This window comes from Coregonus clupeaformis, chromosome 11 (assembly GCF_020615455.1).
Source record: "Coregonus clupeaformis isolate EN_2021a chromosome 11, ASM2061545v1, whole genome shotgun sequence".
NCBI lineage: Eukaryota > Metazoa > Chordata > Actinopteri > Salmoniformes > Salmonidae > Coregonus > Coregonus clupeaformis.
The window spans coordinates 53,636,994-53,688,304 of record NC_059202.1 but is presented as its reverse complement, the minus strand read 5'-3'; the positions used below and the strand labels follow the sequence as shown (position 1 = coordinate 53,688,304).

Below are 51,311 nucleotides of genomic sequence, written 5' to 3'. Positions count from 1 at the left end.
CCCTCACTGTAGATGGTTGAGATCTATTATGTTTTATTCAGGCTTTAACAATAAAATGTGGAATAAGTCAAGGGGTATGATGAATACTTTCTCAAGGCACTGTATATACTGTATAATTCATATATAAATCATTGACTCTAACCCGTGGTTATTGGCGCCCAATTGTGGTCAAAATAATAAACACTCAAGGAATCTCGCTGTAAACATGACGTCATACTCCTAACACCCCGTTTTATGTTTGTTTGTTTGTTTTTTATACCGCTTTCAAAACAAGAACTAGGAATTGAGTACTCGATTTCGACTTCCGACCTCAGTGCGTTCAGGACAACTGGGAACTCGTAATAACGAGATCCGCCTGGAAAAATTTTTTTTTAAAGGTCATCCAACTTGGAATTCCAAGTCAGAAACTCGGGCATCCTTCTAGAGCTCCCACTTTCTGACCTGACGTCTTGATTTGATCTCGTTTTTTTCTGAATTCGTGTTGTCTTGAAAGCACCATTGTGCCTCATTCAAAAAAACTGGGAACTCAGAACAATACGTGGTCAAATCATGACGTCAGTGATCTTCAGGTCGGAAAGTCAGCTCTCGAAAGAGGCCCGAGTTCCCAAGTTGGAATTCCGAGTTGGATGACTGTTGAAATCGATTTTTCCCAGTTGGAACTCGTTTTTTTTCTTATTCGAGTTCCCAGTTGTTTTGAACGCACTGAAGTCGGATGTCGGAGATTTCGATTTCTGAGTACCCAGTCCCCAGTTGTTTTGAACGCGGCAACAGCTCCGACCTGAAAATCACTGACTCCATTATTTGCCCTCGTATTTTTCCGACTTCTCAGTTGTCTTGAACGCACCATAAGGCTAGAAAAAATGTGTGACGTAGAAGCCAAGATGGCGGCCCCCCTCTCCACGATGAAATTTTGGAAACCGGGTAAGCACAATATTGTTAAATTAGGCAATAATTGTATGCGTTTAGTCGTTTCACTTAAAATGTATATTAATGTGTGCATGTGAATTAGTGCGTAAGACATTTATTGCAGATAACCAACGTGTTTTCCCGCCTGAGTTGTGTTATGATCGCCAACGTTACTGCTGTGGTCCATTGTCATTGATACTAACTAGTTATAACGTTAACTAGCTAACGGTAGTAGCTAGTTACTGCTATCTTGAGGATTGTGAACGTATTTAAATTGCCCAGCATGACAGAAAATATACGTTGTCAAGCCACATTGTCTATGATGCAAAGGGAAGTAGCTAACTAGCTAGCTAGTTACTATCATTCAGTTCCCGCTCGGTTATGCATAAGCCGGTAAGGCCAGGGGATTTTGCACGTCCCTTTGCAGTAAAAATGTATCTATAGCTAGATTGGCCTGTCATCATATCAGGCGTTAGTTAGGTAAACGTTAGCTGAATCCAAGCTGTCCGCAGCATTTCACTCTGCAGAGAAACAATCTGGTATTAGGTAATCTTATCAATGTTGTATTTGTTTCGTTGCGGCGTTGATTATCGTTGGTCATGAATCTACGACGATCTTTGATTCCCCTACTCTATTACATCATCGTCTGTCTTTAAGGTTCGGAGGCCCCCGGGATATCGGAGGAGCGGGAGGTCACGACAGAAACGACTGGTTCCCCCATAATTTTCAACCCTCACACCGCACTGTCCATCGAGAAGCAGCGACAGAATCTACCTGTTTTCAAGGTTGCTCAACCTCATCTTTAGGCACCTCATGTAACTAGTAGATGAGTAATATGGTTATAGCTTCACCTTGCCCCCCTATCCAATCCAATCAGATCTGGCAGCCTATGTGGGGTTGAAACATGCAAGGGCCACTAGGCCGAAGTTGATGTCTTCACTGACAGATAGATCATCTAGATGCAATCAAATGATTTACTTTTATCATCCACTCTCATTAGTATAGTGTTTTTTATTGTTTCTACTAAATCATAGGAGTCCCGTTGACATGTTGTCTGCCATGTTGTTTTCAGCACAGAAACAACATCCTCTACTTGGTGGAGAGTTACCAGACAGTGATCATCGTAGGAGAGACAGGATGTGGGAAGACTACACAGATCCCCCAGGTTTGGATAAGCTTCCCCTTTGGCGTTCATTGTAGAGGTAATATACAGTAGCCAGGCTTGACAACGACAGAGTTGGCTCAAGCAGCAGTTCATATCTGTCTAGTTCTAACTAAATATGAAGGATTTTGACTATTCTCATGAAATAGGACTGATTTAAAATAGAAGTTGGTGTAGGGGAACACTTGACCCATTACTGTGGAGAATACTAAGGACACACCAGTCTTCCACTGTAGCCAAGTTGAGTTGTTGTGCAGCCAGTAGAACAGCCTCCAGGCAGGACACTGCAGCAGTGGACTGATACCCTTCACACAGCTTCCTTCCCATGGAGAGGGAGAGTGACCTTGTCCGCTGCTTACTAGCCTCTTCTCTTCTATGCAGCCAGAGTTCGGAGCAAATCAAGTGGGACTTAATTTCTGCTGAGTATGCTGTCCTAGACTTTATATTGATGCCCCTCGCTCTCTTTCTCTCTCACGCTCCCCCTTGTCCTCTGTCTTTCTCTTGCTCTTCTGCACCCCTCTCTCTTACCCCTTCCTTTCTTTCTCCACCTCAGTATTTGCTGGAGGCTGGCTGGGCAGCTGAGGGGAAGGTGATTGGTGTGACACAGCCTCGTAGAGTGGCTGCTATATCAGTAAGTACTCCTATCTCGCTCACACTCTCCTTAAGCTCTGCTGGTCCCTGTGGACTTCTTAGCTGCCCTGAATATCAAATAGTCCCCTTCTATAATTTTAAAGAGTTGCAAAAAATGATGTAACTTACTTTTATTAAAATAACTTTATTTGGGTACTTTTTAAGAGACAGTTCTGCCTGACTGAGGTTGTTTCCCCTCTCTTCCTGTCAGGTAGCCAACCGTTTGGCAGAAGAGCGTGGAGCCCTGTTGGGGCATGAGGTGGGCTATACCATCCGCTTTGATGACTGCTCTGATCCCCATGCCACCCGCATTAAGGTACTACAGCCAGCCTGTCGTCATGTCCCCTGACACATAGTGGTACCATCAATTCCTTTTATTGGATGTTTTCCTTACAGGAATTTTCTTTATTTCTTTCTCTCTCAGTTCCTGACAGATGGGATGCTGGTGAGAGAGATGATGGCTGATCCTCTACTGAAGAAGTACAGGTAAATAACTACACTAACAAACTGAGCTAGTATTGGCTACGCAATACTAGCCTCAGACTGAATATCAATGGTGGATTCAATGTCTGGGTTCATCCTGTTGTAACCCCAGGGATCTGTCTGTCTATCTTTCCTCCTCAGTGTCCTAATGCTCGACGAGGCCCATGAGAGAACCCTCTACACGGACATAGCCATCGGCCTGCTAAAGAAGGTAGCTTCTGTGCATGTCTCTTTAATGCTGGAATCCTTAATTGAAACGATAGCAAAGCGGTTACCCTGCCTATGTTTTGGTAAAAAGCTGAGGGATGTGCCTGGAGAAATGTAACCACTCTCAAATTCAAAGCCAGAGCTATGTATCCAAGGACCATGATATCAAAATTAGAGTTTTAACCATGTTTTGAGGCTATACAGTGTTACATTGACTTTGTTTACAAACATTAGAGTATAACAAGCTTATATTTTGGGTTTCTGATGGGGTACGACAGTTGAACTAAGCTCATCAGGCATTTATAAGTTATCTTCAAGAATCAATGGGTGTATATATAAATAATTTATAAGTTAAAAATTGTATGTAGCAGCTAGGGATTCACAGCTTTAACAGCTCTATATCTTCACTCGGATTGGACCGGGTCCGCTGTAATGCATTTAAACTGACAATGCATTCGGTTAGGCTTACAATGCATCTGAAATATATTACATCCATTAAATAAACCTTTCTCTTCGTTTCATCCTCCTTTAGATTCAGAAGAAGCGCAGAGACCTCAGGCTGATAGTGGCCTCAGCCACCCTGGATGCCAAGGTGATTCTCTGCTTCATTAAGATGGACAGATATGCTTCAGTACAGAGAAACAAAGGAACAGAAAGAGAGGGAGAGATGAGCTGATGTCCTGAGAGACCACAGTGCATTGACATCTGAAATGTACCACAAAGACAGTGCAGACAGACAGACGCAGTTGGCTCATGACTGCGTCACAGTCAGTCAACAAACCAGATGGGACATCGGGCTGTATTTATTTTTTTATCTTGTGCTGAAATGGTTTTTATGTTTGCCAACTCAGCAATTTTTGCTTCATAGGCATTCCTCAGAAATGTTGTAGTAATACTCTTCCCTGTGTAGCGCAGCCAAATCTCAGCTAAATCTTGCTTTAGTGACAGAAAAAGTTACATTTCACATTTGCAAATACAGTTGGATAAAATATGTATTTTGTCTTATTTAGAAAAGAACAACTCCTTTGTTGTGGTCATGCCAGTGACAAGCCTGGTTACCTGGCTACGTCTAACCCACTCATATGTTGTTATCACATTGGCTGCAGAAATTCCAAGAGTTCTTTAACCTGAATGAGACTGGAGATCCTAACAAGGATACGTGTGGAATTCTGACGGTGGAGGGACGCACCTTCCCTGTTGACGTCTTCTACACTGTCAGGTATTCCATGGAATTCTGAGAGTCTCTTCTGTCTCCAACCCTGTCACAGACTATCACATTCTACAGCCCCACATCGTTAATGTTTCATTGGTGTCAGTATTAATGAAGCTCAGGACAGACCGAGTTGAGCATCTCCTCACATTGTCTCCTTTCTCTGTCCCCAGCCCAGTCCTAATAGTGTCTCCCCTCTCTCTCTGTCCCCAGCCCAGTCCTTATACACTGTGTCCCCTCTCTCTCTGTCCCCAGCCCTTATACACTGTCTCCCCTCTGTCCCCAGCCCAGTCCTTATACACTGTCTCCCCTCTCTGTCCCCAGCCCAGTCCTTATACACTGTCTCCCCTCTCCCTTTCGCTCTCTCTCTCTTTGTGTGTGTGTCTAGTCCTTAAACACTGACTCCCCTCTCTCTTCCCAGCCCAGTCCCAGACTATGTGAAGGCCACAGTGGAGACGGTGATGAAGATCCATGAGACTGAGGATGATGGAGATGTTCTGGCCTTCCTCACTGGACAGGTGTGTTTCTCTTAGGGTTTGATTTTGAGCTGGGTACTTTTTGTCATGTGACCTGTGTGTGTTACCTGTCCTGTAGGAGGAGGTGGAGAAGGTGGTGTCTCTGCTCCAGGAGCAGGCCAGAGCTCTGGGCCGTCTCGGCATGAAGAAATACCTCAAGGTGCTGCCCATGTACGCAGGTCTGCCCTACGCTGACCAGATGAAGGTGTTTGAGAGGACGCCCCCTACTGTCCGCAAGGTGAATCTCAATCTGCGTCTGTGCGCCGTCCCAATGTCCCTACCCAGTGGTCATCAACCCTGGTCAATGGAATGTTAAATTAGTTGTTTGTTACTGGGCTGGCACAAATGCCTGCACACCTTATAGTTCTCCAGGACCAGGGTTGGTGAGAGCTGGTCTAGGGGGACTGCATATGATGCATGTATCACAATCAGCGTCATAAAGAGATGCAGGGTCCAACATAAACGCTTGTCCTCTTGTCCAGGACAAGAAGAAGAAAAAAAAAAGTTGGACAAGAATATAGATTTAGGTTGTCCAAATATCAAACAATTACTCCGATCAGAGAGGCTTACATTGAAATACATTTTTCATGTACATAAATAAAAATGCCTACAGTGCCTTCAAAAAGTATTCACTCTAGTGGTCTTCACAGATCCAAAAAGTTGGACCGGTTCTGAAATGGACCTGGGGCTTTCCCACCCGGACCAGATATGCATCATTTTTTTAAATATAGAGACCCATTCCGAACGGACCCTAGGACCTCTAGACCCATTCCGTATAGTCCTAGGCGGACCCGGTCCAATCCGAGTGAAGGAAGCAGCAGAAAAGTAGTCTTTTTTTAAGTCCGATTTTTTAACTGGAGCTGATAAAGCGCGAGAGCAGGGAGAGAGGTACCGCTCTAGCAGGCGGGGAAGGGGCCGTACTGTGAGCGAGTGACATGGGGAGGAGAGAGGGAGAGACGGCAACCAACCAACCAAGCAGTCTCGCGTTATAGTAGACTAAGAGCTGCCGTAGCTAGGTTATTTATCATCAAATATGATTACATAGTACCTGTCTTGGACTGCATCAAACCTGGAGAAGCTAGCTAACATTAGCTAGCTAGGCTAACTGAGGCTGCAGTGCATGCGCTTTCTCATCTTAGTTACAAATAACTACTCCATTCAGAATATTAAGTAGCAGCCTACCTGTTGGCTCTTGGTCATTGTAGCCTATCCTTCTCCTTTAACTTTTTATTCTTTCATTTTAATTCCATCTTCCATTGATTAGATATCTCCTAACTTTAGCCACACATGGAGGCTCTATGACTGTAGCCTATTACCGCTTTGATGACTTATGATTGGCCAAGAGAAAGCGCCACACTCCACTCTCATGAAAAGCAAGAGCAGCAGTATAAATGATAAAATGTCTCTCTCTACTGCAGCAGTCGCGTTCGGATCTGTACGGGCCATTCCGGACAAGTCAGTTAAAATTACACATACCTGAGAACCGTGACAAGCATATCAGATCCGACCCAGACCCGTGACATTATTTCGAATTCTGCATCTGGACCCGGTCCCGGATCGGGTCTCGGGTATTCGGGTGCAGGAGGATCCGTGATGACCTCTAATTCTCACCCCTTGACTTTTTCCACATTTTGTTGTGTTACAGCCTGAATTTAAAATTGATTAAATTGAGATTTTGTGTCAGAGGGGGGAAAAGCATTCATTGAATATCCCTTTGAGCATGGTAAAGTTATTAATTACACTTTGGATGGTGTATCAATACACCCAGTCACTACAAAGATACAGGCGTCCTTCCTAACTCAGTTGCCGGAGAGGAAGGAAACCGCTCAGGGATTTCACCATGAGGCCAATGGTGACTTTAAAACAGTTAGAGTTTAATGGCTGTGATAGGAGAACTGAGGATGGATCGGATCAACAACATTGTAGTTATTCCACAATACTAACTTAAATGACAGAGTGAAAAGAAGGAAGCCTGTACAGAATAAAAATATAATGACGCACTAAAGTAAAACTGCTAAAAATGTGGCAAAGAAATGAAATGTATGTCCTGAATACAAAGCGTTGTGTTTGGGGCAAATCCAATCCAACACATCACTTAGTACCACTCTCCATATTTTCATGCATGGTAGTGGCTGCATCATGTTATGGGTGTGCTTGTCATCGGCAAGGACTAGGAATTTTTTTATGATAAAAATAAATGGAATAGAGCTATGCACAGGCAAAATTCTAGAGGAAAACCTAGTTCATTCTGCTTTCCAACAGACACTGGGAGATAAATTCACCTTTCAGCAGGACAATAACCTAAAACACAAGGGCAAATATACAGTCGTGGTCAAAAGTTTTGAGAATGACATAAGTATTGGTCTTCACAAAGTTCGCTGCTTCAGTGTTATGAGATATTTTTGTCAGATGTTACTATGGTATACTGAAGTATAATTACAAGCATTCCATAAGTGTAAAAGGCTTTTATTGACAATTACATTAAGTTTATGACAATATTTGCAGTGTTGACCCTTCTTTTTCAAGACCTCTGCAATCCGCCCTGGCATGCTGTCAATTAACTTCTGGGCCACATCCTGACTGATGGCAGCCCATTCTTGCATAATCAATGCTTGGAGTTTGTCAGAATTTGTGGGTTTTTGTTTGTCCACCCGCCTCTTGAGGATTGACCACAAGTTCTCAATGGGATTAAGGTTTGGGGAGTTTCCTGGCCATGGACCCAACATTTCAATGTTTTGTTCCCCGAACCACTTAGTTATCACTTTTGCCTTATGGCAAGGTGCTCCATCATGCTGGAAAAGGCATTGGTCGTCACCAAACTGTTCTTGGATGGTTGGGAGAAATTGCTCTCGGAGGATGTGTTGGTACCATTCTTTATTCATGGCTGTGTTCTTAGGCAAAATTGTGAGTGAGCCCACTCCCTTGGCTGAGAAGCAACCCCACACATGAATGGTCTCAGGATGCTTTACTGTTGGTATGACACAGGACTGATGGTAGCGCTCACCTTGTCTTCTCCGGACAAGGTGTTTTCCGCATGCCCCAAACAATCGGAAAGGGGATTCATCAGAGAAAATGACTTTACCCCAGTCCTCAGCAGTCCAATCCCTGTACCTTTTGCAGAATATCAGTCTGTCCCTAATGTTTTTCCTGGAGAGAAGTGGCTTCTTTGCTGCCCTTCTTGACACCAGGCCATCCTCCAAAAGTCTTCGCCTCACTGTGCATGCAGATGCACTCTCACCTGCCTGCTGCCATTCCTGAGCAAGCTCTGCACTGGTGGTGCCCCGATCCCGCAGCTGATTCATCTTTAGGAGACGGTCCTGGTGCTTGCTGGACTTTCATGGGCACCCTGACGCCTTCTTCACAACAATTTAACCCCTCTCATTGAAGTTCTTGATGATCCGATAAATGGTTGATTTAGGTGCAATCTTACTAGCAGCAATATCCTTGCCTGTGAAGCCCTTTTTGTGCAAAGCAATGATGACGGCACGTGTTTCCTTGCAGGTAACCATGGTTAACAGAGGAAGAACAATGATTTCAAGCATCACCCTCCTTTTTAAAGCTTCCAGTCTGTTATTCTAACTCAATCAGCATGACAGTGATCTCCAGCCTTGTCCTCGTCAACTCTCACCTGTGTTAACGAGAGAATCACTGCCATGATGACAGCTGGTCCTTTTGTGGCAGGGCTGAAATGCAGTGGAAATGTTTTTTTGGGGATTAAGTTCATTTTCATGGCAAAGAGGGACTTTGCAATTCATCTGATCACTCTTCATGACATTCTGGAGTATATGCAAATTGCCATCATCAAAACTGAGGCAGCAGACTTTGTGAAAATTAGTATTTGTGTCATTCTCAAAACTTTTGACTACGACTGTACACTGGAGTTGCTTACCAAGACTACATTGAATGTCCCAGAGTGGCCTAGTTAAAGTTTTGACGTTAAATTGGCTGGAAAACCTATGGCTGTCTAACAATGATCAACAACGAACTTGACAGAGCTTGAACAATTAAAAATATAATGTGCAAATATTGTTCAAATTCCAGGTGTGCAAAGCGCTTACAGATTTACCCCAAAATACTCACAGCTGTAATCATTGCCGAGGGTGATTCTAACATGTATTGACGCAGGGGTGTGAATACCTATGTAAATTAGATATTTCTGTATTTCATTTTCAATAAATTAGCAAAACATTTCTGATAACATGTTTTCACTTTGCTGTTATGGGATATCGTGTGTAGAGTTTCTTGGCAATTTCTCGCATGGAATAGCCTTAATTTCTCAGAACAAGAATAGACTGACGAGTTTCAGAAGAAAGTTATTTGTTTCTGGCCATTTTGATTCTGTAATCGAACACAAAATTGCTGATGCTCCAGATACTCAACTAGTCTCAAAAAGGCCAGTTTTATTGCTTCTTTAATCAACACAACAGTTTTCAGCTGTGCTAACATAATTGCAGAAGGGTTTTCTAATGATCAATTAGCCTTTTAAAATGACAAACTTGGATTAGCAAACACAATGTGCCATTGGAACAGAGGACTGATGGTTGCAGATAATGGGCCTCTGTACGCCTATGTAGATATTCCATAAAAAATCATCTGTTTCCAGCTACAATAGCCATTTACAACATTAACAATGTCTACGCTGTATTTCTGATCAATGTGATGTTATTTTAATGGACAAAAAAATGCTTTTCTTTCGAAAACAAAGACATTTCTAAGTGACCCCAAACTTTTGAACGGTAGTGTAGGCAAAAACGGCAGTCATGTTTGAAAAATATAATGAAGGATAATGAACATTAACGTCTAAAGTCTTGATTCTGTCAACATACTGGAGGCATGGTAGTGTTCAGATCAAATGGTCACATTAGCGGAGGCAGTCAGCATTTTGAAACTGTTTAACCATAAACGTAATTGTTTAAAACCTGGATGTTTTATGTCATTTTTTGATGCATGTCTTATTTTATTTCAAAGTAGCCTAGCCAAAACACAACCATAGAAATGTTGAGGGAATTACATTACATGGCCAAATGTATGTGGACCCCTTTCAAATTAGTGGATTCTGCTATTTCAGCCACACCTATTGCTGACAGGTGTTTAAAATCGTGCACACAGCCAGGCAATCTCCGTAGACAAACATTGGCAGTAGAATGGCCCGTACTGAAGAGCTCCGTGACTTTCAACATGGCACTGTCATAGGATGCAACCTTTCCAACAAGTCAGTTCGTCAAATGTCTGCCCTGCTAGAGCTGCCCCGATCAACTGTAAGTGCTATTATTGTGAAGTGGAAACATCTAGGAGCAACAACTGCTCAGCCACGAAGTGGTAGGTCACACAAGCTCACAGAACTGGACCGCCAAGTGCTGAAGCGCGTAAAAATCGTCTGTCCTCGGTTGCAACACTCACTACCGAGTTCCAAACTGCCTCTGGAAGCAACGTCAGCACAATAACTGTTCGTTGGGAGCTTCATGAAATGGGTTGACATGGCCGAGCAGCCACACACAAGCGTAAGATAACTATGCGCAATGCCAAGCGTCGGCTGGAGTGTTGTAAAGCTCGCCACCATTGGACTCTGGAGCAGTGTAAACGCTTTCTCTGGAGTGATGAATCACGCTTCGCCATCTGGCAGTCCGACGGACAAATCTGGGTTTGGCGGATGCCAGGAGAACACTACCTGTTCGACTGCATAGTGCCAACTGTAAAGTTTGGTGGAGGAGGAATAATGGTCCTGGGGCTGTTTTTCATGGTTCGGGCAAGGCCCCATAGTTCCAGTGAAGGGAAATCTTAACGCTACAGCATACAATGACATTCCAGACGATTATGTACTTCCAGCTTTGTGGCAGCAGTTTGGGGAAGGCCTTTTCCTGTTTCAGCATGAAAATGCCCCCGTGCACAAAGTGAGGTCCATTCAGAAATGGTTTGTCGAGATCGGTGTGGAAGAACTTGACTGGCCTGCACAGAACCCTGACCTCAACTCCATCGAACACCTTTGGGATGAATTGGAACGCCGACTGCGAGCCAGGCCTAATCACCCAACATCAGTGCCTGACCTCGCTAATGCGCTTGTGGTTGAATGGAAGCCCCGTGTAGCTCAGTTGGTAGAGCATGGCGCTTGCAACGCCAGGGTTGTGGGTTCGTTTCCCACGGGGGGCCAGTATGAAAAAATGTATGCACTCACTAACTAAGTCGCTCTGGATAAGGGCGTCTGCTAAATGACAAAAATGTAATGTAAATGTAAGTCCCCGCAGCAACGTGACGGGCGACTAACTTTTGGACAAGTAAAAAATCTGTCCTACTTATCTGAAGGACAGGTTGTAAAAAAAGTGAATGTCAAGCCCTGAGATGGCCAGATTGGAGTTTGCGGCAATGAATGCTTTTATACCTCCGCTAGTACACAGGACAACCGTGTGTATACGGTAAGCTTCCTTAAGAGTACCGAGCGATGAAAACACTTTTTGCCACAAGATGAAATGATCTATCAGTCATATGGCGGATGATGCATGTGCTTAATAGTCAATTCCCGATGTACAATTCCCCATTGCAAAGCCTTGTATTGTATTGGAGTGGGAGGTCTGTTAAAGCGCACTCTCTGGTTCTCTAAGGTGGTGGTGGCCACTAACATAGCAGAGACGTCCATCACCATCAACGGCATCGTGTTTGTGATCGACTGTGCATTTGTCAAGCTGCGGGCGTACAACCCTTGCACTGCAATCGAGTCACTGGTGGTCACACCCATCTCCAAGGCCTCGGCCAGTCAGAGGGCAGGACGAGGGGGACGCAACCGAGCCGGGAAGTGCTTCAGACTATACACAGGTAGGTGTGGGGGGGGGGGGCTGTCTCTGTGTGTGTTATCGGAAAGGCCATCGGTGAGGGGGAAAAAAATGTCAAGATCATCAATGGAGAGTGAATGAGAGCAGGGGAAGGGTGTGGCATGCAGCCCTATACTGCAGTGTGTGTTCTGACCTGTCTGTGTGTGCTCCAGAGGAGGATTTTGAGAAGCTGCCTGCGTCCACGGTTCCAGAGATGCAGCGTACCAACCTTGCCCCTGTCATCCTGCAGCTCAAAGCTCTGGGCATAGACAACGTGCTGCGATTCAGCTTCCTCTCTGTGAGTCCATCCAATACAATGTGTAGCCTTTGTGTGGAGCACTTTAATCTCGGTTTACCAGGAACTAAAATCTTCCGTAATTTGGTCAGATGCTCGAGTAGACTGTACATGAGATTTAAGAGCACTGAGAAAGGCACATCATTCTGAAAGCTGGTGAATTGACTCAAAGAGCACCAAGATGGGTTGTCAACAATTATTAACTTTGATAGGCTGCGTATTAAACTAACGTTATAATTGTTCCCCCTCTGTAGCCTCCTCCAGCCCAGTCCATGGTCCAAGCCCTGGAGTTGCTCTATGCCCTGGGGGGTCTGGACCAGTATGGTCGTCTGACCGACCCTATGGGAGTACGTATGGCAGAGTTCCCCCTCAGCCCCATGTTCGCCAAGATGCTGCTGGAGTCAGGAAACTTTGGCTGTTCCAAGGAGATCGTTACCATAGCAGCCATGATGCAGATCCAAAACATCTTCATGGTGCCAGCCAATCAGAAGAAACCAGCAGTGAGTGCTGCAGATGTCATCATGTTGAATTCCCAGTCTAAAAACGTGCTGTTGTGAAGATCTGTATCGCTGTCTCTGTGCTTCGAGACTCCAAAGCTTTTACCACGGCTTCTACCATCCTAATCACCCCTCGTCTCCCTCTCTGTCTGCATGTCTGGTCTTTACCTCCCCTCTTTCTCTCTCTGCTCCCATTCTCCTCCCTCCTTCATAGGCGCGGGAGCATCGGAAGTTTGCTGTGGCGGAGGGAGATCATCTCACCATGCTCAATGTGTACGAAGCCTTCATCAAGGTGGGCACTGCCACTGTGAACATGGTCCATGAATAATGAACAGCAAAGCACTCTGATAAATGATATAATATTTTAGATAAGATTTATATATTTTCATATCAGCTTTACTAAGCGTTTGCATTTCTGAAAACTATACTGAACAAAAATATAAACGCAACCATTTCAAAGATTTTACGACATATCTCCTTCGCATAGAGATGATCAGGCTGTTGATTGTGGCCTGTGGAATATTGTCTCACTTCTCAATGGCAGTGCAAAGTTGCTGGATATTAGTGGGAACTGGAACACGCTGTCTTAAACATCAATCCAGAGCATCCCACACCTGCTCAATGGGTAAAATGTCTGGTGAGTATGCAGGCCATGGAAGAACTGGAATTTTATTTTTTATTTAATTTAACCTTTATTTAACCAGGTAAGCCAGTTGAGAACAAGTTCTCATTTACAACTGCGACCTGGCCAAGATAAAGCAAAGCAGTGCGATAAAAACAACAACACATAGTTACATATGGGGTAAAACAAAACATAAAGTCAAAAATACAACAGAAAATATATATACAGTGTGTGCAAATGTAGCAAGTTATGGAGGTAAGGCAATAAATAGGCTATAGTGCAAAATAATTACAATTAGTATTAACACTGGAATGATAGATGTGCAAGAGATGATGTGCAACTAGTGATACTGGGGTGCAAATGAGCAAAATAAATAACAATATGGGGATGGGGTAGTTGGGTGGGCTAATTACAGATGGGCTGTGTACAGGTGCAGTGATCGGTAAGCTGCTCTGACAACTGATGCTTAAAGTTAGTGAGGGAGATAAGTGTCTCCAGCTTCAGAGATTTCTGCAGTTCATTCCAGTCATTTGCAGCAGAGAACTGGAAGGAATGGCAGCCAAAGGAGGTGTTGGCTTTGGGGATGACCAGTGAGATATACCTGCTGGAACGCATACTACGGGTGGGTGTTGCTATGGTGACCAATGATCTAAGATAAGTCGGGGATTTGCCTAGAAGTGATTTATAGATGACCTGGAGCCAGTGGGTTTGGCGACGAATATATTTTCAGCTTCCAGGAATTGTGTACAGGTCCTTGTGACATGGGGCCGTGCATTATCATGCTGAAACATGAGGTGATGGCGGCGGATGAATGGCACGACAATGGGCCTCAGGATCTCTTCACGGTATCTCTGTGCATTAAAATTGTAATCGATAAAATGCAATTGTGTTTGTTGTTCGTAGCTTATGCCTGCCCATACCATAACCCCACCGCCACCATGGGGCACTCTGTTCACAACGTTGATATCAGGAAACCGCTCACCCACACGACGCCATACACGCTGTCTGCCATCTGCCTGGTACAGTTGAAACCGGGATTCATCCATGAAGAACACACTTCTCCAGCGTGCCGGTGAGCATTTGCTCACTGAAGACGGTTAGGATGCCAAACTTCAGTCAAGTCAAGACCCTGGTGAGGACGACGAGCACGCAGATGATCTTCCTTGAGACGGTTTCTGACTGCTGAAATTCTTCGGTTGTGTAAATGCACATTTTCATCAGCTGTCAGGGTGGCTGTTCTCAGACGTTCCCGCAAGTGAAAAAGCCGGATGTGGAGGTCCTGGGCTGGCGTGGTTACATGAGGCCAGTTGGACCTACTGCCAAATTCTCTAAAACGACGTTGGAGGTGGCTTAAGGTTGAGAAATTAACATTCAAATCTCTGGCAACAGCTCTGGTGGACATTCCTGTAGTCAGCATGTGGCATTGTGTTCAATCTGTGGCATTGTGTTGTGATAAAACTGCACATTTTATAGTGGCCTTTTTATGTCCCCAGCACAAGGTGAGGCCTCCTGTAGCTCAGTTGGTAGAGCATGGTGCTTGCAATGCCAGGGTTGTGAGTTTGAAGAATGTATGCACTCACTAACTGTAAGTCGCTCTGGATAAGAACGTCTGCTAAATGACTAAAATTTAAAATGTGCACCTGTTTTAATGATCATTTTCTTGGCAAAGGAGAAATGCTCACTAACAGGGATGTAAACAAATTTGTGAACAAAATTTGAGAGAAATGCTTTTATGTGTATGGAACATTTCTGGGATTTCAGCTCATGTAACATGGGACCAACACTTTACATGTTGTGTTTATATTTTTGTTCATTGTAAGTATAAGGGAATAAAAGCTAAATGGTAGACCAAAAGGTCAAATCCATTTATCTCTAACCCCTCCCATCCCTCCAGCACCAGAAGAGCTCTCAGTGGTGTCAGGAACACTTCCTCAACTACAAGGGTCTGCTGCGAGCCATGACTGTACGAGAACAGCTCAGACGACTCATGAACAAGTTCAAGGTGCCACGCACCTCCAGCGAAGGTGTGTGTGTGTACCCCACATTTCTGTCCAGTTTGTATCCTATATGTAAACCTCTTTACAGTGTTCAAATTGAACAGGAAATGATGTTTTTGTCTTGTCCAGGTGACCCGGATGTGATCCTGAGATGCATCGTGTCTGGTTTTTTCGCCAATGCTGCCCGCATGCACCACTCAGGATCCTACAGGTGTCTACCAACTCCCTGAAACACTGTTGTCTGTTGTTTTTGCCTTGACTAAGCTGAATGTCTCTACTGTTAATTCATCCCCTCCTCACGCCTTCTGTCTCCCAGGACTCTACGGGATGACAGAGAGCTTCACATCCATCCCAACTCTGTGCTGTTTGGAGAGAAGCCTACGAAGTGGTGAGGATTTGGCCTTTACATTGGGCCAGGGGTTCTCAAACCTCTCCTCGGGGACCCCAGAGGTTTCACAATTTTGTTGTAGGCCTAAACTAGCTCAGCTGATTAATCTACTCAAGGGCATGATGAATAGTTGACTGAATCAGGTGTTCGAGCTCTGGAATAGATAAAATATGGCTGGGTGTCCCAGAGGAGAGGAATGAATCTCCTAGATGTATGCATCTAATACTGCCTTGACCTTTCTGCCTTGTCATCCCCCAGGGTTGTCTTCAATGAAGTCGTGCAGACCTCTAAGTACTACATGCGTGATGTCACAGCTGTAGAGTCCTCCTGGTTGGTCGAGCTTGCACCCCACTTTTACAAGGAGGCAAGGTATGAGAAAAACACTGTCTTTCTAGTACTCTACTCTCTTTTTCTCTCTTGTTTGTTCTGAGAGAGAAAAAAGCCCACCCATAGCACATATTAAGGGTAATTATGTACACTACATGACCAAAAGTATGTGGACACCTGCTCGTCGAACATCTCATTCCAAAATCACGGGCATTAATATGGAGTGGGTCCCCCCTTTGCTGCTGTAACAGCCTCCACTCTTCTGGGAAGGCTTTCCACTAGATGTTGGAACATTGCTGCGGGGACTTGCTTCCATTCAGCCACAAGCATTAGTGAGGTCGGGCACTGATGTTGGGTGAGGCCTGGCTCGCAGTCGGCATTCCAATTAATCCAAAAGATGTTCAATGGGGTTGAGGTCAGGGCTCTGTGCAGGCCAGTCAAGTTCTTCCACACCCATCTCAACAAACCATTTCTGAATGGACCTCGCACAGGAGCATTGTCATGCTGAAACAAGAAAGGGCCTTCCCCAAACTGTTGCCACAAAGTTGGAAGTACAGAATCGTCTAGAATGTCATTGTATGCTGTAGCATTAAGATTTCCCTTCACTGGAACTAAGGGGCCTAGCCCAAACCATGAAAAACAGCCCCAGACCATTATTTCTCCTCCACCAAACTTCACAGTTGGCACTATGCATTCGGGCAGGTAGTGTTTTTTTCCTAGCATCCGCCAAACCCATATTAGTCCGTCGGACTGCCAGATGGCGAAGCGTGATTCATCACTCCAGAGAACGCGTTTCCACTGCTCCAGAGTCCAATGGCGGTGAGCTTTACACCACTCCAGCCAACGCTTGGCATTGTGCATAGTTATCTTAGGCTTGTGTGCGGCTGCTCGGCCATGGAAATCCATTTTCATGACGCTTCCGACGAACAGTTCTTGTGCTGATGTTGCTTCCAGAGGCAGTTTGGAACTCTGTAGTGAGTATTGCAACCGAGGACAGAAGATTTTTACGCGCTTCAGCACTCGGCGGTCATGTTCTGTGAGCTTGTGTGGCCTACCACTTCGCGTCTGAGCCGTTGTTTCGCCTAGACGTTTCCACTTCACATAACAGCACTTAGTTGACCAGGGCAGAAATTTGACGAACTGGCATCCTATGACGGTGCCACGTTGAAAGTCACGGAGCTCTTCAGTAAAGCAATTCTACAGTCATGGTCAAAAGTTTTGAGAATGACACAAGTATTGGTCTTCACAAAGTTTGCTGCTTCAGTGTTTTTAGATATTTTTGTGAGATGTTACTATGGTATACTGAAGTATAATTACAAGCATTCCATAAGTGTCAAAGGCTTTTATTGACAATTGCATTACGTTTATGCAAAGAGTCTATTTGCAGTGTTGACCCTTCTTTTTCAAGACCTCTGCAATCCGCCCTGGCATGCTGTCAATTAACTTCTGGGCCACATCCTGACTGATGGCAGCCCATTCTTGCATAATCAATGCTTGGAGTTTGTCAGAATTTGTGGGTTTTTGTTTGTCCACCCACCTCTTGAGGATTGACCACAAGTTCTCAATGGGATTAAGGTTTGGGGAGTTTCCTGGCCATGGACCCAAAATGTCGATGTTTTGTTCCCAGAGCCACTTAGTTATCACTTTTGCCTTATGGCAAGGTGCTCCATCATGCTGGAAAAGGCATTGTTCGTCACCAAACTGTTCTTGGATGGTTGGGAGAAGTTGCTCTCGGAGGATGTGTTGGTACCATTCTTTATTCATGGGTGTGTTCTTAGGCAAAATTGTGAGTGAGCCCACTCCCTTGGCAATCCAATCCCTGTACCTTTTGCAGAATATCAGTCTGTCCCTAATGTTTTTCCTGGAGAGAAGTGGCTTCCTCTCTGCCCTTCTTGACACCAGGCCATCCTCCAAAAGCCTGCTGCCATTCCTGAGCAAGCTCTGCACTGGTGATGCCCCGATCCCGCAGATGAATCAACTTTAGGAGACGGTCCTGACGCTTGCTGGACTTTCTTGGGCGCCCTGAAGTCGTCTTTACAACAATTGAACCTCTCTCCTTGAAGTTCTTGATGATCCGATAAATGGTTGATTTAGGTGCAATCTTACTAGCAGCAATATCCTTGCCTGTGAAGCCCTTTTTTGTGCAAAGCAATGATGACGGCACGTGTTTCCTTGCAGGTAACCATGGTTAACAGAGGAAGAACAATGATTTCAAGCACCACCCTCCTTTTTAAAGCTTCCAGTCTGTTATTCTAACTCAATCAGCATGACAGAGTGATCTCCAGCCTTGTCCTCGTCAACACTCACCTGTGTTAAGGAGAGAATCACTGACATGATGTCAGCTGGTCCTTTTGTGGCAGGGCTGAAATGCAGTGGAAATGTTTTTTTGGGGATTAAGTTCATTTTCATGGCAAAGAGGGACTTTGCAATTCATCTGATCACTCTTCATAACATTCTGGAGTATATGCAAAATGTATGTAGTTCAGTCCTTGAGCTGTTCTTGTCTATCGATGTTCTGTATTATTTCATGTTTTGTGTGGACCTCAGGAAGAGTATCTGCTGCTTCAGCAACAACTAATGGGGATCCTAATAAAACACTAAATACCATATGATATGTTTATCTTTTTAACTGATTCACTTTATATCCCTCTTGTTCTCTGTCTGTATCCCCCTCTCCTTCTCCCCATCTGTTAGCACGGGTCATTGACCAGCAAGAGATCCAGGGTCCTCTGAGCCAGCTTCTGTCCCCGAGCTGTCATAACTCTGACCACTATGTCCTGGTTCCAACCCCCCACCCAGAGAGGACCAGCGCTAGGGGAACAGAGTCATGGGAAGCAGGGTACTGGGCAAAACCCGAGGAGGAGAAAGGAGAACACCCCTCCTAAACCTACACTGTGCCCCCCCATTCCCATCCCAATACCCTCTTCCTTTCTATCACCCTGTACAAAGAGATGTATTATATTTATTTCCCATTCCACACGGTATTCACTAGATGGCCATGCTGTAACGGACAGAACAGATGAGCAAGTACATTAGCTATTCGTTCTGAATTTACAGAAGGGTTAGGGGACAACCCCCCCCCCCGTCTGCATTTTGGCTAAGATCAAATGTAGGATCTGTTCTTTTCAGTTTAATATTTGATAGTTAAAGTGTGGTTGTGGTTGGAGTGCTCCATAGTTATGTCCTTTCCAGCATGGCCAGATCCCCTCCACACCTGTACATATAGAGACAGAGCAGGCTTGGGTCCAGGGAATGGGGGTACCATACCTGGGCCTTGGTTCCATGGTTATTTTTTTATAGCTTTGGGCTCAATTCAATCGAACCCTGTAGTATTTACGCAGTAGCTCTTTTTCCCATGGTCAAATAAAATCCCTAACAACACCAGGTAGACTTCACAGGTAGATGCTTCCAGTTTTCAAGATAATTAGTGTGTGTGTATACCGGGCAGTAGTTTGTAAAACCAAGACGCTGTGTAAACATTGCTATGGGGGGGGTTTGATTTGAATTTCAGCCTCTGTTTTTAAGTCGTGGCATGGCGCGGTAAATAAACGAAGACTGAGTATGAGGATGTGAAACTTTTTATTGTTTGGGGACGCAAAAAAGTAGTTTCCTTTTTTCTTATTATTTTTATAATTTGCTCCTCCCCTATACTGGGTGCTAGTCTTTTCCAACTGTAGCTATCAGTACCAAGGCTAGCTATCTCCTTTTTCCAATACTTGTCTCTTTAGAACAGGAATCCCAAACTACGGGGACTGCAGGGTTTTGTTCCAACCCAGCCCCAACATAATCAATCAACTACTCATGGTCTTCAATCTGGATTACGTTTAGCTAAATCAGATGTGTTAGGGCTGGGCTAGGACAAAAGCCTGCACACCTAATGGCTCTCCAGGACCAGAGTTGGAGAACACTGCAATCTTCAATCATATGTGTTTTGACTCTGTGGCACAGATCTATAAGCTTGTGCCACAGATGGAAATTCAATTTTGGATTTCATGAGTCAACACAGAATGTAGCATTCTGGGTTGTTGCTGTGAAAAAGACCTCTTTGCTTTTAGACAGTTACTCTAGAACTCTTTACTACTGTCTATCTCAAACATAGTGAGTGGCCTTTTGAACCGTTATGTGCCAAAAAATTATCTAACCATATTTCATTTTGGTATGAAATGTGCAAATAACCCATCAAGCATTTTAAGTGCAAAAGAAGCAATCAAAACAGAAAAATGTAAGTGCCATTTTTCTGTATGATTAAGTGCATTCAGAGATGCATATGAAGCCTAAATAATGTATCTTTTTGAGCCATTTCTCTTTGGCCCATCACTGTTTGTTTCCCTATATCACCATTGGTTGTGGTTTGCATAAATCAGTTGTTCTATACATCATTGTCTGTGTCAAGACCAGTAATGTTCAACAGAAAGGAAGGCACACATTTTTAAGGGTCAGTGCTATCTTGGATCCTTGGGACATCCCTACCCATAACCTTAACCCATAACCCTTACCTTAACATTTTACATTTCAACTTCAATGGGGTAGGGACGTCCCAAGGATACCGGATAGCACTGGGCCATTTTAAAGTACGTTTCACCCCCATATATTACAACAACCCCTGCTTCTGTCTTGATTTGTGCTTCCTGATTTTTGTCTTTGTTTTTCTCCAAGGAGTGCTATTATTTTATATATTTTTTACCCCCGAAAGCTTGAGAGTAAGAAAACAAACAACCATAGGACCTGCTTTCATTTCAGTAAGGTTACTGTCCTTTATTGACTTATGTCTGCATGGTTTTAACTTTCGATTCCTTGTCCTTTCTAGGTACAATATAACTGCCTCTGAACTCTGGAAAACTAACATACCATAGATGATCCAATGCAATCCGACTAGTAGAATGACTATACAAGTGAAATACTATTGCATGTTAAATGGTAATCTATTAAGAACACTGCTAAGATCACAATGTAGATTTGCACAAATGTAGTTGACTGTGAGATGACTGATGTTCCTCTGTGCTGAGAATCTTAATGTGTCTGTCACAAAGCCAGTGTAATCTGTAGTCTGTAGTTGCCCAGCTCTGAGAAGCAGCTGTATCCCTCCACATCTTGAAATAAAGCCGTATGGTCATGGACTCCACTATGTCTGTCTGTCGCTGTTAAATGGTTTAAACTGTGACCATTAGATCAGTGTTTAGAGGAATTCTCATCCTACTCCTGAGTCCTGGGTAAACTTACTTGTGACCTCAGATACTGGTGCAGTAGTGTACTTGACCAGCAGGTGTCAGTGTTGTACTGTAAACTGTTCAGACAGATGGTCTAGAATGATTTCCAGTCCTGCCAGTATTTCGTGTGATAGATGTTATTCCATTGAGATATAAATAATATAATCAGTCTTATTGTGGGAGACAATGCCAGAATGTTAATATTGTAATATTATGTCCAGTGTTTTACCTTTCTTGCTTTCTGTTTTCCCTGCTCATCCGACAATGTATTGACAATTCTAGAGCCTTGTATTGGCATTAAAGACAATCTTCACGGGAATGCTCATAATTACATTGAATGGTTCAAGTGAGATGTATTGTTTCAACTTCAGATATTTTGAGTGTTTAAAATGACAAATTATGTAACCAATGGCACACAGGATTTATTCTCCGATTAGGCAATTGGAGATTGTGGTAGGCATATGGCTGATGTTAGGCCTGGTGTGTTCTTTCTGGCTGATTAGGTTACAAATGATTTCATATTGGGCACGCATTTAGGCAAGTACCTGGTGCGTTGATTGATCTCTGACCACGGTAAAAACGAATGTGGGTAGAGTAACCTTACAGCGGGTAGCAGAAATGTAAATAAACTCTCAGATGACAGTATGAGAGAGTGTGGCTGACTTCCTCGCTTAGCGCTCCAATCAGTCTGCAGAGGTGCGGGAAGGAAGTGCTCAAGACTCCTGGGAATTGAGGGAAGCTGGCAACCTGGTCTCAGAGCATTTGGTATTATTCTGTATATAAAAACGAAACTTCTCTTTAGTATAATGTTTCGTATGGTATGTTAAGAATTACAATGACAATTCCGATATATTATGAATTTTCAAAACGTATGACATTTTACAAATTCCAATTTGTTGTGGCTAACGTTAGTTAGGCTAGGGGTTAGGGTTAAGTTTAGGAGTTAGGTTAAAACGATAGCTGTAAGCTCTGGATAAGAGCGTCTGCTAAATGACTAAAATGTAAATGTAAATTGTTAGCTAGAAGAGTTAGGGGAAGGGTTAGCTAACATGCTAAGTAGTTGCAAAGTAGCTAAAAAGTAATACACACTTGCTAAAATCCTAAAGTTGTCTGTGATGAGATTCATTCACGTTATACTCCCACCCTGACCAACCACCCTCCTTTCATTTTTGCCTTAAGTAACCTTCTGTCTTATGTAACCATACCAAACGTAACATATCATAATACCGACATCGATGTTCCGGATTTACGTTTACTATGTCATGTCTAGTCTATGAGACCAGGCTGAGGGAAAAGAGCCAGAGAGACTATGGAGAGTGGGAGTGTGTAGGAGTCCAGAGACTGCCTCCGTTCAATTACCAGTCTGCGACACCGTTGACGCGCGTTCAGACAAGGCAGAAAAGGAGGTGAAGAGTCGGTCGATGTCATCCAAGCACTCTCCACTTATTTGAGTCGTCCCCCATTGACATAATTGGCCAAACCTTATATGAATATCCCCAGACCCACAAAGATGATGAATGGTGAAAATGATAGCGGTTGAGAGGGTTAATAGCGTGTGCAGTGTATGATAGGCTTTTATAGTCATTGGATTCATTAATGGTAGCATATAGGCCTACCTCCATCGTTACAATCAATAGCCGAGTGGTGGCTCTTCTACTAAAATGTAAGAAAAGAGAAAGAGACGAAATTAACTTTAAATACATTGTGACTCTTAAATGGATGGCACTGGCAACCACGTGGTGGAGTCTTGTATGGTTTTTATTTTCTTAACCCTAACACACTTTTGCCAGATAGCTTCTTATGGCTAGATTGGATACAGTTTATGTCATAGTGACGTCAAAAGTTGCACGTAAGGGATAATTTTGCATTTTAGCTAACCATAACATTAACCTTGGCCTAACCTTAACCTAATTCTCCTAACCTGCTACGTTAATTATCCTAGCCTGCTGCGTAAATTATCCTAACCTGCTACGTAGAGTCACTTCTGATATAAACTGTATACCATCTAGTTAAAACCTTTATATAGCCCTGCCATACCTGGAAGATACCAAAGGCATGTAAGTAGGTTAAGTCTGATTAGCCTTTAAACATGAATGTTTCCACAGCATATGCATTTTAAATACCCAATTTGGATTATTTATTCAATATAGAAAAATGCTGACCATAATAGTTTTATCACCAGCAAAATAATTTGTAAACCAAAAAGATACCACACCCCTCTCCAAGGACAAAGTAGCACCTGCGCAATGGAAAGGCCACTGTCCTGGAGAGAAACCCAGACAAACAAAGACTAGATGCAAGTTAATGGGGAAGTTAGACTATGTAAACAAATATTGTAGCGACCTTAACTCAAAACATAACGACCTTGTCAACAAGTTCGGACCTCTTGGTGTAATGGGTAAGGTTTTGGCTTGACAGTTGCTGGACTCGGGTTTGAGTTCTGATCGGGGCTAACTCCCCGAATTTGCTACATTGGTGTTAGAAATGGGATGGCGCCCGTAAGGCCATCGGAGAGGCGTCTCCAAGTGAGGGACTTGTTGAGTTGGGCGATATGGACCAAAATCCATATTGCGATAAATTGTCTAAATTAATGCGATATTGATAAATAGAATGATACGTTTATAACATTAATGTTCTCCACCGTTTTTTTAAACTACAACTACTAGTTTGATGGTTGTAGCCATCAATTGTCCCATTAACAATCACATTTCTCTAGTATAGGCTACTTATCATAATGAACGATATCAGCAAAATGCCTGCGATAAGTGATCTGTATGATAAGTGTTGATAATCCCTTATCTCAGTTCTAGGGATTTAGTATTGAGAAACTTGGGGACACGCACTCCCGAAGGAAGGTAGCAACCTTAAACCAACACCTAACCACTTCATCAACAGGGTTGGAGCGCTTGGCGTAACGGTTAAGGTGTTAAGTTGACAGCCGCTGGACCTAGGTTCGAGTCCTGGTCAGGGCTACATCCCGGATACACTACAGTATTTTAAACAGTACCCTAATAAGTATCAAGCGTAAACAGGGTCCTTCCTAACTGTTACAATTATTTTAATTGTTTACCAAACAGACAAAATGCTGCATGGCGCTAACCGGCCACTAGCCTAATTGGAATAAGGACAATAACGATTAGCTCCAATGATCATTCTATGATGAGTAGCCTAGTTTAAAATAACCATGCTGGTTGGCAGTCTGGCAGATGCTGTCCAAGCCAAGGTGTAGGGATAGGGCCAGTAGTTGGTAGTCCTACAAGGAACTGGTAGCCTGATGAGCCCCCTGTGTGTTCTCAACATTTCAAAGATGTCCATGCTCCCTCCTCTAAATAATATTTACTGTCTCTAAAGGTATCTCACTTCAATATCACTTATAGTCCTATTGATAAGAAGTTATCGCGATAGTTGTCCTCCCAACCTGTAGATTGGATATCCTACCTCAGTGTCTAGGCTAGGAAGGAGTCGCCCCTCTGTCCTTGATCTAGGCTGCGTTTCTGCTTTAGCCTACATGTAGGTGTTCGGTTCTGTAAGACAGTATTGCCAAACCTGTTTTCCAGTTCCACTCAGTTGCCCATTCTAGTTTTCCAACCATGGGATGACAGGAGGAGTGACAGCCACATCTATTAGTGATTCATAGTAGCCTATTGGACCACAGGATTTAGATGAGGCAGCAGTTTGAACAGGTTGTGTGTGCTAGGTCCACTGTCTTTCTTTCCATGTTTTAGGCCTTTATTTAAAAAATCATTGACATGTTTGAGTCCATTTGAAGAATGTTTAACAGTGATATAGGGTTCTGGAGGGGAGGCAAGTCATGTTTAGATTGTAATTAAGGTCTACCCCCTGTTCAAAGTTTACACATGTTTTGAAAGAAAACAATCTAGTTAATTTTTCCTCTCTGTCTTGGTCATTCAAGCGAGAAGTATCTATGTCTACACCTACATTTTTTTGTGTCACTTTTAATGTGTAATTGTATAAACAATATGTAAGTTGATCAAGAATATACAGCAGGTTAGTTGAGCTGTAGTCTCGCGAGGGTGCTGAGATTAGTTGAATTTCATTTTATGTTCCCATTATCAGCTCGTTTTTCATCTCCTGTAAGGAAAGGATAGCTGTTGTAAAAATGTAGAGGTGCTGATGAATTTGAGTTAAATCTGAGTTGGAGATGAGATAAGGTTAATTACAGCTGACCCTTCTCATAGGTATGGGTGTAATATAAGTTGCATACCAAAAGGCAGGTACAGCTATTTGGGACTGACACATTTCCTTGACATCCTAAACCTAGATGGTAAACCTGTGGCAACATATTGGCAAATATAACCACTCACATGATGATCCTCCATCCTGTTTGGCCACACATTAACATATTCTAATAAATGGCCAGAGTCTACAAAGGGCCCAGACATGTGCAGAGGGTTAATAATGTTGAATAATAGTTAAAATAACATTTTAGTTCTGCTCTGTTATGACCAAGTGAGTGTGAGAGCTGTTGTTGTATTCCCAGGAAGAACTATTGACCTGTTTAATTAACCTTGTGTGCTGATTCATTATCACCATGCAAAAACCGTTTAGTTGAGGATTGTGTAAGATCTTACAAGTACTGCCTCATACCTACTGTATGGTCACCAATGGACACAATATATTATATTCGAAATGATCTCTCTTTATAAAATATTATAGAATTGAAGGAGTGAATTCTTCTCACAGTTTGCATTGTTTAAAGATAAATATATCTTCAAAAACGGGGATAAGTGGATATTAAATAGACAACATACACGCCAAACAGGCTTTAGTTTACACAGCTTTTGGAGCCTGTAAAGGAAATGGTGGGATGGACTGGGCGGAGGGCTTGTAGCATTTTGCCATAAATGTTAAGTAGTAGGGGGAAAAAAAAGAAAAGAAAAAAAAAGGAAACGAACAGAAAGGATTTCGACCACGGGAGGAGTTTTTACATTTGGAATGGTGGATGCAATCAGTTGTGCGAGGCTGGTTAGTGGACTCCCCGGGTGACAAATTGAAAGTGTCTCGGTCTAGTTTATAGCCCTGATCAGGTCAAACGAAAAATATTGGAGGTCTGGGTGAGGAGACAGGCCCGCCTGGCGCAGATAAATGGACTGATCATTTCTTATTGAGAAACAATTCCTAAAAGGTAGTTTACTGTGTGACTGGGGAAGCGGGGGAGCGGAGAGCACGACGCGCACCCACTGCTCCCTCTCTGACCCTTCCTCCAGCGCCGGAATGAAATGGATAGAGAGAACGCGCGTTTCTGATGGCACTCCTCCGCCAGAGAGACACTCCATTTGTTATGAAGTAGGGGTCCTGATGAAGTGTAGGGAGCGCCTCCCTTTTTCTCTTACCCCCCCCTCATCCCTCCTTTCTCAGGCACTGCAAGGCCGGCCTTCAGTCTGCTACACTCGAAATGGATGGAAGGAGCCGATTGAATTTTACACTCCCTTGGTCATGATTAATGTGTCTGGAGTGCGGCGTCGCGGCAGTGTCATGCCATGACCACTAGGTGGTGGTCAAGCTCCTCTAGTTGAAGTCTGATGCTTGGGTTTGGGGGCAAGTGGCGGTGAGGGGTGCATTGGTGTTTGGAGATACGGCTCCTCTCTTAGCAGTCGACCCCTTCAACTCCTCTCTCTAGTGTTAATAGAAAATGTGTGCTCACTCCCACTCCCTCTCGTTATTAGGCTACTTCACGGTCTGTTTCTCTGTGCTGTGCGCTGCCCTCTCTGTGTAACTTGGCAGGGTTGGCTGTAAATGTCAGTTTATCACTTAACTCATTGTAAAAGGGTGAGAGGCCTAATAAAAGGAGTCAGGTCGCATTACTAGACTTTGTAACAGATGTTTATGGTGTCCCTTTACTCATTCACAGTTCAAGCCAGTTGTCTAGCAGTAGGGCTAAGTGTGTTTTGGGTTTTATTCTAGATTCACCTTAGAGGGATCTTGTACGAGGTAATGTTTTATTTTAGTGTGTTGTGTCAGTTGAGAACATTAGCTTTTCTCTGTTTGTGTCAGAGTGGGGGTCAGCTCTGATGGGGTCTGTGTATATTCATTCCAGAGAAAGAGGATTTCCCCACAATGATGCCAATAATACCAGCTAAAGTCTTTCCCTGGTTAAATCCAGGAAGTCTGATATTGGGATGATATTGTGACACATTTTGATCCAGGCCCAGGCCAGCCGATGTTCCTTAAAGTGGCTGGTGATAAGGGTCTGTGTTTCATGGTATTAATGGCATTAGGGCAGGAAGTACTTCAGAGACGAGGGATCAATAAAGGCCAGGGGATGTGTGCATGCGTGTGTGTGGCTGGTTTTCCCAGACAGGGAGCAGGTTTAATTTGGCATGAATAATGCAGACAGAGAGAGAGCACACAAGATTGGATGGAGGAAGCTGAAGCATTCAGGTAGACAGTGGGTCTTATCTTGTCTCTTCTCCCCTTCTAAATGATCTGCTACTATCTGATGCTACAGGACATCTTGTGATCGTGACTTATATATATATATACTTTTTTCTGTTGTTCATCTCCTGAAAGGAAATATTAATTTACTGATAACAACAACATCTTGTCAATGCATGAGAAACTCACATTCTCACAACTCCGTCTCCATGAAAGCCGAAAAGCGTGGTGTGCTGCCCTACAGGAGCTCTCGTCCTATCCTGTTCCTCCTGTCCAAACACTGCTTTCATCATCAGGACTACAGCCTGTGATGGATGGAGCTGTCCACAGCCAGGTTGTCATGGCATCTGTTGCATGGCACTGCCTCTGTATCCTGCTTTCTAGATGCTTGGCGTCTTTATATCCTCTAACAAACACCGGTACAAACACACGTGCCCAACCAAACACTCATACACACACACGCATGCATGCACGCACGCACACACACACACACACACACACACACACACACACACACACACACACACACACACACACACACACACACACACACACACACACACACACACACATATGTCGTGCTCTGTGGATGCTTGTTGCCCAGTCACCTCACTCTGGACCCAGTTCCTCTTAGGCAATACCAAACGCTTCTAGAGCAGTGAACTCTTTCACATACTCCAGTCCCAAATGGACTGTGTTTGAAATCGGATCATCTGCGTGCCATAAGACTGTGTAGGCCTCTGAGCTCAGTAGGCATTTGGTAATTGGTCTCCAGGCAAGTTTACTCGGCAGGCCAGCGTAGTTCACCAAACCACCTCCAATACCTGGGCTCTCCTAAAATGGCTGACAGGACTGCGGTCTCATCATGGAGGAGGAACAGAAGGATGGAGGGAGGAAGGGAGGAGATAACTGGAGATAAAAACAATGGGAGAGTGACGAAGCGAGGGATGGTGGAATGAGGGAGAAATCAATAGGAAATCAGCGTTTGGGGAGGGCCCGCCGTTTATCAGGTGACACGGTTAAACAGCGTTAAGGCACTAAAAGTGAGAAAAATACGGGCCGTCCGGCAGGCCATATTGATCACAGCGGAATGGGCCAGCAGAAGGCCGAAGCCACTAATAAAATAAGACGTATCTGAGAGGGAATCAGCCGGGGATCGATCGCCGTGGTGATCAAGGCCAAAAACATCTTCACTGGGATTTAAGCCCTCTTCCGCTGACCTGTGGCCCTCACACACATACACACATATACACACACACGCACACATACACCCACACGCACACATACACACACACGTGGACACGCACAGGGGCACAAACACCTCAGACCACGGAATGACGTTTTTTTCTCCACCTTTAGCCTATCCCCATCTTTTTGGTTCAGTGAAAAGGTAGTAGAGGAGACGAGCAGAGGAATCCAAGTGTAACTATTGAGATGCACCCGTAACATCTCCCGCTGTCCTCATTCCCCTCCTCTATACCTCCTCATTACCTAAGTGCCTGGATAGTACACATTAATGGCTTTATTCACTACCCCCACAGACCCCAGGCTTAAACATGCTTTATGGCCCGCATAGCTTGTTTCAAGTGCTCATTTAAATCAGGACCAGTGAAAATGGCCCATCATTGAGAGGGAGTAAAAGAGAGGGAAAGAGAGGAAAAATCAGAACACCATGCCATTTAACATCTGTCGATGGGCAAATAATGAGAGTAGTTAAGTTGACTAGGGGGCGGGGCTTCGAGATGGAACACTTCTGGGTCTTGACCTCATGGCATGGGAATGGAGTTCCCCTTACACACTGATCTAAGGTCAGGTCTTGCTAGAACTTGTGTGTCTGCCAGAATCTCCAGTAGGACTTTTGTGGAAAGAAGGGTCATGGTAGCAGAGCAGAAGTGCTGACAGACTAACTGAGACCCCTCATCTCCAGGGACAGTCTTTCCAGTAAAATACCACAAACCCTTGCCATTGTCTGTCTTGTTACTTCTAGGAAAACAAACAGGTGTCATTGGGCCAGGATGACCGGGAACGTCTCCTGTTTTTCCTGGGTAAGTCACATGGTCAGGTAATAATCATTGGTAAGAGCCCCTTGGTGTGTTGAAGGCCTTTCCAAACACCAGAGGTCAGTTGACAGACAGTTAGTGCTCCTCATTCACCCCTCCCACAACTTCCACATGATGAGAAGCTCTTTCCTCATGTCTTTCAACAGCCCAGGCGTTCTACCAAAACATACTTGTGTTGTGTCATAACCGTTAACCAGTTAGGATGTTTTCTGTGATTTACAGAAACTCAGGGATAGTTTCCTGTGTTGAGGATGGCTAGTGTGCATAATAATAATAATAATAATAATAATAATAATAATAATAATTTGGTGAGTTCTTATATTTGTCCTATTTCACACATGTACAAGCGTGTATTAATATGCGTGTGTGAATTGGAAATGTGTTTTTAGCATATCCCACGGAGAGTGGGGTCACGGGCCAGGGTCTGCCATTATCAACGGTGGGTGTGTGCTGGGGATGGCTAGTGTGCATGGGCTGTGTGTTGAGAATGGCTAGTGCATTCAAGTCAATAATGCATAATGACTGGCGGCCATTGTGAGTGTCCCCATAGGAGCAAAGCAGGAAAGATGACCAGGTTTTGGACATTTGGAGCCAAGGTCAATTGTAGTTTATTGAGAACATTTCCCACAACCCCCTTTGTCTCCCCTTTCTAGTGAAGGGAAGGGCAAGACAGGAATGACCCCAGTCACCGACCTGTGCCTCCAACATATCTCTAACTTCCTTCCTCCCATGATGCAATGATAGGAACCAGTGGCAGTGACTCAGTGAGGGAGGGACAGTCTTTCTTTCCCTATTGCGTCTTTCTGTGCTGGCATTAAGTTTAACAAGTGCTACAAGTGAGGGGCGGCTGGGGAGAGAGCGGGAATGTGACAGATCGCTGCAGATCATGCAGAAAATGTGCCATGCTAAACATCACTTACTGCACATGGGAGAAGTGATGTGTTTGTGCAGTGTTTGCTATCCAAGGAGTTCTGGTGAGGGGAGTAAAAAAAAAGTGAGAGAGGGTCGTTTGCCTTCACAGCTGGGGACTGGAAATTGAATATACAGCTTCATTTTCACAGTTTAAAAAAATAAAAAATAAAACAGAAACTCCAGGAATTATGTTTAGGAGGGCAGAAATTGTTGCTGGGGTTTTGGGTTTCTTTTGATGTGTCCTGATGACGATGATGAAATCCAATAAAAACTAATTAGGAAATTAGGAGAGGGGATCAATATAGTAAGCTCTAGTGGAGCGCACTCTGTGTGTGTTTTGCAATGTGTGTATGTGTGTGTGTAGTACGTGCCAGTGTATGTGTGGTGGTCAGCCTTCAGTAACCCCCTACACCCCCAGGAGTGAGGTGCAGACTCGACCTGGCCAAAACAATCGTTAGCCTGTGGTCCTCTGTGGACTCTCCCCCCTCCCACAGAAGTCATTTATATTTTGTTGACTGCCAGTTCCCTCTCCTATGTGTAATTTGATTCCAGCCAGGGCTACTCATTTCTGATTATTCCCCCCCTCTAATGTTACGCCTAATGTACTCTGGAACCTGCTTATTGCTCTTTAGTTACTTAATTTATTTATTTAGACTCTGTTTTGCCACCGCAAAAACAAATGACGTAGTGGTGTTGGAGTAGCAGGACAGAGTGTGGTAGAAGCCTTGTGAAATGTCTCTCCTGCGGTGTTTCTCCATGCCATGGTGATGGGTAGATGGTGATGGGTAGATAGTGATGGGTAGATAGTGATGGGTAGATGGTGATGGGTAGATAGTGATGGGTAGATGGTGATGGGTAGATAGTGATGGGTAGATGGTGACGGGTAGATAGTGATGGGTAGATGGTGACGGGTAGATAGTGATGGGTAGATGGTGATGGGTAGATGATGATGGGTAGATATGAGTTTACATAAGCATTTTGTCTTTGTTTGAGATTGAGTTTATTTTTATTTTTACAGGGACAGTGCACATGAATCAACGTTTCAGTAAAAGTGCCGGTTTTAGCCAGCCGGCTATTTTTCAACCACAGTCCCTGGGCAGGTTATTAAAAACAATTACAATACAGACAAACAATGAGCAGTGAGCACATTTACATTTTACATTTTAGTCATTTAGCAGACGCTCTTATCCAGAGCGACTTACAGTTAGTGAGTGCATACATTTTCATACTGCACATGCAGAGCAACATAGAACAAGCAACATGTAACATGCGGACAGAGCAACATAGAACAAGCAACATGTAACATGCAGACAGAGCAACATAGAACAAGCAACATGTAACATGCAGACAGAGCAACATAGAACAAGCAACATGTAACATGCAGACAGAGCAACATAGAACAAGCAACACGTAGCACGTTGACAGAGCAATAGCACAAAAAGCAACAAAACAAAATACATAAAAGCAACTGTGTTTCCACACCTCACAAGCTACAGACAACATGGAAAGCGGCAATACACAGCTTGTCTTTCCTTTGGTCACACCAGTTGTGAACTGTTAACATAATAGAGGTTTAATCTCTCTTCTATTGCTGTGGTAGTCAGACTCAATCTGAAGCTGACTCTACTGAAACACCTTGCAGTATCTGGCTGTACCATGAGCCCCAATACCCTTCCAAACACACCCAGCTTCCATGGAGGAGTTTGAGTGGTGGGGGGATCTGATGGTGTTGGGGTTGAGATGTATACGTGAGAGGGTACAGGGTTATAAATGGGTTCCCAGGACAGGACAGGACAGTATAGTGCAGTATGCGGACAGTACCTCTCTGCCTTCTCCAAATTCTCTCCCCCCAATCTCTTCTCAATCCGCTCCCCCCCTCTCTGCCCACTGGTCGGTATGGTAACGGGGCCTTATTTAGCGGCCGGACCCGTCCGTGTCCGCGGCTGGCGATTTGTCCTTGTCTAATTACTGCTGCCGGCTGCTGCTGCCCGCGTGCACATGACTAATGGACAGAGGGCCGGGGATGGGGGGAGGGAGGGTGGGGGGAGGAAGGGTGGAGGAAGGAGGGAGACAGTGTGTAGAGAGGTTGGTGGGGGGAGGTGGACGAGCAGAGCGGCCAGTAGTGGTGATTTGTAGACCAGGCACTCTGTCATTGCCCTGGACCCATTTGTCTTCAAGAGGACTGAGGAAGGGAGAAGAGGGGTGGAGGGTTGGGGGGGGGCTCGTGGGCAGAAAATTGTTTAAAATTACTCCCATTTTCTAGCACTTTCATGCTTGGCTACAACAGTATGGCTTGCCCTACCAGGGACAGGATGGAATGGGATGGGGTGGGGGTAGATGTGATGTAAGTTATGACAGAAGTCTTGACGGCTTGCTGCTGCTATTTCTTTTTTAGGCAGACTTGCTTGTTGGCTGGCTGGCCACACCCTCCCTCCTCTCAGAGAGACCGCATGATCAGTTCTCTCTGTCATGACTAGCGCAGTGTACAGAAGGGCAGTATAGATTAAACTGTCCTCTATTTCTAGATTATAACTTAACACTACCCGGCCATACCATAATATATATATTATAAACTGGGTGGTTCGAGTCCTGAATGCTGATTGGCTGACAGCCGTGGTATATCAGACCGTATACCACGGTATGACGAAACGTTTATTTTTACTGCTCTAATTACGTTGGTAACCAGTTTATAATAGCAATAAGTCACCTCAGGGGTTGGTGGGATATGGCCAATATTCCACGACTAAGGGATGTGTCCAAGAACAGCCCTTACCTGTGGTATATTGGCCATATACCACACCCGCTTTGGCCTTATCGCTTATATATAATATATGCCATTTAGCAGGCGCTTTTATCCAAAGCGACATACAATCATGTGTGTATAATTTATACCTACGTGTGGTCCCGGGAATCAAACCCACAATCCTGGCATTGCAAGCACCATGCTCTACCAACTGAGCTACAGAGGACCACCTTACAATGGGGAAAACAAGTATTTAGTCAGCCACCAATTGTGCAAGTTCTCCCACTTAAAAAGATGAGAGAGGCCTGTAATTTTCATCATAGGTACACGTCAACTATGACAGACAAAATGAGAAAAAAAATCCAGAAAATCACATTGTAGGATTTTTTATGAATTTATTTGGAAATTATGGTGGAAAATAAGTATTTGGTCAATAACAAAAGTTTCTCAATACTTTGTTATATACCCTTTGTTGGCAATGACACAGGTCAAACGTTTTCTGTAAGTCTTCACAAGGTTTTCACACACTGTTGCTGGTATTTTGGCCCATTCCTCCATGCAGATCTCCTCTAGAGCAGTGATGTTTTGGGGCTGTCGCTGGGCAACACGGATTTCAACTCCCTTCAAAGATTTTCTATGGGGTTGAGATCTGGAGACTGGCTAGGCCACTCCAGGACCTTGAAATGCTTCTTACGAAGCCACTCCTTCGTTGCCCGGGCGGCGTGTTTGGGATCATTGTCATGCTGAAAGACCCAGCCACGTTTCATCTTCAATGCCCTTGCTGATGGAAGGAGGTTTTCACTCAAAATCTCACGATACATGGCCCCATTCATTCTTTCCTTTACACGGATCAGTCGTCCTGGTCCCTTTGCAGAAAAACAGCCCCAAAGCATGATGTTTCCACCCCCATGCTTCACAGTAGGTATGGTGTTCTTTGGATGCAACTCAGCATTCTTTGTCCTCCAAACATGACGAGTTGAGTTTTTACCAAAAAAGTTATATTTTGGTTTCATCTGACCATATGACATTCTCCCAATCCTCTTCTGGATCATCCAAATGCACTCTAGCAAACTTCAGACGGGCCTGGACATGTACTGGCTTAAGCAGGGGGACACGTCTGCCACTGCAGTATTTGAGTCCCTGGCGGCTTAGTGTGTTACTGATGGTAGGCTTTGTTACTTTGGTCCCAGCTCTCTGCAGGTCATTCACTAGGTCCCCCCGTGTGGTTCTGGGATTTTTGCTCACCGTTCTTGTGATCATTTTGACCCCACGGGGTGAGATCTTGCGTGGAGCCCCAGATCGAGGGAGATTATCAGTGGTCTTGTATGTCTTCCATTTCCTAATAATTGCTCCCACAGTTGATTTCTTCAAACCAAGCTGCTTACCTATTGCAGATTCAGTCTTCCCAGCCTGGTGCAGGTCTACAATTTTGTTTCTGGTGTCCTTTGACAGCTCTTTGGTCTTGGCCATAGTGGAGTTTGGAGTGTGACTGTTTGAGGTTGTGGACAGGTGTCTTTTATACTGATAACAAGTTCAAACAGGTGCCATTAATACAGGTAACGAGTGGAGGACAGAGGAGCCTCTTAAAGAAGAAGTTACAGGTCTGTGAGAGCCAGAAATCTTGCTTGTTTGTAGGTGACCAAATACTTATTTTCCACCATAATTTGCAAATAAATTCATTAAAAATCCTACAATGTGATTTTCTGGAGAAAAAAAATCTCAATTTGTCTGTCATAGTTGACGTGTACCTATGATGAAAATTACAGGCCTCTCTCATCTTTTTAAGTGGGAGAACTTGCACAATTGGTGGCTGACTAAATACTTTTTTTCCCCACTGTACATCCTGCTGGCTTGTCTCTGAAGCTAAGCAGGGTTTGATCTGGTTTGGTCTGGTTAAATCTTGGATGGGAGACCAGGTAGTTGTCTCCAATCATTATTCAATGTATGAACCCTAAAGAATAAACCTTGGTTCGATCTGTTTCTGACAGACGCGGCTGAATCACAAGAATTGGGTGCATGCAAACTCCTGGGACCAGAGACTGGGAGAGGGGGAGGGGGTGGTGGAGGAGGTGGAGACCGGGAAACGGGGGAGACAGACATTCTCCTCAGGCGGAGGAATTGGGTGCATGCACTGGCAACTTTGACTGATGGTCAAACAATAAAAAGAAGTTGTGTTGTGGGCAATTTGATGTAGCACAAGTAAAGCGCCAATATCCATTTATCATTTACCTTTTTTATAATTGAAGAGCATTGTTTTTCACAGACTTTATAAGTATCCATTCTCTGTGAGATGTTCCCGGTTTCCGCCAGTACAGCCACCTACGTCCTCCTGCTCTGGCCCTTATTAGAGCCCATCCACCCAGCAGAGCCTCCCTGGCCCCTAGCTAACCCCCCCCCCCCCCACCAGTCTGTAAAACCAACCACTGCCACCACCAGGGGCTAGCCCTGGTAGCTCTCTATTGATTTTACACTGTTTTTATCTCCCCCTTTGCTCTTTTCTCCAGGCATTCTTAAGTAAATAAACACCAGATTTGTCATGTTTGTGCAGGGAGGAGGAGGGATGGAGGGGGGAGGAGGGGAGGTGGAGAGGGGGAAGCCAGGTCTGGGTTCGGACTGGGTCAGGCATGATTCATTCTGCCATCTCTCTCTCGGGCAGAGGGTTCAGGGGGAGGGGAGGGGTGGTGATGGTGAAAGGGAGTTGAGGTGGAGCCTGTGGAGCCTTCTCTCTGACCCCCCTCGCCCCCTCGCCCCTAACCCCCCTCCACCCCCACCCCTGCTCTCCCTGGTCCGCCCTGGTCCTAAATCACAGTCTGTCAGTGTGTTGGCAGAACAATAGGCCTCAGCTCCAGTGGACTGGACACGATGGCTTTCCTCGTCGTTAGTGTGAGCTAGCCCAGCGCCCTCCACTGGCCCTCCACTGGCCCTCCACTGTCCCCAGAGCACCAGAGGCCCCCACAGGGCCTCACAGAGACCCGCTGGACGGGCTTAGCCTGACAGGCTGGCTGCAGGAGAGGTGGACAGAGGAGGGAGCTACCTACTGGAGCTAGCTGAATCTACAGGAGCTCTGTAGCAGGGGGACCAATGTGTTCACATACACTGAAATAACTGAATTCTGGTTGAGAGAGGAGAGAAGATAAATAAACACGGTAGTGTAAAGATTTCGGAGACCTACTGTATGCAGAGATAGGCAGAGAGAGATAGGCAGAGAGAGATAGGCAGAGAGAGATAGGCAGAGAGATATAGGCAGAGAGAGATAGGCAGAGAGAGATAGGCAGAGAGAGAGGAGAAGCCTACTGAAGCTATATCCCTTTGGTTGGCCGTCACCTATCACCTCCTTTACTGAAATTGTATGGGAAAAGGGTGTTGAGTGTAGCCAAAAGTCAGAGTAAATAGGGGACTAGAGGACTAGATTAGATGAGTGTTCAATATTGTTTTACCAGGTCCTGTATCCTGTCCCATTCTGAGCTTATCGCCATCTACACATTAGCACCTATGATCACTATCTGATCTCCCTCTCTCATCCCTCTCTCCCTCCTCCCTCCCTCCTTCCCTTCTCCTCTCTCATTTCCAGATTCAGTCTCCCCCTTCAACATTTTAAGAGAGCTCAATCTCCTAACTGAAGGCAGATCAATACGTCAGCCCCCAGACCCCCCCGCCCAGCAGTTATGATGATGTTGCCCTGGCCTGTGTTGCTGCTACATCGCACTGAGCAGCGGATCGAACCATTGCTGTCAGGGGGGCTGACGGAAAGCATTAATCACTATTAGTGGAGCTGCTGTTTCCCCCCTGTCTGTCTGTCTGTCTGTCTGTCTGTGTGTGTGCACTGCAGTAAATGCATGTCACACACACAAAACACACACACACGCACACACACATACCCCCACACACACACACACACACACAAAACACACACACACGCAGATGCAGAGTCCTTAGCCCTCGGACAGTGTTTGATTTAAATCCAAATGAGAAGCGGAACTAAAGAAGAGATGGAGACAAGTGCCTGTGTGCTTGCAGCCCTGCACACCCTCAACAACCCCTCCTCCCCTTCCCTCCAACACAGACACACACTCCTTCGTCTCACCTCACTCTATTAAGTGTCAATAGGCGTTTGACCCACCCGAGCCCCGGGAACCTGATCCAGCCCACCCACCACCTCCCGCCTCGTTATCCAGAGTGAGCTCAGTCCGCTGGGCAGGGAGAGGTTCCGGTTACCCTTCTAATCTCATTGGGAAGCTTTAGCCGCGGCTAGCGGATACCTGCGTGTCCGACAAGCAGCCCAGACGCTAATAGTCTAATAGCCCCATGACTGGTGGTAGTGTTGTGTGTTTACGTGTGTGTGTTTGTGTGTGTGTGGATAAGTGTATGTGTTTGTCTGTATTTGTGTATGGGGAGAGTAAGCGGGGTGAAGCCCGGTGTGTGTGTGGCTAATATTTGAGTTTACAGGATGCAATTTGCCTTTAATACAGCCGTCCTAATGTAATTTGGCGTCCATGTGCTGTGCTGTGCTAGGAGGTGTATATTTCTGCTGACTGCATTTGTTTTGTGTTCATATGGACGAGGGGATCCAGTGCATTAGGCCTCCTTTTCACAGTTTAAACATGATGTGCATGGCGGCGGAGGCAGGGGCATTACACAAACAAGGAAATATGTATTTGATTAAAATATATTTTATCTCTTTATTGATTAAAAGGGTCAGTTTGCTAATGGAATGTCTCTGCTCGCTCCCTTCTATAGGCTTTTCTGTTTCTTTCTTTCTCTATCTCCTCCATGGAAGGTAGCAGGGGGACATGGTATAGGAGATGGGGAGCACGTTTTGGGAGAGGGTTTGTATTAGGCCTTTGTAGTGGAGGGGTAGCAGAACCTGACCGTCGGCACTGTTTAGGTTTTATAGCAACTCCAAAGTCAACTGGACATACTGTTTGAATGAAGAGGTAGTTTCCTGTCTCGTAAAAACACGTTCCACTTCTAGATGACAAATGCTATGAGTGACTGTTTAGTTTAATGAGTGACTTCCTTAGTGTGTCTTCCTGGTGGCTCCTAGACATCAGGGTCACACCCGCACCCCATCAGTCAGATCATCTCAGCCCTCAGAGAGAGAGAGAGAGAGAGAGACGGACAGGGTGGGGGGAGTTTGAGAGGAAAGTGGTATATTATGTGTGTGTGTGTGTGTGTGTGTGTGTGATGGAGAGGGTGTGTGATGGAGAGGGTGTGTGTGTGTGATGGAGAGGGTGTGTGTGTGTGATGGAGAGTGTGTGTGTGTGTGATGGAGAGGGTGTGTGTGTGTGATGGAGAGGGTGTGTGTGTGTGTGTGTGTGTGTGTGTGTGTGTGTGTGTGTGTGTGTGTGTGTGTGATAGAGTTGAGCCTGAGTGAGAACAGATGGAGATGTGCTCTTTAATTAACCCTGCAGAATCACAGTGCTAAGAACAGGCCCTGGCCCGTGAATAACACCCAGCGCGCCCACGGTGTGTGTGTGTTTGCACATACTGGAACTGTGTGTGTCTGTGTAATATGTGCGTGTGGTGTAGTGTGTGTGTGTGTGTGTGTGTGGGGAGTTGTAGAACAGTCGGACCGTCAACCCTGCAGCCCCCCTCCCCTCCCTCAGAGCACAACGTTTTATTTCTCATTAGCAGCCAGCAAACTGCTGGGGGATGAAATTTGCTAACAGGAATTAAAAGTGCATTAACACATCTGAGAGATTCATTTCTGCTAATAGTTTTACTAGTGCTCTGACCTTTCAGTTCATTAGAGGACTGCACCGGGAAAGGAGGGAGGGAGGGATGAGGGGAGATAGGAGGGCTAGGGGCTAGGGGCTAACTGTGTCAGGCTAGCGCAGGACACAAGGCTGGCTGTAAACTGTGTGTCGTTCCTTTCTTTTAATGTCTATCTTACTGTGAAGTGAACACACAGAAACACACAGTAAAACGTTTACAACAGACTAAAGAATCACCAGCACTTGCTGTAGGCGATATCAATGCATTCTCATACTTAATATGGATTGATAGCTCATAGACAGTTTTCTGTTCTAGATTCTGTCACTGTAAAAGGACTGCTATAGGTGCTCTGGCGTTAGCTCCAGTGGGGTGTTTCTACACGGTCATGTCTCACCTTCCTTCAGTTAATGAACAGAATTTATTAATTTATTAATTTATTTATACCACATGCCTTTTCAGGTCTGTTAGTGCTCAAGTGTATCACTTACTGGGATGGTTAATTGTTTATGAACTTCACCCTCCCCCTCCTCCCAAATGACGAGAGAGGGAAGGGGGGGGGTTGATGACAAAAAGAGGGAGAGAGAGGGAGAGAGATAAAAAGAGAGCGAGAGATGGCATTTGGCAGAGGGGAAAGGGTTAGAATAATGAATGTAATTTAGAAGTAGAGACGACACACCAGGTCACTTTTAGTCCTCCTCTCCCAGATCGCCCAGTGTGGCGACAAAGATAGATAGACACATAGATAACCGGCTGAATTGACTTCACCAAACAGGGCAACTAAAAGGGAATTAATGTTGTTTTCTCCCACTTTTATTGGAAAGCAAGCGAGGCATGTAACAATGTAATTTGCTTTGCCCTGTTCTCCTATAATTAGCGCTGTACAGAAATGAAATAACATTGACGAGACGCTCAATAAGCCTGATCTATAGTGAAATTAATCCTGCTATCGACACGAAGAACAAACAATACAATTAAGAGAAAACAGGATATAATAGAAGAGAAAGGAGAGAGAGGAGAGAGAAGAGAGAGAGAGGGGGAGGAAAGAGAGAGGAGAGAGAGAGGAGAGAGAGGAGAGAAAGGAGAGAGGGAGGAAAGAGAGAGGAGAGAGAGGAGAGAGAGAGGAAAGAGAGAGAGAATGTGTTCAGGAATAGGATGTGTTTTATCTCCTGGGTTGACTATGCAGGATAATTAATTCATCCATAGTTAATGAAGGCCAGGCGAGGAACCAGGGATTAAACATGAAGCACGGGGAGGAAGACAATTAAAGATACCGGCCTAGTGATTGTTTTCTTGTTGCTCTCTTTTGTTGTTTTACTTTGTTCACTGCCAGGGTGGTCTATTTACTGGCTATTTAAAATGAGCTGGAGCATGTGTGTTCTTCCCAGCCTCCCTCCCTTGTCTGATAACTACTTTACAGCACTTTTCTAGTCAGAAACCCACACAGCCTAAATGAATCCTTTCTGAGACTTTTGGAGCCTGTTTATAGACTGCAGACTGGCCCCTCTAGTATTGATGATTGAATATTTCAATCAGATAAATAGATACAGTAGAAGAGAGGAGTTAGCTAAAGCAGAAGCAGCCTGGTTTCTAATCCAGACAGTTACAGGGGGATCTTTTCTGGAGTAGCATGAAGTTGCCCTAAGGCCACTAAGCCCTTGTTAAGATAAGGGTATAGGTAATCTGATCCTAGATCTGTGTCTATGGGTAACTACCCAGAGCAGGGGTGCCAGTGCCAGTGACAGTGACAGGGGGGGACCTGGCTGAACTTTCTGGCTGAGGGGTTTCCACTCTAGTCCCCGGCTGACTTCAGTCTCCGTCTCGCCTGGAGGCCCAGAGGGGAGCAGAGGCTGGGGGGAAGGGCTGCCGGAACGCTGCTGTAACCTAACGGAAGGCTGGAGCTTCGGAGCGGCGGATATGGAAGAAGGATGGTCTTTCAGGAATTACGAGCCATTAAATCAGAGGTGGGAAGACTCAAGGTTCCCCAAGACTGCTGCACAAGGAATCTGGGGCCGGAGAAATATTGTTTATGGTTTAAAAGACCCAGCGATGGATTTATAAAAGAAACATTCATCATTGCAGGAAAACGGAACAAAACATTCTGGAAATAAATACTCACTCTATAGGTATACTTGTCACCCGGACAGCACAATAACAAGTGAATCTGGAGGAAGATCCTTCATTCTCTGGCAGCTGGCCCCCAAACATGCCATGTCTGTCAAAGTTCAAGCCTCCCTTGGCCTCTCAGTGGCTGTGTGGCTCTGGATGTGTGTGTGTGTGTACATTGTTTGTTTGTACAGTGTTTGTGTGAATAATGTGTGTTAGTTTATAAAATATTCCACTCTATTTCCCCCTCTTTTTCCCTCTTTTTCCCCTCTCTCCCCCTCTATTTCCCCTCTCTCCCCCTCTATTTCCCCCCTCTCCCCCTATATTTCCCCCCTCTCCCCCTCTATTTCCCCCTCTTTCCCACATCTTTTCCACCTCTCTCCCCCTCTCTTTCCCATCTCTCCCCCTCTCTTTCCCATCTCTCCCCCTCTCTTTTCCCTCTATACCCTCTGTCTGTCCGTCCTCTAAGCCCCTTGGGATAGATTTACTAAGCTTTTGCCCTCGGGCAAAGTTTACTTCGGAGGAAAAATGAATAAAACCAAAAATGAGTGATTAAGAAAAGATGAATGTAGCTGTTCATACTATACCTGTTTACGTTGTCTGTCCGTTTTCCTGTTATTTCCCTTTCACGTCTAGTGCACCTGACATACTTCTATTCTGTCTCTCTAAACGATCTTCAAAGTCTAGTAAACACAATTAACTGTATTGATTCCTGTTGCATGCTCCATGTCAGAAGGAAATATGGTTTTAGTAAAGGAACATTTTACAGGAAGGTGATGCTTTTTGGTCAATGCCACGACCTTGAGACAACGTGAAAAATCCATGCGTCTGGCACAGTGCTGTCTGGGCCGCTGAAAGAGGTGAAGATGGCAGCCAGGTCAGCCGTGATACAAGTCAGTGTTCGACGTCCATCCATGTCTGGGGACGTTGGGAGATTACCTGGAAATCGGCCACTAGGGGCAACAGTGAGCACTGTTACCTTCAAGTAGGTTTCGGTATTGCTACAGCATTGTGGATGGGAATGGCAGATGGGCATAAGCATCTGCCTCTGGTTCCAAAGATCCAAAGGTTGCAAGTTCAAATCCAGTAATAAAAAGGTTTTTTTGTTTTAAGACTATCCCAAACCTTAACCCTAACCTTAAAAATTCAGAGTTAATGCCTAAACTTCACCTTAAACACTTCTAAATTTGACGTTTGGAACAACTTCGAAATCTGACGTTTGAGAAATATGGATGAACGTCTAATTCTGACGTGAGACTGTGAGAGCTGGTAGGAAGAAGGATGGTTAACAATGTGATGATGTCAGAAGGCAACATGTAACACATGGTACCTCCAGAATCTTTAAGATATTCATTTTTGAGTGTCTCTAATATATTTAATAATTAAAGTGGTATGCGATAGATCATTTGATTTTGTTTGAGATAGCCGCAAAGCAAGAAAACTTGTGCATGAATTTGGTGTATTGATATAGTCTTCCAACAGCTTTATAAACGTCATTAAAAACAGTTTTTCCATCTCCTTCTCTACTCTTCAAGACAGCTTCTATCACAGACTTATGGGACCACAGGGTCAATGGACAGGCGTTTGTGAAGATAGCGACTGGTTCATCTATTAGATAGAACGTATTGATGCATGTTGACGGACGGAGATTAGATCAATAATGACAGTCTCTGTCCCACACTGACTCTCAGGAGGTTAGCAGACTACAGGAGATGTAGAGCAGAGGTGTTGGGGGAGCGTAAATAGAACATGACAGAATATCAGCAGGGAGGAGGACCGGATGGCAACAGGATGGGATATGAAAACATTTGCCAAAGGGTATGACATAAGTAAGAGGGTTGAGAGTGTGTAAGGTACAGAGGGGAGTGAGAATGGAAAGAAGGAGTGTCTGGGTGTACGAGGTACAGAGGTGAGTGAGAGTGGAAAGGAGGAGTGTCTGGGTGTACGAGGTACAGAGGTGAGTGTGCGTTATGTGTGCACACGAGTGTGTAGCTTCTCGTTGAGTGTGTCTTCATGGCGCGTACAGGCAGTCAGCAGCCAGGTGTTTGTGTTTGTGTGTGTGTGTGTGTGTGTGTGTGTGTGTGTGTGTGTTTGATGGATGGTCTGGCGGGGCAAGGCCACGGATAAGAGTGCAAACAAACTGGGTAATAAATGAGAGAGACAGAGCAGCAGTGATGGGCCTTGCTCCCCAGCCTCTGATGCATGCTAGCCAGGCCCCACAGTCATCTGTAATGGAGAACTGACACTACGATGAAGAGACAATGTTCAGAGGAGGAGAGGAAGAGAAGAATAGAAGAGAGGAAGAGAGAGGATTGGAGGAGAGAGGAGAGAAAGAGAGAGGATTGGAGGAGAGAGGAGAGAAAGAGAGAGGATTGGATGAGAGGAAAGGAAGAGAGAGGATTGGAGGAGAGAGGAGAGGAAGAGAGAGGATTGGAGGAGAGAGGAGGAGGAGACGATGAGATGAGCGAGGTGAGGAGTGGAGAGAGGAGACGAGGAGATGAGTGAGGAGGAGAGGCGAGGAGGAGACGAGGAGACGAGCGAGGTGAGGAGTGGAGAGAGGAGACGAGGAGATGAGTGAGGAGGAGAGGCGAGGAGGAGACGAGGAGACAAGCGAGGTGAGGAGTGGAGAGAGGAGACGAGGAGACAAGTGAGGAGGAGAGGCGAGGAGGATACGAGCGAGGCGAGGAGTGGGGAGGAGAGAGGAGACGAGGAGACGAGCAAGGAGGAGAGGCAAGGAGGAGACGAGCGAGGAGGAGAGAGGAGAGGAGGTGATGAGCGAGGTGAGGAGTGGAGAGGAGAGAGGAGAGGAGGAGAGGAGAAGAGGTGGAGAGGAAAAGAGGTGTAGAGGAGAAGAGGTGGAGAGGAGGAGAGGAGGAGGGGAGAAGAGGTGGAGAGGAGAAGAGGTGGAGAGGAGAAGAGTTGGAGAGGAGAAGAGGAGGAGAGGAGACGAGGTGGAGTGGAGAGGAGAAGAGGTGGAGAGGAGAAGAGGAGGAGAGGAGAAGAGGAGGAGAGGAGAAGAGGTGGAGAGGAGAGGAGAAGAGAAGGAGAGGAGAAGAGGTGGAGAGGAGAAGAGGTGGAGAGGAGGTGGAGAGGAGAAGAGATGGAGAGGAGAAGAGGAGGAGAGGAGGAGAGGAGAAGAGGTGGGGAGGAGAAGAGTTGGAGAGGAGAAGAGGAGGAGAGGAGAAGAGGTGGAGAGGAGAAGAGTTGGAGAGGAGAAGAGGAGGAGAGGAGAAGAGGTGGAGAGGAGAAGAGGAGGAGAGGAGAAAAGGTGGAGAGGAGAAGAGTTGGCGAGGAGAAGAGGAGGAGAGGAGGAGAGGAGGAGAGGAGAAGAGGAGAGGAGAAGAGGAGGAGAGGAGAAGAGGTGGAGAGGAGAAGAGGAGAGGAGAAGAGGAGGAGAGGAGAAGAGGTGGAGAGGAGAGGAGAAGAGGAGGAGAGGAGAAGAGGAGAGGAGAAGAGGTGGAGAGGAGAAGAGGCGGAGAGGAGAAGAGGAGGAGAGGAGAAGAGGTGGAGAGGAGAAGAGGAGGAGAGAAGAAGAGGAGAAGAGGTGGAGAGGAGAAGAGGTGGAGAGGAGGTGGAGAGGAGAAGAAATGGAGAGGAGAAGAGGAGGAGAGGAGAAGAGGTGGGGAGGAGAAGAGTTGGAGAGGAGAAGAGGAGGAGAGGAGAAGAGGTGGAGAGGAGAAGAGTTGGAGAGGAGAAGAGGAGAGGAGAAGAGGTGGAGAGGAGAAGAGGAGGAGAGGAGAAAAGGTGGAGAGGAGAAGAGTTGGCGAGAGGAGAAGAGGAGGAGAGGAGGAGAGGAGGAGAGGAGAAGAGAGAGAGGAGAAGAGGAAAGAGGAGAAGAGGTGGAGAGAGAAGAGAGAGGAGAAGAGGAGGAGAGGAGAAGAGGAGGAGAGGAGAAGAGGAGAGGAGAGGAGAAGAGAGGAGAGAAGAGGAGAGGAGAAGAGGTGGAGAGGAGAAGAGGCGGAGAGGAGAAGAGGAGGAGAGGAGAAGAGGTGGAGAGGAGAAGAGGATGAGAGAAGAAGAGGAAGAGAGGAGAAGAGGAGGTGAGGAGAAGAGGTGGAGAGGAGAAGAGTTGGAGAGGAGAAGAGGAGGAGAAAAGGAGAAAAGGAGGAGAGGAGAAGAGGTGGAGAGGAGAGGAGAAGAGGAGGAGAGGAGAAGAGGTGGAGAGGAGAAGAGGTGGAGAGGAGGTGGAGAGGAGAAGAGGTGGAGAGGAGAAGAGGAGAGGAGGGGAGGAAGAGGTGGGGTAGAAGGGGCAGGAGGAGAACACATACACATGTGCACTCTGGATGTACAGTACATCCACTGGGGGACCAATCAGGGCTATGGAGGCTGCTACACACACACACACACACACACACACACACACACACACACACACACACACACACACACACACACACACACACACACACACACACACACACACACACACACTCTCACTCTCTTTCTCTCTCTCTCTCTCTCTCTCCCATCACTGTGAGTGCAGTCTTCATCCTGCCACAAAGACAATTCTGTCCCCTGTTTCATGTATTTATTTGGCAAGGCCACGGCACACAGCTGGATGGGCTCTGGTGCTGGATCATATTTACCTGTCATAACCTGTCTGTCTGGCCACACAGGGGACATTATTCAGGAGAGGAGAAGAGGTGGAGAGGAGAGGAGAAGAGGAGGAGAGGAGAAGAGGTGGAGAGGAGAAGAGGAGAGGAGAAAAGGAGGAGAGGAGAAGAGGTGGGGAGGAGAAGAGTTGGAGAGGAGAAGAGGAGGAGAGGAGAAGAGGAGGAGAGGAGAAGAGGTGGAGAGGAGAAGAGGAGGAGAGAAGAAGAGGAAGAGAGGAGAAGAGGAGGTGAGGAGAAGAGGTGGAGAGGAGAAGAGTTGGAGAGGAGAAGAGGAGGAGAGGAGAAGAGGAGGAGAGGAGAAGAGGAGGAGAGGAGAAGAGGTGGAGAGGAGAGGAGAAGAGGAGGAGAGGAGAAGAGGTGGAGATGAGAAGAGGTGGAGAGGAGGTGGAGAGGAGAAGAGGTGGAGAGGAGAAGAGGAGATGAGGGGAGGAAGAGGTGGGGTAGAAGGGGCAGGAGGAGAACACATACACATGTGCACTCTGGATGTACAGTACATCCACTGGGGGACCAATCAGGGCTATGGAGGCTGCTAATACGCACACACACACACACACACACACACACACACACACACACACACACACACACACACACACACACACACACACACACACACACACACACACACACACACACACACACACACACACACTCTCTCTCTCTCTCTCTCTCTCTCTCTCTCTCTCTCTCTCTCTCTCTCTCTCTCTCTCTCTCTCTCTCTCTCTCTCTCTCTCTCTCTCTCCCATCACTGTGAGTGCAGTCTTCATCCTGCCACAAAGACAATTCTGTCCCCTGTTTCATGTATTTATTTGGCAAGGCCACGGCACACAGCTGGATGGGCTCTGGTGCTGGATCATATTTACCTGTCATAACCTGTCTGTCTGGCCACACAGGGGACATGATTCACCTGTCAATGTAACCTGTCTGTCTGTCTGGCCACACAGGTGACATGGGGATGGCTGGGGGAATACAGTACTGATGTTGTCATCTGATGTGTTGGGAATAATGTAAAGGTAATGATCTCTATTCTAAAGGCCCTGTCCTGCCCCCTCCACACCCCTCCTCCCCACCACACCTCTCTCTCTCTCTCTTCCCCCCTCTCTCTCTCTCTCTCTGTCTCCTCTTGTGTGTACAGATCCCTTTGAGAAATACTTTGGAGAAACGAACAAATGAGCACAAGGAGGGCGCAGGAAAGACAGGGAGCAGGGAAGTGGGAGTAGGGAAGAGAGGGAGTAGGGAAGAGAGGGAGTAGTGGAGAAAGGGAGCAGGGAAGAGAGGGAGTAGAGGAGAAAGGGAATAGGGAAGAGAGGGAGTAGTGTAGAAAGGAGGTAGGGAAGAGAGGGAGTAGGGAAGAGAGGGAGTAGTGGAGAAAGGAGGTAGGGAAGAGAGGGAGTAGGAAAGAGAGGGATTAGGGAAGAGAGGGAGTAGGAAAGAGAGGGAGTAGGGGAGAGAGGGAGCAGGGAAGAGAGGGAGTAGGGGAGAGAGGGAGCAGGGAAGAGAGGGAGTAGTGGAGAAAGGGAGTAGGGAAGAGAGGGAGTAGTGGAGAAAGGGAGTAGGGAAGAGAGGGAGTAGGGAAGAGAGGGAGTAGGGGAGAGAGGGAGCAGGGAAGAGAGGGAGTAGTGTAGAAAGGGAGTAGGGAAGAGAGGGAGTAGTGGAGAAAGGGAGTAGGGAAGAGAGGGAGTAGGGAAGAGAGGGAGTAGGGGAGAGAGGGAGCAGGGAAGAGAGGGAGTAGGGGAGAGAGGGAGTAGGGAAGAGAGGGAGCAGTGGAGAAAGGAGGTATTGGGAAGAGAGGGAGTAGGGAAGAGAGGGAGTAGGGAAGAGAGGGAGTAGGGGAGAGAGGGAGTAGGGAAGAGAGGGAGTAGGGGAGAGAGGGAGTAGGGGAGAGAGGGAGTAGGGAAGAGAGGGAGCAGTGGAGAAAGGAGGTATTGGGAAGAGAGGGAGTAGGGAAGAGAGGGAGTAGGGAAGAGAGGGAGTAGGGGAGAGAGGGAGTAGGGAAGAGAGGGAGTAGGGGAGAGAGGGAGTAGGGAAGAGAGGGAGTAGTGGAGAAAGGGAGTAGGGAAGAGAGGGAGTAGGGAAGAGAGGGAGTAAGGAAGAGAGGGAGTAGGGAAGAGAGGGAGTAGGGGAGAGAGGGAGCAGGGAAGAGAGGGAGTAGTGGAGAAAGGGAGTAGGGAAGAGAGGGAGTAGTGGAGAAAGGGAGTAGGGAAGAGAGGGAGTAGGGAAGAGAGGGAGTAAGGAAGAGAGGGAGTAGGGAAGAGAGGGAGTAGGGAAGAGAGGGAGTAGGGGAGAGAGGGAGTAGGGGAGAGAGGGAGTAGTGAATAAAGGGAGTAGGGAAGAGAGGGATTAGGGGAGAGAGGGAGTAGGGGAGAGAGGGAGCAGTGGAGAAAGGAGGTATTGGGAAGAGAGGGAGTAGGGAAGAGAGGGAGTAGGGGAGAGAGGGAGTAGGGAAGAGAGGGAGTAGTGGAGAAAGGTAGTCGAAAAGAGAGGGAGTAGGTAAGAGAGGGAGTAGTGGAGAAAGGGAGTAGGGAAGAGAGGGAGTAGGGAAGAGAGGGAGCAGTGGAGAAAGGGAGTAGGGAAGAGAGGGAGTAGTGGAGAAAGGGAGTAGGGAAGAGAGGAAGTAGGGAAGAGAGGGAGTAGGGAAGAGAGGGAGTAGGGAAGAGAGGGAGTAGGGGAGAGGGGAGTAGGGAAGTGGGAGTAGTGGAGAGAGGGAGTAGGGAAGAGAGGGAGTAGTGGAGAAAGGGAGTAGGGAAGAGAGGGAGTAGGGAAGAGAGGGAGTAGAGAAGAGAGGGAGTAGGGGAGAGGGGAGTAGGGAAGTGGGAGTAGTGGAGAGAGGGAGTAGGGGAGAGAGGGAGTAGGGAAGAGAGGGAGTAGTGGAGAAAGGAGGTAGGGAAAAGAGGGAGTAGGGTAGAGAGGGAGTAGGGAAGAGAGGGAGAAAGGGAGTAGGGGAGAGAGGGAGTAGGGGAGAGAGGGAGTAGGGAAGAGAGGGAGAAGGGAAGTGGGAGTAGGGGAGAGAAGGAGTAGGGAAGAGAGGGAGTAGGGAAGAGAGGGAGTAGTGGAGAAAGGGAGTAGGGAAGAGAGGGAGCAGTGGAGAAAGGGAGTAGGGAAGTGGGAGTAGTGGAGAAAGGGAGTAGGGGAGAGAGGGAGTAGGGAAGAGAGGGAGTAGTGGAGAAAGGGAGTAGGGAAGAGAGGGAGTAGTGGAGAAAGGGTAGGGAAGAGAGGGAGTAGGGAAGAGAGGGATTAGTGGAGAAAGGTAGTAGGGAAGTGCGAATAGTGGAGAAAGGGAGTAGGGAAGAGAGGGAGTAGTGGAGAAAATGAGTAGGGGAGAGAGGGAGTAGGGAAGAGAGGGAGTAGGGAAGAGAGGGAGCAGTGGAGAAAGGGAGCAGGGAAGTGGAAGTAGTGGAGAAAGGGAGTAGGGGAGAGAGGAAGTATGGGAGAAAGGGAGTAGGGAAGAGAGGGAGTAGGGAAGAGAGGGATTAGGGAAGAGAGGGAGCAGGGGAGAGAGGGAGTAGGGAAGAGAGGGAGCAGTGGAGAAAGGGAGTATTGGGAAGAGAGGGAGTAAGGAAGAGAGTGAGCAGTGGAGAAAGGGAGTAGGGAAGTGGGAGTAGGGGAGAGAGGGAGTAGGAAAGAGAGGGAGCAGGGAAGAGAGGGAGCAGGGAAGAGGGAGAGCAGGGAAGAGGGAGAGCAGGGAAGGGAAGGAGGTGGAAGAGGGTGATGTCAAAAGGAAAAGGACAAGGTTTGGGACTAGTTGATGTCATAAGGAGTCTCTTTCAGGACGAGGGCATTACAGGGGACACACTCTTATTCTCTCTCTCTGTGTGTGTGTGTGTGTGTGTGTGTGTGTGTTTATGTTATGTGTCATAGGGCTAAATCGGGAAGTGTAATCTTTCACTGTTGTCACTGCTGGTATTCTGTGTGCCACCCAGACACTGTTGGGCAGGGAGTGTGTGTGTGCATGTGTGTATGTGTTTATGACAGTCTTCGAGACAGGACTTGTGTGTGTATTTGTACAATATGGGCGGGGCGGGGCTGCAGCTGTAGAAGAGGAATTGGGGCCTGCACCTGCTCTGAGATAATTAATGTGGAGCAGTACGTCCTCCCTCTCTCTCAGCCTCAACACCACTTTTCTGTTTAGGGTCAAAATCCCCTCGCTCTGCACTGGATTAATCATGCCTATGAGCAGAGAACACAATCACACACACACAGAGCACATACTCGTGCACACACACACGGAAGCTGCTAGGGTTGTTTCTTTATTTGTTGTCCCCCCTTCCTCCCGGTGCTGTTCCTGTGCGATGCCATATCTTTCAGGACAAATAAACAACAGGAGAATGTCATAATCCTGTGTTGTATAATTAGCCCCTCCCTCAGCGCTACAGTGATGAATAGGTGAACCTTTACTTTGCATTAGTCATGCTGGCTGGCATTGTCGGAGATGGAGAGGGTGTGATGAGGTGTGTTTGTGTGTGCACATGTGTGTGCATGTTGTACCATTGTTGTAGATGCATAGTGTGTGAGGGAGAAAGGCAAGGGGTCAACTCAGGGATGGGCTTACGGCTGAGTGTGTGTGTGTTTTGTATGTTCACAATGTGAAAGTGCAGGAATCGACTTTGGAATTGGCTTGATTGTGTATATTTGTGGTGGTGGGCATTTGTTGAGTTGTCAGAAACTTGTGTTGCTGTTCTAGCAGATCTACACTGTCCAGCACTGTCCACTCTGTCTTTGGTATCACAGGTACTCGCTGCTGTTCTATCGCAGATCTATGTTCTGTCCTATCGCTTGTGTGCTGTTCTAGCACAGTGTAGATCTATGTTCTGTCCAGTCCTATCTCTTAGACAGATAGCCTCTGATAGATCCCATCACTTTATCACTTAACTCATCTAATATTTTCTTTACTGTAAGGGAGAGACAGAAACCTGAACGCACGCACACACACACACTCACGCACACACGCACACACACACACGCACAGTGGGAGCTCTGCTTCCTTGACTAAAGCCCAGTCCTCCCTCTGTGAACGACAGATGATTAGTAAGTCATTTGTTTTCATTCAGACTCAACTGGCCCCAAACATGTATTCATGGTTCTCTCCCTCCCGATTGGCTGATTTGCATAATGGGATGGAATGCGTTTGGAATGGCCTCCCCATGGGGCTAAATGTAGACGAGGGCAGGGACGGAGACAACCATGTACTAACGGCTGTTAGGGGAGAAATTAATGGTGCATTTTTTGTTTTTATAATGTTATTTAATGAACCAATTCGTCTAATAAAAATAACATTTGTTAACATTTACACATTCCCTCCTTCATAGGAAGAAGCCCAGTGGGGCAATACAAACATCTCGCTCTCCTTTCCCACTCTCAGCGCTCCAGGCCTTTTTATTGCATTGTGATGGATGATTTCAGTTTGGTGTTTTTCGCCGCTGCGTAACGTCTAAATAGCTCCCCTTCTCTATTGACTACATAAGGAGGAGGAAGGGTTTTTCTGTGGCAAAGCTGGCATGGTATGCATATTGAGTGTATTTG

The 51,311-nt window shown here is 46.0% G+C and overlaps 1 protein-coding gene across 1 annotated transcript; it reads left to right on the top strand.

Moving 5' to 3' along the window:
- The first annotated feature begins 612 nt into the window (after positions 1-612).
- Positions 613-21,164, top strand: LOC121546107 (probable ATP-dependent RNA helicase DHX35). The gene is made up of 20 exons (XM_045223587.1): positions 613-921; positions 1,564-1,691; positions 1,979-2,071; positions 2,622-2,699; positions 2,910-3,014; positions 3,123-3,184; positions 3,323-3,392; positions 3,921-3,980; positions 4,495-4,607; positions 5,020-5,116; positions 5,193-5,351; positions 11,710-11,920; positions 12,090-12,214; positions 12,466-12,711; positions 12,923-13,000; positions 15,225-15,354; positions 15,457-15,538; positions 15,644-15,715; positions 15,974-16,084; positions 18,737-21,164. Exons 1-20 carry the CDS (start codon positions 861-863, stop codon positions 18,747-18,749), a joined length of 2,094 nt encoding a protein of 697 aa, XP_045079522.1. The 5' UTR covers positions 613-860; the 3' UTR covers positions 18,750-21,164.
- Positions 21,165-51,311: the final 30,147 nt, after the last annotated feature.

Excerpts from the sequence above, each read along its gene's own strand:
- LOC121546107 (XM_045223587.1), top strand. The coding sequence starts at position 861 with ATGTGTGACGTAGAAGCCAAGATGGCGGCCCCCCTCTCCACGATGAAA. Across the intron at positions 2,072-2,621 it reads AGACTACACAGATCCCCCAG|TATTTGCTGGAGGCTGGCTG; the intron begins GTTTGGATAAGC and ends TCTCCACCTCAG. Across the intron at positions 15,355-15,456 it reads GCCACGCACCTCCAGCGAAG|GTGACCCGGATGTGATCCTG; the intron begins GTGTGTGTGTGT and ends TGTCTTGTCCAG.